The sequence below is a fragment of the Tamandua tetradactyla genome, chromosome 6, assembly GCF_023851605.1.
Source record: "Tamandua tetradactyla isolate mTamTet1 chromosome 6, mTamTet1.pri, whole genome shotgun sequence".
In the NCBI taxonomy this organism is placed as follows: Eukaryota; Metazoa; Chordata; class Mammalia; order Pilosa; family Myrmecophagidae; genus Tamandua; species Tamandua tetradactyla.
In genome coordinates, this window is record NC_135332.1 from 96,644,716 (window position 1) to 96,716,804 (window position 72,089).

The 72,089-nt window shown below is 39.7% G+C and overlaps 1 protein-coding gene and 1 long non-coding RNA gene across 3 annotated transcripts; both read right to left on the bottom strand.

Annotated features, from left to right (window-relative positions):
• Window positions 1-15,251: 15,251 nt before the first annotated feature.
• LOC143686237 (uncharacterized) lies at window positions 15,252-18,081 on the bottom strand. Of its 2 annotated transcripts, none has more exons than XR_013176983.1 (3): window positions 17,802-18,081; window positions 17,146-17,334; window positions 15,252-15,441 (listed from the first exon to the last, which is right to left on the bottom strand). It is a non-coding gene; the product is annotated as an uncharacterized LOC143686237 (long non-coding RNA). The 2 variants fall into 2 exon arrangements; XR_013176982.1 differs by having other exon boundaries at window positions 15,252-15,571.
• A 9,196-nt stretch (window positions 18,082-27,277) lies between these two features.
• Window positions 27,278-53,851, bottom strand: OPRK1 (opioid receptor kappa 1). Its single transcript, XM_077163196.1, has 3 exons — window positions 53,595-53,851; window positions 35,812-36,164; window positions 27,278-28,494 (listed from the first exon to the last, which is right to left on the bottom strand). The coding sequence occupies exons 1-3, from the start codon at window positions 53,849-53,851 to the stop codon at window positions 27,962-27,964; spliced, it is 1,143 nt and encodes a 380-aa protein (XP_077019311.1). The 3' UTR covers window positions 27,278-27,961.
• Between the last annotated feature and the right edge of the window lie 18,238 nt (window positions 53,852-72,089).

The following is a 72,089-nucleotide window of genomic DNA, read 5'->3' on the forward strand; positions in this document are numbered from 1 at the left end:
GCTTTGAGTTACATTTAGGAAGTTTTTAAGGCTGCCAAATTCACATTTAGAGAATAATAAGGTGTACAGCGGTACAAATTAAGCCCACGAATCAAAATCAAAATCAAATGAAATCCAGCCATGTTCCTTCTGTTTTCACATTTGTTTTGCTTTATCAGGTCACTGAATGTGAAAATAAAACCATGCACACATACCCTTTACATTTTTACATTTACGTCACTTGTCAACAAGCTGTTCACAACAGGTTGGTGGTGATTGTGTCTGAATGTTAATTGTGAAAAAAAAATCTCTGAGCATCTAAACTATTTGAAATATCTTGGATTTCACAATAAAATCTTCATATTTCTCACATTGACAGCATCAGAATAGATACAGCCTTATTCTTCACACTTACCCTTTAATAAACTTTTCACAGCTCTGGCTCGTGCATACAGTAGCTTTTTGTGAAAATGCAGACACTTTTCTCCTTTCTCTCATTCATATCAGATGGCTGAGTTTGGTTTGTAAGCTGGGTGACTGAAGACCACTGGACATGCCAGTATGGGACCCACAGGTTTCTCTGTCCATTTCTGGCAGCATGAATTGTAGCCTGGATTCTTGGTCCTGCTCCAGGATTTCTGAGGGCTTGAAGTTTTATTTAACCTCTAAGCTTTCAAATAAGGAACTGTCTGTTAAAGATATAGTGTTTTCAAGGTCCTATTACTAAATATTTGAACCAAAATCAATGTGAAGTGCATGGTGGATTTATCTGCTCACTCTCCAGTCACCCTCCCAAAGAGAAACAGGAACAGGAAATTTCACTGAAGCCATCATGATAGAAATCACAGCCACTTCTGCCCATTGGTCACTCTCCACAGAGGAGCATGGGTGCTGGCAGTCATTGTGCCACCAGGAATGATAGCAGACCATCTGTGGGAGACTCTGAACTGGAGATAACACCCATGGATTAAAGTCTAAAGGACCAGGGGCATCTCTTTGTCAAGAAGTTTAATGGAGACCTTCAGAACATGGTTGACCTGCCATTTGTCATGTCTGTGACTTGCACAGGTTCTCCATCACCTTTCAAAGCTTCAACCTCATCATCTATAAAGTGGGGACATTGGTGATAGCTGCCTCATTGGGTCATTGAGAGAATTAAATAAGTTAATGTGTGAAAAATGCTTCCCACAATAGGCAGCATGAAACGTAACTGATAAGTAACAGTTGTTATTGTCAATGACAGTCCCACAGGTCTCAGAAGGAGGGTGCAATACTCAACAGCAGTTTTTACTACCATGATTATAATGATGACCTTGGCATTTAGATTTATTTCATGAAAATCCAAAGCTTATATAATATTCTTCTCTTAGCCAGAAAGCATATAGTATTCCAAATGAAACCTAGTGAAAGCTGTATTTTTTTCATTGTTTTCGTGTGGCATACCAGTTTTTCTTAGATATCAATTTTCTGGGGGGAAAAGTTCAAAATAGAATTTTTCATAATCAGGGAGATATTTTACATGACTTTGTTTACAAATGTCTGCCATATAAAGACTGGAGTGAATCCAAGATGAGCATGAACACCTTGTCCAGCTCCTCTAATCCCTGGGCATGAAACCATGGGGGAAGGTAGTAAAGTAGCTGGAAAACCACTCAGTGTTCTTAGGACATCAGCTTCCATCGCTTTCTCATAACAGTGACAAAACAAACATTTTTTTTCCATTATAAGAAATGCTTTAGCTTTCACCCATCACCTATATAAACAGAACACTCTTGATTTTGAGCCAGAGGCTTAGAGCTAAATTTTAAGTTTAAACAACACGTTTAGCAGAAACTGAATCAAGGTTTCCTCTTAGATGTGGAGAATTCCAATTTCATAGATCCCTGAACCAGCACTTTATGGCGCTGACAGGACATCTTACTGCTCAGAAAACTCCACTATCTTAATTGATCATTTGATCGTCCCGAATATTCTGGCTTCCTGAATTTGGCAGTTCCTATTCTCTTACAATACGTTTCTTCCTGCAAAGAAGTTGGTCACACTTAAGGGAAAGATAAGCCATCTGTTTATAATGTTTCCACATGACATCGGTTATGGTTGGGGGTAATCTTCAAACAGTGCCTGGAACACACAAACATATGACCTGGTAGATAAGGAGACGCCGGGACCCTCCCTCCCTTATTGCACTGAGCATATGTAAATAGTGACTAGAGATAGTATGACTCTGGAGGGCATGTTTTATGAATCCAGCCAGACCCTGGTGGAGAAGGAGTGGGGTTCCTCCACTAGAGCACACACACATGAGAGAGGGGTGCTGTGCATGGGACATCTCCCTGCAGCCGCCACGGATTGAGACCAGCTGGCCATCAGGAGCAAATACCCACTAGTGAATCTGATTTCGCTCTGTGTCTTCTCTATGCGAGTAAATGTCTTTCCATCAGAGCCTGTGTGAGTCAAGCTTTTACTGGAGACCCCGACACCTGTACTACTGGAACAGGTTGTCATCTCTTTAGGTGTCTCTTTCTGACAGATACTGATTATTTAGGTTGTTTAGAGTCTTTGATCTCTATGTTGACTGATTTGCTCAAAGCCTATGGTAACAGAAGTAAAAAGTCCAAAGGTGGATTAGTATCAACAAGTCCACTGTGTTACACTGACATCCACCTTTCACATGGTCAGCGGCCAATCCGCCTTCAGATGAACCAGGATCCACTCTGTCTCTCGGTGATCCCGGATCCTGGATTGGGCACACTCCCGGCACATCAGGAAGTGGGATCCCAATTTGCTTCTGCAGACTGCACCCAGATGGCCTTGATATGCAACTTCAATATCACTAGTGAAGTTAGTAAATTGACAAGACAATGGTATCTTCAATAAGGACAGGTAAAAATATCACTTTTGTTTGACTGAGACAATACCACAAAACCTTTTTACCTGGTGTATTAGCTAAGGTTCTCTAGAGAAACAGAAACAGCAGGAGATATCTGTAAATATAAAATTTATAAAAGTGTCTCATGTAACCATGGGGATTATAAAAAAATTATTAAAATATCTCATGTAACCAGAGTTCAAGGTCTATAGGGCAGGCGGTGAGCTGGTAGCTCCAATGAAGGTCCTCTATGAATTCTCAGGAAAGGCTGGCTGGGCAATTGTGGGGATGTAAGAGTTCAAGTTCTGTAGGGCAGACCACAAACTGGCAGCTTCAATGAAGGTCCTCAATGAACTCTCAGGAGAGGCCAGTTGGCTGAAGCAGAAAGAGTGACTGTCTCTTCTGAATCCTCCTTAAAAACCTTCTGGTGATTAGATTAAGCATCACTTCATTGCAAAAAACACTCCCCTTGGCTGATTGCAAATGTTGTGGATGCAGCCAACTTGATCATGATTTAAGTCCATGAACTGTCCTCATAGCAACAGACAGTACAGTGCTTGCCTGACCAGGCAATCAGGCTCTACCACCTGGCCAAGTTGACACAGAAACCTGATCATGACACCTGCTGTGAAGAAAGCTGAGAAATGGAAAAAAGTGCAGTTGTGAGAAGTTCTAGAGGGAAAGTAATGATACAGTGATACAAATCATCAACTTCAGAGTCAGATTTCCTAGGTTCAAATCTGGACTTTAACCACTTGTGAACACTCTGGGTCTCTCATTTGTTTTCCTCCATAAGATGGAAAAAATCATAGTAACTATAGTATTTACCCCTAGGTATTAAGTTTAAATGTTATGATACATGTAAAGTGCTTGGAAGAGAACTTGGTACCAGTAAGCACTCAAATATCAATTCTTATTTAACTAAAAGTTGTGAGAATGAGTTCTAGGCCCAGGTTAGCCACTGAGGGTATGACTTCAGGCAAATCAGATGACTATCTTGTAAAAAAGAGCAACTATTATTATTATTTTAATATAATTTATTTTTTAGAACACTTTTAGATTTATAGAAAATTTTCAAAGATAGAACAGAGAATTCCCACACCTGAACATCTTATGTTTGCATGACATTTCTTGGGCATTTTATGCACCAATATTGATACACTAATATTAGCTAAAGTCCATAGCATGTTCAGATTTCCTTAGGTTTTGTCTAAGATTCCATCCAGGAAACCACATTGCATTTCACTGGTATGACTTTTTAAACGTCTCTGGGCTGTGACAGTTTCTCAGATTTTCCCTTTGCTTGATGATCTTGACAACTTTGAGAAATACTGATCAGTTTCTTTGTAGAATTCCTTCAACTAGGATTTGCTTGATGTTTTCCTTATGACATAGACTAAAGTGATGCATTTTGGGGAAGAAAGATCATAGACATAAGTACCATTTTCATCCGATCATCTCAAGGGCATCTGTTATCAGCATGACTTCTCATTCTTAAGGTTGACCTTGATCCCCTCTGGTAGTGTTTGTCAGGTTTCTCCACTGTCAAGTTATCCTCTTTTCCCTCTTTACATGCTGTCTGATTTGGAATGAACACTATGCATAACCCACACTTAAGGACTGGGGAGTTAGCAATACTTCCTTGAGGAAAGAATAGTACATGAATTATTTGTAAGGTGTCTCTTACCCCCTCATTTGTTGATTTGATTATTTATTTATTCTAGTATATTCTTTATTCATGGATATTTATTTTACACATTGTGTTATAATCCAATAGTACTGTATGTTGTTGCTCAAATTTTTCCAGCTTTGGTCAATGGAATCTCTTTCTTTTGGCTTCTGTGTCTCTTTGACATTCTCTATCCTTATGAGTTTGTTTGTTTAGTTAGTTAGTTATAGCACATCCTTACTCTCTGGTACTATAAGACGTTCCAAGCTTATCTTGTATATTACCTGTTGCAGTCCTAGAATCACTCCTGGTTCCTTCAATTGGAAACTAAATACAAATCAAGATCCGGGTGGTAAGGTTGCTCATTGCTACTGGGGTATTATTTCTTTTAGGCTCTCTCAGCTGACAGAGCAAGGAAATATATGTGTGTACATTAACACTCGCATACACAGATACCCTTAAATATTTCTGTATATAACCATCCATGCCTATAATAAACTAAACATGAGTTCATGTTGATGTCCCCAACTCCAATCCATTCAAGCCTCCTTCCCTTGCTTATCTGTAGATTCCTGCTCCAACAGAGAGAAGCCAGGTTCCCGCCACCTGCCTTCCATTTACTGAACTGTTCCATTTCAGTACACACATTTACCAGCATCAGAATCCATCCATGGGAGCAAGTTTATCCTGGAATGCAGGGTATATGTGCAGTTCATTTTGCCTTTATCATATAGACTCCACTGATTTCCAAAGATCTTAGGTCAGTTCCTTTTCCTCCCACCTCCTTTAGGGAGGTGGTTGCATATATTTGTAATACAGTTAGATTGTCTTGTCACCATTCCTTCTCAGCCTCCTAAATGATCTTTTAAAATTTGCATATTCAGGTTCACTCTTTGTGCTACAAATTTCAGTGGGTTTGGACAAATGCACAATGCCATGTATCCACCATCACAGTAACATACAAAATTATTTCATTGCCCTAAATTTCCCCTCTGCTACATCTATTCATCTCTCCCTCTTCCCAATCCTCTAGCAACCACTGATATTTTTACTACCTCTATAGTTCTCCTTTTCCAAATATCTTATAGTTGGAATCATCCAGTATGTAGCCTTTTCAGATTGCCTTCTTCCACTTAGCAATATGCGTTGGAGACTCATCCACATCTTTTTTGTGGCATGATAGATCTTTTTTAATTATCAATGAACAGGATTCCTTCGTATGGATGTACCATAGCTTATTAATCTGATTTGTTTAACCGATTGAAGTACATCTCGGTTGCTTCTGGTTTGTGGCAATTATGAAGATAGCTTTTATAGTCACTTGTGTGAAGCATTTTGAATGCATTAGCTAGCTCCCTTCTCTAGCAAAGGTTAATAATGATAAAATACAAGATATGAATGTGGAGTAGTGCAAACAAACAAGGGCATACTATATAAGCACCATTTATCTCAACTAACTCATTTGGGATGACCAAAAAATTCACACTGCCAAATGGGTGCTGAGCTGTGTGATGACCATCTTAGAGCTTTCAAATATGCCACTGTGTTTTCATGCTAACAGTCATTAGCATGAAATAAAGCATTAGCATAAATAAAGATGTTATTTTTTTTTCTGAGTGCTTCAGGGCACTGTTCATTGGTCTATCTCTGGCATTCAGTGTGATACTCTTAAGCCTGAAATTGCAATGTGATCTTGTCACATATCAGACACATACTTTATAAGCCCTTTGGCCAAATGCAATCTTATTCTTAAGACTGAGACATTCTGTTGGAAATAAGCCTGATAAAATTTAGAATTCTGAAAAAAAACCCTCTAATTTTGTGTGTATATACTTGTTTAAATTCTAAATAATATTTTTGCTCAATATTTTTAGTTCATTAGGTACTTTAATTTTGCAGTATCAGTTTTCCAGTTAACATTCATCACAATTTCAGTTTATAAGAGATTTCCCAGGACAGAATGGAAAAGCATTTATCAAAAACTGGCTTTCAGTGCAAAGAGGTGCCCAGCAGGACAGCCATCAGTTCTCCCAATCATGACTTTGCGCTGTTTCCTACAACCCAGTTTTCAGCTAGGTTCTGGAGTGACAAAAATAACTGCGATCACAAGGACTAATGCCTCCAGGAAAGAAACCCTGTGACTCTCTGTCCACAACCCTCTCTCCGCATTTGCCCACATTATGTGTGAGAGGGAAAAAGGAAGAGGTAAGAATTAGGCTTCCTCACAGATTAAAAGTTTTGTGACTGTGGTTTATATCTTCCTATTTTACAGAAGAAATTAAGAGCCATGGAAGACTGAGATACACAGCTGGTTAACAGCAGAGTGGCCCGTTATTCTTCCAAAGAAAGATCACAGCATAATGTTAAGAATTCTTTAGTTCATATATGGAAAATTCAAGCATCTAGACATCTATTCCAAAAGTTTAGTGAATGCTTCAGCATACAAGGCACTGTGCTAGCTAATGAGGAAATAAAAATTATGGGCAAAACCTTGTGCCTGCACTTGAAGAGACTACAATTGTATGGATGTGGCTAATGGGGAAATAATAAAAGATAGTTGAATATGAGTATCCTGTAATGAAACAGGAAATTACCACAGACACACTAGGACAAAGTGTGACCAATGAGCAATTGATGAGAGTGACGAATAAGGTTAAATTCCCACAATTGAGCAATGCCAAACAAGGGGGCCAGATGTCCCTTACTAAAAATCATAAATGCCCATAGTAATCTTGGCCCCATTTGAAGTAGGAACTTCTTAAAAGAAGCTGGACGGTTAGGTTTTTGTGTTAATTCAGCCAAAGTGATGATGCCCAGTGGTCTGGTCAAGCAAGCACTGGATTGATCACTGTTGCAAGAATATTTCATGGCTGATTGATAATCCAGAAGGCTGATGTATTATTAAATCATCAGTCAGTTGATTGCATTTGTGGCTGATTCCATCTGTGATCAACTAAGGCATGTCTCCCAACATTCTAGTTTGCAAGCTGCTAGAATGTAACATAACAGAAACAGAACAGATTTTAAAAGGGGGGATTTATTAAATTGTAAATTTATAGTTCTAAGGTCATGAAAATGTCTAAATTAAAGCAATTCTATAAAAAAGTCCAAATTAGTTCACCAAAAAGAGGTCATATTCACTTAAGAAAGGCCGATGAAATTCAGGGTTTCTCTCTCAACTGGAAAGGCACATGGTGAAAATGGTGACATCTGGTAGTTTTCTCTCCAAGCTTCTTGTTTCATGAAGCTCCCCCAGGGACATATTCTTTCTTTATCTCCAAAGATCTCTGGCTGCATGGGCTCTCATAGTTCTCCTGGGTGTGCTGCTCTCTCTCCAAAATGTTTCCTCTTTTAAAGGATTCCAGAAAACTAATCAAGACCCACCTGGAATGGGTGTAGTCTCGTCTCCCTCTAATCAAAGGTTAATACCCATAACTGGCTGAGTCACATCTCTGTGGATATAATATAATCACATTGCCAACCTACAGTACTGAATAGGGAATAAAAGAAATGGCTGCCTATACAGAATGGATCAGAATTAAAACATGGCTTTTCTAGAGTACATAATCCTTTCAATCCAGCACATTGCACCCTCTGGACCCTAAAAATATATATGTTTTACATAAAAATATATGTATATGAATGTATACAAAATACATTCACTCCATCACAATATCACAAAAGTCTTAAAGCATTTCAGTAACAATAGAAATATGTTACAAGGTTAAAACCAGTACAAAGTCACATCAAAGTCATTTACAGGCATGGCCTGTCCTAAGACAACATTCTCCTCTGGCTCTGGACCTGTAGAAGTGAAAATAAGTTATTCGCTGCAAACATACAAAAGGGAGACAGTCATAGAATACATGTTTCCATTTCCATAGGAAGAAATTGGAAGGAATATAGGGGTCATTGGACCAAAGCAGTCTCAAAAACCTGCATGGTAAACTCCATTAGATTTCAAAGTCTGAGAGTCATTTTTCTTCAGGGTTTTAGAAAGCAGCAGTCCCACCCTTTCCAAGGGTCTATGCAGTGGCTCACCTCTCTCTGAATGCAAGCTTGACACACATTGGGGAGACCACCTTTTTCTCAGCCCCACCTTCTCCAGCATAAGAGCAGCACCTATGCTCTCTGCCATCTCCAGGGCACATATCAACCCTTCCATGTGGTGGCAGCCAAGCTTTCTTCAATCCCCAAGGGATGTGCTACACCCTCTCCAAAGCCTGAGGTGGTACAACTCTTCTACTGCAACAAGGTAGAAAGTCCACCCTCTGCCTTCAGGGCAAATTCACCTAGGGGTATATTCCTTTTTCATCTCCAAAGGTCTCTGAATGTGTGGGCACTCAAGGTTCTCCTGGCTCTGCTGCTCTCTCTCCAAAATGTTTCCTCTTTTAAATTATTAGAGTAAACTAATCAAGACCCACTTGGAAAGGGTGGAGTCACATCTCCTTCTAATCAAAGGTTAAAACTCACAATTGACTGAGTCACATCCCCATGGGCACAATCTAATAAAGTGTCCAACCTACAGTACTGAATAGGGGTTAAAAGAAATGGCTGCCTGTACAAGATGGATCAGGATTAAAACATGACTTTTCTCATGAACAGAATCCTCTCAAGCCAGCATAAACCCAATGAGATAATCCAATCAGGTGAAGAATTTTAAGCGAGAAGAATGACTATTTCACTGTTTTCTTCAGCCATCAAGCCTCTCCTGTAGAGTTTGTTCTGACCCTTCGTCAGAGTTGCCAGCTTCACAGCCTGCCCTGTGGATTTTGAACTCTTCTATTCAAATGGTTGTGTGAGATATCTTTATAAATCTTATATTTGCAGATATCTCCTGTTGGCTCTGTTTCTCTAGAGAACCCTGACTAATACAGCTTGGTATCAGGAGTGATTCTTGAGAAACAGAATCTTAAAAATGGGTTTTTGCAATTGGCTTTTTAGTCTTATTAGACTCAGAGGTCCTAATAACTCTGTTTCCAATAATCAAGATGGCACTGATAGACCATGGAGTGAGTTGGCAAGAGAGATACTCAAAATATCACCATTAGATCCTGCTTATTGTATGTTTATAGGAGGCAAGGCAAGGTTCTGGATGAGAATGGTTTTTGACATCTTTATGGAGTTTTGTGGAATTAAGAGGTATAATGATGTTGGCTAGTTGTTGCTAGATACACTAGATACAGTGATGAGGGAAAGGGATGAGTTGAAGGCTTCAAAATTTGCAACTTAAGTGCTGTATGAATAGTGTAAAAGTTTCCATGTTGCACTGAAAAATCTTATTTCCTGTGGTTGTAGACTTTAGATCTCTGAAATCAAGACACAGAGCCTCATTGTGTGAGGAGCAGATTTACAATGTAAACTAAAATCTCAATCTTGCAGCATGTCTGTGGTTAAAGTAAGGGCTTTGATTGGAAAAGAATGGGATCCTGAAATGTAGGATGGTGATATATGGCTTGATCATGATGGCACTGGGGAGATGGAATCCCTGGAATCTGTTTTGAGCCCTTGCTAGATAGATCTGTAATGGACTGCTCTGAAGACACAGATTCCAGGCTTCTAGTTTGCCCAGAGGAGTTTGCCATCCAACCTCTACCTAATGAGATTAACCCCCTTCAGTGCCTGCTAACCTTGTAACCACCTCCCCTGGCAAAACAGCCATCACTCCTCTGTCTGGAGGGACTAATCTTGTTTCACTAGATGAAACTGCAACAGAATGCCCTGAGGCAATTGGCTTGAAAGATACTTCTTATTTTCATGACCATAACTAGACTAAAGTCCCAACAGGCCTTGAAAGGTGAGGCACAAAGTGTGGCCCATGAAAAGGTATGCTATACTCATAAATAACTGCATGAGTTTCCAACCTACATAAACATAAATCAGGGGACTTTATGTGTGGGAATGGATATTAAAAGTTTAAGATAATGGTGGAAGGAATACAAAGTTGGACCAAGCTGAATTTATTAATATGGGCCCATTAAGCAGAGATTCTGCACTCATTGTTGTAGCTTGAGGGGTTAGAAAGGGCATTAACAGTAGGTTTGGATGCTTGACTGAAACATGGATCAGAAGGTGGCTGGTATTACTTGAGGTCAAAATGCCAGAACTGCCCTGGTATAATGTAGATGAAGGGATCCAGAATCTTAGAGAGATTGGAGTGTTAGAGTGGATTTAACATGGAGGACCTGCTCACACACCTCAGGAATGTCCAACAGACACATCTTTCACCAGAACCTTGAGAAATATGTTTGTGAGACTAACTCCATCATCCCTGAAGAGCTCTGTAGTTGCCCTTCTCTGTAAGTCATATATTACTGTGGGAACTGCTGTCATTGAGCTGGAATCCTTAAACACAATAAGGACGATAGGATCCCGGGTTGGCAGAAGCCATGGGGTGACAGTTAATTTCCATAGACAAGGTGGGTGTGGCCACCATAATGGACAGCAGACTCAAAGCAGCAGTCAAAATAATCTGATTCACAGAGACTTGTGGCTTTGGCTAGTAGATCAGGGGTACCTAGAAATAAAACAGATAGGCAGTCTACCAAATTTTTGTGTGAGCTGTATAAGCAGAAGAATTCTAGATCAAGTGAATAGAAGTCTAACTTGAATTACGAAACCAGAGTCACAGCCCCTTAATCAATTCCAGGCTTGAGACAGTTTACAGATCCAAAGACCCTTGAATGAGGGGAGGGCTAGGGACACTTGAGGAAGGACCCTTTCACACTGCCCAAAATTTACATGGTTACTCTCCCAGCCTTCCCTACGGAGATCTATGGCCTTTTTACCAGAGTAACAATGCATTGGGGAAAAGAAAATGATCAGCTATTTCAGGGATTATTAGACACTGGCTCAGAAGTGACACTAATTCTAGGAGACCCAAAACATCATTCTGGTCCACCAGTCAGAGAGGGGGTTTATGGAGGTCAGGTGATTGATGGAGTTTTAGCTCAGGTCAGTCTCACAGTTGGTCCAAGTGGTCCTTGGACCCATTCTGTGGTCATTTCCCCAGTTTCAGAATGCATAATTTGAATTGACAAACTCAGTAACTGGCAGATTCTCACATGGGTTCTCTGACTTATGAAGTGAGGACTATTATGGTAGGAAAGGCCAAGTAGAAGTCACTAGAACTGCCCCTACCTAGCAAAATAGTGAATTAGAAGTAATATTGTATTCTTGATTCTTGGGAGGATTGCAGAGATTAGTGCTACCCTTAAGGATTTGAAGGATGCAGGGTGGTGATTCCCACAACGTGCTGATTCAACTTTCCTTACTGGGCCTATGCAGAAAACAGGCCTTGAGGGATTACAGTGGATTCTTGCAGTTGGTGGTGATTCCAATTGCAGCTGCTGTGGCAGATATGGTATCATTGCTTGAGCAAATCAACACATTGTCTGGTACCTGGTACCTGGTACCTGGCAAATGATTTTTTCTCAATAGTGTCAGTAAGGACCACTAGAAACAGTGTGCATTCAGCTGGCAAGAGCAGCTCTATACTTTCACTACCCTGCCTCAGGGGTATATCAACTCTCCAGCCCTATGTCACAATCTTTTTTGCAGGGACCTTGATCATTTCTCCATCCCACAAGACACCATACTGGTCCATTATATTGATATCATGTTAAATGGACCTAGCGAGCAAGGAGTAACAACTACTCTAGACTTATTGGTAAGGCATTTGTGTGTCAGGAGTGGGAGACAAATACAACAAAAATACAGGGGCTTTCTACCTCAGTGAAATTTCTTGGCATCCAGTAGTGTGAGGCATGTCAAGATATCCTTTCTAAAGTGCAGGAAAAACAGTTGCATCGGGCCCTCCCTATGACCAAAAAAGAGACACAACATCTAGTTGGCCTCTTTAGATTTTGGAGACAACATATTCCTTATTTGGATGTGCCACTCCATCCCATCTACTGAGTGACCAGAAAAACTGCTACTTTTGAGTGGGGACCAGACAAGAGGAGGCTCTGCAACAGGTCCAAACAGCTGTGCAAGCTGCTCTGCCACTTGAGCCGTATGATCCAGCAGATCCAATTGTGCTAGAATTGTCAGTGGCAAATAAGGATGCTGTCTGGAGCCTTTGGCAGGCCCCTACAGGAGAATCACAATGCAGACCCTTAGGATTTTGGAGCAAAGCCTTACCATCTGCTACAGATAACTACTTTTTTTTTTGAAAAACAGCTTTTAGACTGCTACTGGGCCTTAGTAGGGACTGAGCGTTTAACCATGGGCCACCAAGTTCCCGTGAGACCTGAGTTGCTTTCATGAACTGGGTATTGTATGCCTACCAAGCCATAAAATTGGGCTTGCACAGCAGTACTCCATCATAAAATGGAAATGGTATATGAAAGATAGGGCTCTTAAATAAATAAATAAATAAAAAACTGTGTGTTCTGTATGTGTGTGTGTGTGTGTAACAAAAACTGCTTATAAAGTGAAGTATGTTCAGGTTACTTTAATCATTTCCAAGTCACTCATCAATTTTTCTAAATTTTTTTACACAGTACCCATTATATCACACTGCTCGTTACTGGTTTCTGGTGCAGCACTTTGTTGCAATGCAGGAAAGGCTGAGAATGAGATTCAACTCCTGGTCAGTATTTCCAAAAGGCCTCTAGCTCAGCCAGCGAAGCCTCCACATTGCCACTGGCTGCTACCTCTCCTGCTGCCGCTGGGGACTGCTGCCTGCCGGGAGGGGAGCTACCCCAGTGCCTGTGCCACCTGCCTCCATCTCTAGCCACTCAGCAGTCAGCATAGCAACCGGTGCTGGGGATGGCATTTTCTTATGCTATTTGCCAAATAGTATGGCAGTATTGCCATGTTCTATACCTCACACTGGAATATTTGGGCACACAGTTTGTGTGTATGTATATATGTGCATGTATGTAGACATATATATATATATGTGATATAATAAAATAAATGCTTCTGTGTATTTAAGTCAGCTATAACTTTTCTTTTATAAGGAATAATGGAAATAAAAACTTTGTCTCCTGCTCTATATTTATGCCTGAATACCTATTGTCATATATAAACGGATAATGCTGAACTATACGCCAAAGAGTTTGAGTTAGACAGAGCTACCTTTAAACCCCGCAAGGCTTCCTTTTCTGTAAAGCCTTAATAAACTTGCTTGTGTATCTAGATCTATGTGACCTAATATGCTCATCGTTTAATTCAGATAAAATAACAAATATTCTAAGAACAAACGATTGTGGGTTATTTGATATTTTGCTTAGCCTATTCAACTTTATATAATTTGCTTTGGGAAATCTAACATTGTACCAAAAAAAAAAGTATATATCTATTTGTGAGTATTTCTGATTTCTAATCCAAAATTTGAGACATTGTAATTTGATAACAGATTATTAAAGTATGATATTATCTTTTTTTTAATACACAACGAAACTAGGACTGAGAACTGTTAAATAATGTGTCTGAAGTCATAAAGCTAGTAAAGAGAGGGAATTTCAAATCTAAATTTCTTTGGCTCCTAAAACCATGATGTTTCAAATTTCCTGTAATGCCATCAGTGATATTTATATAATGCGATAAAATAATAATTAGGAACCGAAATAATGTGCAATGATCAATTAACTTGTTACCACAAACCCTTTATTAGGGTAAGGAAATTATCCATATCTATAAGCCAAATCTTGTTTTCTGTATCTTTATAAAATTTCTACATGCATTGCTTATTAGAACTTTTGAGAAATTCATTGCAGTATTTTCTGCTATGTCCAGTTGGTTTAGTTATGTTCACTATATGTTGTTTAGGGTCCAGTCATAGCTGGAGAGAAAAGCGTTTAAGATCACGTTCTTCAAAGTCTTAGCATTTAGATATTACTGTCTCTTTGAGAGAATGTAAATTGGATTTTTTCAAAAAGTTGGGAAGAAAGCCTAAATATTCTCAGGCTCAGGATGTTGATCCTTTTTATATCTGAGAGGAAGAGTTTTTTCCCATCTGCAGTATGGAGATGTGAACAGGGGGGTTCTGCTTGGAGGAAAATGGTGAACCCTTCTGTCAAACAATAAACTGCCCCAGACAATGTGAAACAGGCAAGGATGCCTTCATTCACAGGCTCCCTGGAAGGGGAGAGAGAGCAGGACTCAACTCCTTGGAAACAAAGCACAGTGAGCTTTCAAGGGCAGGACACGGGTTGGGAGGTGGTGGTGCTGCGTTGCGGGTGATCATTGGGGCGACTGAGTGGTTCACTGAGGTCTCCGTTAGGGCCGCCTGGTTCTGAATGCTTCCTTTGCAGGAAGAAAGCCACCTGGATGATGGAATGGCCAGCGGGGAGATAAGGAGCTACTTGGTTTTAGCAGCATCTCGAGCACCTGGGGTGAGAGACAGGTCAGGGGCTGGAGTCAGAGAGAAGCTTGCCTAACATTTAGTCATGCTAGAGGGAAGTTAAGGCAGGATCAGTCAGTCCCTTCTTCTGTTCAAGATGAGTGATATTCATTCGTCACTGCACAATTTAAATGAATCTGAGTGGAGTGAAGTAAGGTTGAAAAGATAGTCCCTTGAAGACTTGTCTTTGTTTCTGTATAATCAGTTGAAGCATCTGTTGAAAGGTGGTGCTAAAGGTCAGTTCTTTTAGGGTCAGGCATCTTATAAAAAGAGATGCCTAAAAGGGAAAAAAGAAAGATAAGAGATCAATGGGTGGAAATCTTTCTACCATGTAATGCTGCTACTTGAGTTTCTTGAAGCAAAGATGTAGGTGCTGTTGGAGATGCTGTTTGTGACCAGGTTTATTTCTCATGTAGGAGCATGTGTGAACTGAGCATTTTACCAGACTTCGTCAGTGACCTCAAAGCAGCTGATATAGGAGGAAATCTAGCCCACATCTGTTCTGCTGTAAGGATGAGTCTTTTGAGGTGTATATCAAGTTGCCAGGCTTTTGCTTGCTGTTCTCCTTTAGATCTGGACCAAAGCCAAAAGAAAAACTTGTATCTCAATAAGGATTTGGGCAGTCAGCTTTTAGTTTGCAATGACATCAGACTAAGATACTGAGTTATTAAAAGAGCTTAGCATCTATCTTCAAGCCGACATCCTACAAAACATAATTATGATGGAAATAAAATTTGTCAATATAATAATGACTCATTTTGGTTAAATGCAAATATACACATTTTTATTACATTAAACATATAGTAGATATAATGTATGTTTTTTGTCAATAAATCTGTATAAGTTTAAGAATATACCCAAAGTAGAATAAAAATTTATGCTTGTATTGAATGTAACCCTGAGAACTCAAAACACATAGTTCTTTTTATTAAGCCAACAATATTAAAAAGCTTCATTTGTTAAAGATTTCTTTAAATTATGTGAAATTGAATTCTAAAACATTTGGGTTCACTTTCATAAGAAAACTTTTTACATTAGATATATGAAAAGTTCAATTTCCTTAATCTCTGGGATTTTAGGAGCATTTAATTTATTTAAACATTTATCTCTCTGCCAATATGAATAGCATTCCTTAAAGGAATTTTATAACTTAATTTGGTAATACCAACCAGAGGTAGGAAAATATCATACATCAAACATACAGACAGACACAGAGAGTATATAGCATCAGTTTTTTTAAATAGCAGTCATGAGTCAGACATAAGCACAGAAAATATAAATTCACTAGTTTATACTAAAATGATGGCTTTCGTCTTCATCCCATCATATTTTTTCTCAAGGTTATGCTCCTGGCAGATGAGACAAGTTGAGGCCACTTGCTTAATACGAAGGCTAAAGTTTTCCCACTAGTATTTGTGAGGAGACTTTTATGATTATTTTTGCCCTGATATAAACTAAATATTGGGTGAGGGACTGAGGAAAGATGAAGTACCCATCTGGTGTCTCCCAGGCCCATCTGAAAGAACAGAATATTTATTCTACTTCCAATGAAATATTTTTAGCCTCAGGTGGTCGCTTTTGTGGTCTCTGAGTCCCCGAAGAAACTCAATGGGGAGGGAGGGCTTAAAGCACTAATTACTAAGAGAATTGAGGGGCAAGAGTGGGAAGGGAAAGGCTTTGAAGGGTTTGGGAGGAAGGTTGGAAGGTGGTAGAAGGAAGGAAGAAGGAGTCTGGGATATTGGATAGGTAGAGGTTTTAGTTGAACCAGTTTGGGGAGATCTCAAGTTTCAGTGAAGTTCTGGGTAATTAAGTGACTTTATGTCATGGAGAAAGAAGTGGACCGAGTTAACTCTGTAATGAGGAAGCATATAATAAATTAAAAAAATTCTTCAGGGAAGTCTCAAAAGACAGAATTCTCCATAATAAAAGGAGATGTGAAAACAAAGACCAAAATTTAAATGAGATCTCAACAAAGAAAACAATCAAAGACAGTGACCTCACAGAAGATCCAGGAAGTATCCTGATCAAAGGATTAAATCTCCATGCAAAAGAGCCAAAAGGCTTCCACTTGGGAAGTCCCTAACTTAAACAGAGGGGAGCCAAGAAGAGTCCAACTCAGTAGAAGGGGTTAGGAATGAAATCACCACTCAAAAGAGCCAAGACTTCCATCAGGGAAGCTTCTCACTCAAACCAAGAGTCAGGGAGTAGACCCCTCATTCAGTGAGATATCTGTATACAAAGAAAAGTACAAGGAGAAAATCAAAGTCAAGTCCTTACCATGCTTCAACAGTTACACTGTCTGGAGCACTGGATCAGGAGTCGAACAATTGCCAGCCCCCAGAAATCCAAGCAGGAGGGTAATGGGGGTGGGGTGCACTTGTATCCATCTAGTTGAGAGGTCTCAAGTCCAGTGGATGTTCAGATCCCAGTGAATCATGGTACTACTAGCATCTGTCAAAGAAAAAGCTACAGGGGACAACGTGAAACAGGTAAGCAGGACTTTAGGGGAGAACAAGTAGAATTTTACCCTGTCGAAACAAAGCACAGCAAGTTTTTAAAGGGCTGGGGGTGGGTTAGAAGATGATGGGAGGTTTTGATCATTAGGACGGGTGAGAAATTAGGTTGTGATTAGTACACTTGGTTCAGAATGTTTTACTTTAAGGTAATTAGGCCACCTGAAGTCTGTAAAGAGCCCTGAGGGAGGAGGAGGGAGATGAGGAACTACCTGTTTACAAATCTGTCAGGTGCCTGGATAGTGTAAGGGTTGGGGTGAGAGGGAGCCCACTGGCCTGAGGACGACAGGGAGGAGGCTATTTGAAGTTTAAGTGTCTTGGTCACTAACTTCCTTCTATTCCTGTGTGTTCCAGATACTATAGCTACATAATAAACTACTGTGGAAAACAACAGTATAAAACAACTCTTATTATACTCACTGATTCTGCAGAATTTGAAGATACCAAGGATGGCTTGTTCGGGTTCACAAAGTCTGGGTTCTCAGCTGGGCACTTTAGGGCCAGAGACTGGATTCATCCCAGATCTCTTGCCTCACTCACGTGGAACAGATATTGGCTGTGTCAGCTGAGACCCTACCTAGGCTATTACACTTACAGTTGACCTCTCCATGTGGTCTCTCTACAGGGGCTTGTAGAGCTTCCCTACAGACGACCGCTGGGTTCCAAGGGCAAGCATCTCATAAGAGAAAGGCACACATCCATGACATCTTATGATTCAGTCTCTGAAGTCACAAGGCATCATTACTACCACACTCTATTCATTGGAACAACTCTATCTCCAGGTTTGATGGAAGGGACACCAACCCAGTACTAGATGAGAGGAGTGCCAAAGTCATGTTGCATGAAGATCATATAGAATGATGTCATGCTGTCTTTGAAAAATAATCTACCACAATGAGCTACATATTAAAAATCCTATTATTCTTTTATAAACTGTGTGATTTTCCAAGGGCAAAAGTAAGAATGAAAAGATTCAATGATCTGGGACTATTTACTAGTTAAATTACCCATTCCTTGGGCCTCTCCTAGAGACCAATGTTAATTGACTGTATATCTAATCTTTAGAACTGGAGCTTTACTACTTCTGTATTCATACAATACAGAAAATGTGATGTAAGACAGTCCATACTTTATCTATAGATTGCCAATCATTAAGACCTATTCCATAATAATTTTGAGAAAGATGTTAGCAGAGCTTTCCAAGTAGATGTGGCCAAAAATCTGAATTCAACACGAAGTTGTAATCACACACAAAAAAACAAATATGTAACAATAATTGAAAACTGGCTAAAAATTCAGTAATAAGGACAATGTGGACCCACAACTTTTTAAAATTCCCTGACAAAATATTTAGGTTTAGGGGTGTAAGGGGAGGTTATTATTTGAATCCTTAATTGTATTTGAACTAAATATTTGAATATTTGAATAACCTAAAGAGGTTTTCTCAGTCAAATTTTGCCTAAAGTTGATCTAAATGAAAATATGGTCCTTCCTTAAGAAATGATCCTTAGAAACAAATGCTTATGTACAGAAGGACAATTTCAAAATATGACTTAAAAAAAAGCTGAGATCCATTTTTAAATCTTAAAAGTTAGGGGAAAGAACATGATCGAATGAAGGAAGCGCAGCTAGCAAAGAACCTCGGAGGGTTTTCTTATCATAGTGTGTTCATCTAAGCAGAACTCTGAAATGAAAACAGGCTGGGGAAGAATATTTCCTACTTGATAGAAAAAAAAAGTCATCATTAAAAAAAAATCTAATTGCACTTTTTTGGTACATTACTCCTCCAATTTTCTCATCAAGTGCGAACACTCTTAAATTTCACTCAAATTGAAACACATTCAAGCTGGCATATGTCACAGTTTTTTGTGCACTTACAGGGAAGGATGGCAGAACTCTCTTTCATGTATAGAAACCAAAGACACATTGTTTTGTATCTTTTCTCCTCACTGTCCAGGCACGATATCTCTTCTGCATATCAATAAAATGCCTAGATTGGATGTGCTCAAAATGGTGTTTAAATTAGCCCTGAGAGTTACAGACATGAAGATTAAGGTGATGGTAGAGTTTTACAGGGAAGGTAGGGTTTAACGTGTGAGTATGATTGCTGAATCACTATATGGACATTTCTTTTAGTCTCCAGTATCTTAGAGCAGCTAGAAGTAAAAACTTAAAATTGTGGAATTGTAACACATACCAAATTCTAAACTCTGTCCCTACAGCTACTTGTGGTGTGGTGTGAAATTTATTGCTTTTTGGTATATACATTATTTTTCACAAGAAAGAAAATAAAAGTTCATTTTGATGATAAATGCACAGCTATATGATGATTTTGTGAACCTTTGATTGACCAGTTTAAATGATTACATGGTATGTGACTATATAATATATATATATCAATAAAAAATAAACTTAAAAAATCTACCACACGACAAAGTCTCCTGTGTTTAAGAGCCAATCTTAACAGAAGATATAAGAAAAGAACTAACTTAAAGGTAAGCAATTGTTTTATATTGTGTTTTGGCATTAATGGTGCCGTCTTTAGTGTTTCTAGTTCTAAGAACTACAAATACTCATTTTTTTCTAACCCAGTATTGTATTATTTATTATTTTGAACTCTCTGAAGTATTACTTATTTCTGCGGCTCATGTGTCAAATTTTACTTACAGAAAATATTGTATTCTCTTTTACTAATATAACAGTTATAAATTTGATACTAATGGTTGTTTATACCTAATACTCAGGAAATTATAAACATTTTTATGTGGGTTTTGTTCTTGGCAGTAGGTAAATCTGGAGCCCAATTGCCAGAACAGGAGAGAAGGGGAGCAGCTGGAAGGATTCCATGTCTCTCAATCCTGCATGTACCCTCTAATGATACTGCTACTCTTAATCCCACCTCTCAGCTCATGCTCCGCCTCCACCTGCAAATACCTCGTACAGGTCCATTCCTTCCAAAGCTGCTGTTTCCATTCTTGTTCCCATCAGAATTTTCCCTTTTCTTCTTGTAGAGCCAATGAGGCAAAGGTGAAAGTTTGATGAGATAAATATGGTAGCAGAAAGCTGTTGTCTTTCTAAAATCCCTTTTACCTTCTCTGATAACAGAATCCCTATTTCCAACGGAAACCCATTCTACGAAATTCAAGGTAAACTAATTCTCCCTGGCTCCTCCCTCCAAACACACCTAAAGGTAGGGGAAACTCAAGAGGGAGGACTGACCAATTGGAGCAATGCATCCTTTAGCAGTGATAGTTGGTGCAGGGATATGCCAATCAGAAACTCATCGTTTCATATATGGATGCCAGAAAAGAGAGGATCTTTCTCTTTCTCAGATATCTTAAGCTGTATGGACCAGGTGAGGCTAGAACTGCCAGTGCCCAACTTAGAGAAAACCTAAAAATGAAGGCAACCCTGAAGACACTAGAAGAAAGACAAAGTAAGAAGCAAACTGAAGTCACCATCTGAGCATGGAATCCATCCATGAGTATCATCTGAGATGTTCAGCATCCCTGAGCTGTACCACAGGTGAAGCCCCATGCTTCTAGTATGTTCTCTCCATGGGTGATAAAATAATCAGGGAAGTCCTTCCCATTTCCAATTACTTGGAATAAAGATCAGTCAATGATGGTAAATTAATCGTTTTGTTAGAAATGAGTAACTTTTAGAAACAAAGCCTGTGAACTAGTCTTCTATAGTGCTGGAAGACAAAGACTTGTCTCATCATGGTAGAACATTTAGAACCTCTTCCCAGCATACAGTGATTTTCTTTTTTCATTCCTGATGGCAAGATGACAGTAGAAATTATTCAAGTTCTCCTTACATGCTAGATGTACTTTGTCCATGATCAGTATTCAGGTAGCCATGTGAAGCATCTCCCAATGGACCACAGAGCCATATCACAAGACTTGGAAGAAACCATAAAATAGTTGGACCCAATGTTTTTACCATAAGGCTAACGGAGAATAATAACAATGATATTATCTAACACATTAAGTCCTTACTGAGTTGTAGGAGCCCAACTACTCTAAGGGGTAGATATTCTTCATATCCATATTTTACAGAGACTTGCAGAAAGCATATCTTGCACAAGGCCACTCAACCTAAGTAGTGACGCTGGGATTTGGAGCCAAGCCACCTAATTTCCAGTCACACCTGCTGCAACTCACCAATCTCCCATGAACACTGACACTGAGAACCCCCACCACTCTGTATGTAATAACATTTCTTTACTACCTTTGCATTTACTTTGTGGTTTTGGCAAATTTACTTGACATGTCCAAGTTTCCTGCAGCAAACTCATTGAATTGTTGAGAGTATTAATTCAGGGCATATAATACAGTTAGGATAGTGAAGAATGGTAAGTTTTTATAAATATTAATATTGTCACTTTAAAATCAAAACTTAGCTGATATTTTTGTCTCGTAAATAACCCTCAGGCTTGAACAGCAGGTTTTTAGCTTGAATTTCCAGTTGAGTACATTAAGACATGGAAATATCAAATTTTATTGATAATTTCAAGGATGTAGAAAAGCTAAGGCTTAGCTGAAACACAGAGATGTCTTCAAGGATAGTTCCCTGGTCCTTTCTTCCCACATCAGACATGCATTCTTGGCCATGAGTAACAGGTGAAGTTTCTAAAAATGTTGCAGGTCATCGCACAAAGCAGGGGGAGCTGTTAAGTTAGGAAACATTCATTTTTGATGTTCATGGTGCTGGTGTAGAACATTCATTTTTTTCCCACGAAACATTCAAAATTCAGGTCAGTGGGAAATGATTTTGATCTAAGAATTATACATTTTCTTCCCATGAATCCTGCTTTGTATTGGGAAATAGCATTGTGAGCCATCTCACTACAAGTAAAATATTACAAAATATTTACAAGAAAATAATTTAAGTAATTCATTTTATACTGTTCTAGTTTGCTAGCTGCCAGAATGCAATATATGAGAAATAGAATGGCTTTTAAAAAAGGGGAATTTAATAAATTGTTACTTTACAGTTCTAAGACCGAGAAAATGTCCCAATTAAAACAAGTCTATAGAAATGTCCAATCTAAGACATCCAGGGAAAGATACCTTGGTTCAAGAAGGCCAGTGAAGTTCAGGGTTTCTCTCTCAAGTGAGAAGGCACATGGTGAACAGGGTCAGTGTTTCTCTCTCATCTGGAAAGGCACATGGTGAACACGGTTCATCTGCTAGCTTTCTCTCCTGGCTTCTTGTTTCATGAGGTTCCCTGGGAGGTGTTTTCCTTCTTCATCTCCAAAGGTTGCTGGCTGGTGGACTCTGTTTCTCATGGCTATGTTGTTCTTCTCTGCTCTCTCTGAATCTCCAGCTTTCTCCAAAATGTTTTCTCTTTTATAGGATTCCAGTAAAGTAATCAAGACCCACCTGGAATGGGTGGGGACACATCTCCAACCAATCTAGTTTAACACCCACTCTTGAGTGAGTCACATCTCCATGGAGATAATCTAATTAAAGTTTCCAACATACAGTACTGAATAAGAATTAGAAGAAATGGCTGCCCTTACAAAATGGGATTAGGATTAAAACATGGTTTTTCTAGGGTACATACATCGTTTCAAACAGGCACATATACTCCAAAACCATAAAACCATAGATGACAGGTGTATTTTACAAGTAAGCCTCTAGCCAGGGATATCCTGTTAAGGATGTACTGTAGATAAGGTCTCTAAGGTCTTGCAAAAGTGATTATTTGTCAGAAGTCCAGTTGAGAAGGAGATTAGACAGTCACTTGCCTTCTTTCCTTTTCCCCACTGAGGGCATGCTTTCTAACAAAGGAGGTGAATAGGTTGCAGACAAGCTTCTTTAACTCTTTCCTCCCCAGTTCCACTAAAAAGTACTAAAAGTGAGTATATTCGATTCTGTAGTCCAGTCTGTTTTATATACACCTTTATAGAATGGCTTATAGTTATTGATGTCACATTCTCTGGGTTTAATCCCAAAAGAATGTTGTTCCTAAGTTATTTGATTTTTTAACATAGTGTCTTCCTTGACTAATTTGAACGCAAACAGGTTACTTATATTGTTTACTAGTAGTTGCTGTTTTAACTGATAAGGGAGCAAGTTATTTTAACTTTTCTTCTAAACCCAAGAATAACACAGAGACATAGATAAAGCAATGCTGAAGATATATCTACATAGATGGATAGACTTTGTAGAATAAGCTGCATTCCACTTATCTGGGCTTACATAGCAATATATTGTAATTACTTAATTGCTTGTCTTTCTTGACTGTAAGCGTCAAAAGTATATTTCTCTAGCATAGTTCTTGGCACAGATGTGAATGAATATCCTCTCAGGTATCAATTATTGAAAAAATTTCAATCATAATGTTTAGTTGTTCTTTTCATTATTGTCACTGACTTCTCCAAGCCTGAAGACCACCAACTGGAATATACAGAGATGCAACTTTATTATAAGGAGGAGATATCATAATGACCAAAACTTGTTGGATATTTCATTTTCTCTCCAACAAAATATGATAATTTCCTTAGAAAATAAGATTTCAATCACATACTCAGACATTTATACCCTCAATGTACAGCATGCAGCCCAAGGAAAGGATCTTGTTTCAAATGAATAACTATTTGCTCCCTTATTTCCTTAAACCTTTTCCAATTTATTTTTTCCATGTTTGACTAAATAGGCCAAGAGTTCACCAGAAAATGGAAGCCCACAGTGCATGAACTCCAGCCACTTACAAGCAATAATTGTGATTGATAAACAGTAATAAATTCATTCAGTTTCGAAGAGAGAATATGAGCTATAAGCATATTTTTTCCTAATTACCATGATGAATCCCTTTTCATTTTCCTACTCTATGTTTGCTTCCACTTACAAAAAGTGCTTCTTTTGTCAAGACTGTTTTTTCATGAGGCAGTGATGTGGATAATATTACTCTGGGAATAAAGCAACGAGTGGCTTTAGTTTCCAGATTAATCAGTTTGATTTCTTTATGTGTCTATTGGTGGAACAGCTTGATTTTGAATTTCACATATTCCTCATAAAGTCTTTTTGGATAGAGATGGTGGTATGTAATTTAGATTCTGGGGTCCTGACAGTATTCCTATAAAAACAGGTGAATTTCCCTAGATGATTTCCTAGTTTGGGAATTAAAATAATAATTTGTTTTCCCACATGCTTTGTTCCTTTCCCTTACTCCTCTATAACATCATCATAGATGGAAAGGTAAAGCTTTCTTTGGTTTTGAGAAACAGTTAACATTATTCTTGCTTGAGTACAGCATTATAGGAGGCATAAAAAGAAGAAGTGATTCACCACAATTAACTGTTGTGAGTTTTACAGGTACAATTTTATTACAAGGCACACAATCATATATACAATCAATAATTATCATCTTCTAAAAATGCACAATATAAATAATAGACATTACAGTAAAGAATTCAAGCATGAATATTTCAGAGAATTGCTTTAGGACAAACAGATATATTCCTCTTTGGATGGGCTTTTCCTAGTTCTGCTGAATCATCCAAACAACTTTCTCTTAGAAAATAAACCTTACTGAATGGACAAACAACTTTGTAACAGTTTTCTCCTCCAAAAAAATTTAAAGCCCTTCAAATGCATTCTTTTATTCCAGTTATTCATATTATGGTGCCCCATTACTAGGGGAAATATTCATAAAGGTCTGATTATAGTTATTTAAGAAAGTTTACTTTTCAGTAAGGTTATATAGAATGCAACCACATTCTCTTAAGATTTATGTGAATGTCCCTTGATTTCTCCCAAAGAAGTTTTCCAAACTCTGTTTCCAATTTATTACTTAACCAGGAATTTCAACTTAATCTCTTTGCATAAGTATACCTCCCGGTTAGTTATGGGTTTCTAACTTGGCTGCTGCCTTCTATAATGCTAGCTCATTTCTCGGCACTTTCTTTGGCCCCTCACCAGGTCCTATGTTTCCAAAGTAGTTACCAAGGTGAAAAGAGGGAGGTAATGTCAGAGAGTCAATCCCACAGTTAGCCACCTGCAGTTCTGTCTCAGAGAGCCCAGCAGACAGTGCCCTCCTTGCTGAAAGAGTAGAAAAGGAATATCAAGAGATGGGAGAGACCCAAGAGGCAGGGGATAAGTGCACTTGGACAAATGCATTGTCCAGAATGATGAACTTAGGACAAATATGATGACTGCCATATGGCAGTAAAACATGCACACAGTCACACACAGGCTGACACGTGCAACTCACACACATATTCTTCTCTACACCCCCAGCCTCACTCACACACACTCTCACACATTTTGAGAAAGAATCACATTTGAGTAAGCTGTATTTTTCAGTAATTTATTTCACCATTCCTTCAATGTAGTGTCCTAAAATGCCCTATCCATCTTTTGTCCTCTTTCAGTTTTGGGAAGCTAGCACTAGCAACAAGGCAGCAACTTGGGACACCCCTCGTGGGCACTGAAAACTACTTTTCTCTCTCTCCTTTGGCTGCAAACTTAGATATGAAGAGATGCAGGGCATCCTGGTGGAGTCCAGACTCCAATAACCACTGCCATGAGGGCATGCGGGGAGCTAATTTTTAGGGGAAAAAGTACCACAATTTCATCCCATGATTACAGCTCTGTTGTCATTTTTGCACCACATAAAAATCCACCGAGAAAATCTCCTGCACTTTGCCCTTCCCTAAAGAAGTATTTATACTTACCACTTCAATAGGGTCTGTTCCTCAAACTATTCTCTCTACAGATATCCCTCCTATATGACAGCCAAGCTTTTAAACAACAGGGCTGACATGAACACATATTTAAGCCATTCTTATCTACATTTAGTTCTAAGAATATGAGGTCACCTAAAAATTTCAGCGACATGTAAGAAATGCTCTAAAGGGCTCCTCATTTTCAGTTAAGAAAAAATCCTGCCATGCTATCATGAAAAGCTAAACTCTTGATAAATCAACATGACTATAGTAAAATTCTGAAGCCACATGTAAAACTTAAAGTAAGGTTTTCTTTTCAAATGGGGAAAGTATATGCAAGAGAGAAAGCAAATAGTGCATAGAACTTATAGAGATAGTGACGTCTAATTATACAGATTTGCAAATGTGATTTTACTATGAAATTCCAGAGGGTGCTGCCCACATGACATAAATGCTGGAAGAAGAGATGGATGCTATTTGTAAATTATCCTCTTCTGCCCAGGGAAATCACAGAAAAAGCCATTACCTCCAAAGCCACAAGTTTCAGAAGGAAAATGGGAATATATAAGTCATCTGGAAGTTTTAGTGAAATTACCCTAAATGCGCTGCTGACAGCATTATCTCCAGGAGATCAGCTCTTCGCAGAACACAGTCTATGATGTGTCCTGGCTATGAGTCACATAATGTCCTCATTCAGCCCACATTTAGGGACAACTCTATTTTCTGATGAAAGCCACAAAAAAATATCCCGGGATTTCCGTAAGCTAAATGCTCTCTCCTCCATGAATGGAGTGAACCCAGCAATAGCTATATATTTATAAGAAGATGTGGCAAATAAACTAGACACTGCCCATTGCTACAACCCAGGAAAGTGGTTGGCCTGCTGACACGTGAGTAGTGGGCTCTGGTGAAGGACTAAATGGCCCAGGTTGTCCAAGACAGACCAGGTGAGGACTGACTCCCAGAAGAGCAGCTCACGTTGTAGTCAAAAACGCTTCAGCTTCAACTCGAAGAAACTTGGGAATGTCATTTGCACATACCCAGGAAGCTGCCTGGCTGGAAGGCAAGCCCCCTCTTTATTTGCACATATATTCTATTTACAGACGAAACTATATATACCTAAGGGGGTATTTCAACCACATTATGTTTCTTGACATTAAGACATGCCTTACTATGACAGATTATTTATGAGAATAATATGCTAAGAAAACCACCCATAGTTATCAAGAAATTAAACTGTTAGAAACCACCTTTTGCATGTTTTAACAGTTTCATGGACACCAAGATAAAGTCTCTACTGGAACATCAAACACCTCTGGTGTTAGTCATACCTAAACTGGAATAATCACCACATGGCCCCATGAAATGCATGTCCACAGAACTTACGGAAAGCTGGGCAAAGGCCCTGATTGGGTTGTCCTTCATTTGAAGGTTGTTTCTGTCAACATTAAGCCTCTGGATTGGATGCCCAAAAGCTTTGAGACCAGTGTTTTAAAAAAATTTCTCCCCTTTTGCCAAACAGAGCTTTTGAAACTGCTTTGCATATGAAGGCCACAGAATTGGGAGCTGAATTAAATCTAGGTAACTGGAAGGAAAGGCTTGTTTCTTTGTTCATCAAAGGGAGTAGGAGTTCACTTTACTTCTCTGCCCAGGAGAGTTGTCCTCCCTTGTACTCAATCAGATCTTTGGGATCTTTTATACTCAATCCCTCTGGACTTGGTGAATCTACTAACCTGGGTCTACTAAAGCAGCCTACGCCTTAGGACTTCAGACTAGGAGAGTTTTCAGAGTTTATTAGAAATACTCTCTCCCCATCTCAGACTGCGGTTGTGATCTGAGTTAACCCTAGATCGTTGAATTCTTCTCTTCCTGGAGAACTACAGGAAGTCATCTCCACGACTAGTCATACTGGTTTATTTATCCCATCGACATCCCGCATATAAGCAGGATCCTGCACTGTATTTCTGACCCTACTGGTGCTCTGCCTCTCCATCCTCATCTTCACTGGAAAGCAGAAGTCCCTGAAACACCGCTTGAAGTTTTCGTCAAGAAAGGCGTAGAGGATGGGGTTCAGGCTGCTGTTCGTGTAGCCCAAGGCGATGCAGAAGTAGTAGCTGGAAAGGGCCGCGGTGCTGTGGGAGGTGCTCCCTAGCGCCTCCACCAGGATGAAAATGTGAATGGGGGTCCAGCAGATGATAAAGACCGCCACCACGACCAGGACCAGCCTGGTGATCCGACGGAGGTTCCGGTCCTTCTCTCGGGAGCCCGAGAGCAGCCGCACGCTCTTCAGGCGCAGGATCATCAGGGTATAGCAGACGATGATGATGAGAACGGGGATCACAAAGGCAAAGACAAAGACGCAGATCTTCAGGAAGAGGTCCCACCAGGAGTAGTTGTCATCGGGGAACTGCAAGGAGCACTCGATGATGTCCACGTCTGGAGGGGGTGGCCAAAAACCAAGGAAAACACACACTCAGGATCGGTTATGATTAGTCCCATGGCTACAAAATATTTTAATTATGAATTCTGACACTTTGGGTTGTTAACGCCCAATTCCCATGACATGATATTACCTGGAGATCACCAAATTAGAAATGAATACCATGTTGTATTAACCATCTGATCTTTGTGTACAGAACAATGACGCTAAAAAGTCACTGTTTACTGGAAACACATACGATACTACAGAGTCAATGAGGAAGTAAGGTTAGCTGGCAATATTAATTAATGAGTGGCCAAAATTGGTTTGACATTAATGACTTTCAAGAGAGCTCAACTGTTCGTTCATAGCAAGGGATCTTATTTGTATTTGCATTTATTAGTAGTTCTCATAAGGCCCTGGCAATAAAAACTAGAGCCTATCTGCATTAATAATGAATATTTCCTAGTTAACCATTCAATCCAACATAAACCAACTGATAAAAAAAAATTATAAGAAATCATTGCATAAGTCAAGAAAAATGATATGAAATTTATCTAAATGTGCCAGGTATGGAACCAGCAGTCCTTGTTGTAATTAAGGGCATCACTGAAACATAAGTAAAACTGTTGGAGAAGAAAGAGATGGATGAGAAGGAAGAGAAGGCCAAGGAGGAGAAGGAGAAGAGGAGGAACGGGAAAAGGAAAAAAGAGAAAAGGAAGAAGAAGGAGGAAGAAGAGGAGGAGAAGGAGAAGAAAAAGAGAGAGGGAAGGCAAGGGAAGGAAAAGAAAAGTCATCATTAACATCAAGGGACTTTTGAATAAATAAGGCACATGTTTTCACTTTGACCAACATCAGCCAAGTAACCCTAAAAATCCAAACATTTTATATGATTACTTAGCAAATTGCTTTATTTGCTCTGCTTCTCTTTTCTGGACAGTATTCCCTTTGGAGTGCCCTTGATATGAGGGAGGGCAGAAATCCAGGATCAATTTATTTTAACATATGGTCATGGGGGGCCCATTCACCAAGTTCCTCTTTCCCTGAGCATCAGCTAACCCACACTTGTTATCTGGCCTCTGTGCCATCAGCTACCACATGGCTCAGGATCTTTCCCTGGATCCTTCCTCATAGATGAAGTAATCACATGCAACACTATGTATATAATTTTTGTAATGAAAAAAGCATTTTCTTCTGAGATTGGAAAGTCTGCTTCAAAAACAACACAAGACTTTCTTCCCACAGATGCTGCTGGGGAAGCACTGTTGAAGTCTTTCCTCCCACTGCCATCACTTCTAAGTCAGAGCCTCCTAAGGAGCCTGTTTAGCTGTGGAAGGTCTTCATCAGAGGGTTAAGCCTCGAAACAACTGATGAGAGTCTGCGGAGCCGTTCTGGTCAATGGGGAACACTTATAGACTGTGGGGCAATGAGAGATCCAAATACCAAGTAGAACAGAGGCTTTGGGTTGTCACCCTCACCAATGTGGAGCAGGTGGATGCAGCCATGAATGCAGGTCCACATAAGGCAGATGGAAGAGTTGTGGAACCAAAGAGGGCTGTCTCAAGAGAAGACTCCCAAAGACCAGGTGCCCACTTAACTATGAAAAAGATCTTTGTTGGTGGCATTAAAGAAAGCACCAAAGAGCATCACCTAAGAGATTCTTTTGAGCAAATGGTTTTGAAAATTGATGTGACTGAAATGATGACTGACCAAGGTATTTGCAAGAAGAGAGGCTTTGCTTTTGGAACCTTTGGTGACCACGACTCTGTGGATATAAAGACTGTCACTCAGAAATACCACACTGTGAATGGTCACAACTGTGAAGTAAGGAAAGCCCTGTCTAAGCAACAGATGCTCAATGCTTCACCCAAAGAGGTCAAAGTGGTTCTGGAAATATCGGTGGTGGCCATGGAGGTGGTTTTGGTGGGAATGAAAACTGGCCGTGGAGGAAACTTCAGTGGTCATGATGGCTTTGGTGGCAGCTGAGGTGGTGGTGCATATGGTAGCAGTGGGGATGGTTATAATGATTTGGTAATGATGGAAGCAATTTTGGAAGTGGCAGATGCTACAGTGATTTTGGTCATTACAACAATCAGTCTTTAAATTTGGACCCATGAAAGGAAGAAACTTTGAAGGTTGAAGCTCTGGCTCTTATGGTGGCCAAAACTCTTCCAAACCACGAAACCAAGGTGGCTATGATGGTTCCAGCAGCAGCAGTAGCTATGGCAGTGGCAGAAGGTTTTAATTGCTTCTAGGAAACAAAGTTTAGCAGAAGGAGAGCCAGAGAAGTGACAGGGAATTACAGGGTATAACAGACTTGTGAACTCAACCAAGCCCAGGGGTGGCAGGCCCTGCTAAAGATGACATGTTTTAGACAATATTTACGTGTATGGGCAGAAAAACACAAGGATTGTATTTGCGACTAATTGCATAACAGGTTAGTTTAGTTTCTATTCTGTGGAAAGTGTAAAGCATTCCAACAAAGGGTTTAATGTAGATTTTTCTTTTTGCACCCATCTGTTGATTGCTAAATGTAATAGTCTGATCATGAAGTGAATAAATGTGTCTTTAAAAAAATAGCACAAGAATAATATTTTTTTAAAAAGTAGTGAAACACTTGTATGCAGAAAGTTTCCTAAAATATTCTAATGTGATTTTAGTTAAATATCCCTTAGTAAAACAAAATATATCTTATTAGAATTTCAGTTAGTCAAACTTTAAAATAAAAATAATTGTTTTGGGCAATTAATTGAAATGATTATCTTTCTGGCATTCAATTCACTGATTTAATACCAGCTCAAACATTTGAGTAGTAAACGAAAGCTCCCAGAGTAACCTGAAATTTCTGATACTCTAAAAAGTCTTTGTCTAAAGTATTATTACAATGCAAATAGTTACTAGAAACCAACAAAAATCTATCTTTGCTTTGGTGTATATGGGAATAATTACAACTAAAAATCATGTTTTAAAGTTTCCACCAATGATCATAGGAAGACGTTCACCTTTAAAGAACTTTTGATAGGTGGTATGTTATGAAAATCTGAGTTTAGTATAAATATCCTAGTCTGGGTTTTGATTTGTCTATTGAATCTGGTAGAACATAGTTCCTTGAATGCCGGGAACTTATTTTTTTCTGCTTAACTTTTGTGTGTTCTTACATTGTCACTATCTTGTGGATGGTCAGAGACATTTAGATAGAGGCTGTGCTATTAAAGCAGTCCTCTCCCCTGCACATTATACTCTATTATACTCACCCTGTTTATTTCCCAAATGGAAGTTATTCAATCTGTAATTAGTCTATTTTGTTACCTTGCCTAATATTTTTCTCCCCAATTAGAATGTAAACTCCTTTAGGGTAGGGACCTGGTCTGCTTTTTGACTTTAAATCCCCGGGACTTAGAGCAGCACTCAGAACACATGGTGCATAAACTGAATAGATTACTAAATTAATGAACAGATGAATGGCATGCAGATACCAAATTCTTGAATATATGGACTGACTGCAGAAGAATCACCCACTAAGCTGAGCAAAAGGCATTGCCAGGGCTTTGGACAAATCTTTGAATTCTAAGGGTCAGTTTCCTCTCCAATAATCATCTTACATGTAGTAGAAGCATGATCAGTGTTTTATTGGAGGGATGAAACAATTAACAACAGCTACTTCTCCAAGATTTTGGAAAACATTCAGCTAAGGAGTTAGAAATATCCTCAAGAAACATCAATGAGGCACACTTCACACCACTAGCGCAGAATGAGTGTGCTAAGGCAATAATCTAAGACATTTTATTAAATGTTCTATTTCAGGAAAAGTTGCATCTTCATGTCAGGTGATCTATTTGACTGCCTCAGTTCAAAATGTAGCCTTTCTTTGCTTTTTATATTACTATTAGAAGGTTGTGGCTTCCTTTGGTACATTTTCCAATGTCTCAGGGTTCTCATAATTAAAAACCTAATTAATTAGGTCTACTTGCTTAATTAATTGGGTAATTAGTTCTAATATCTAAATGAAAACTTTCCTTGAGCATGTTCTTTTTGTAACGAATCATTCTACTCCTACTTGTGGCTATTTTTGAAGGTTAATTTCATGTGTCAACTTGGCTAGGTCAAGGTGTCCAGTTGTTTGGTCAAGCCTGGCCTGATTGCAACTGTGATGGTATTTCATAGATGGATTAAATCATTAGTCACTTGACTGCATCTATGACTGATTGCATCTACAGTCAACAAAGCTTCAGCAATAAGAAGAATTTCCTCATCCAGGCAGCTGAAGTCCTTAAAGGGGAAACCGAAGATTTCAAGTCAGTAAGAATTTCTATTTCTACTTCAAACAGCTAGTTTCACCTGGGGAATCTGTTATCACCTTCACTAGAATTCCCAACTTGTGGTATTTTCTGGGCAATTCAACGTCACCTTATCAAATCAAGTTTCAGTTTGTGGACTGCCCATAGAATTTGAACTTGTTAATTTCCACGATCACATGAGGCAATTTACATATTAAATACATATGTATGTGGTTTTGTGTGTGTGTGTGTGTGTGTATCCATATCATATCAATTCTGTTTCTCTGGAGAACCTTGGCTAAAACACTATTATAGTAATTCTTAGCTACTATAACAGCAATAAGCAAACCACAAATTTTCCAAATAAATACCCACTTAATATGTAAAATATTATATTCAACATATTATGCTTCTAAAAGGAAAAATTTGGGTGCATACAGCAGCTCCCAGTATTGAATGGATACCCCACAGATGCTGATAAAACATAAGTAATAAAGCAGGACAGGCTAAAGTCATTATGTTGGATGATGATAATAGATAACATTATGGAGTGTTTGCTAGATACCAGGCGTTGCTTTACAGGCTTTAAATACATTGACTCATTAGATCCACAAAACACCCTAGGAGGTAGGTACTATCATTATGCTATTCTGTAGGTAAGAAAATTGAGGTACAAAGGGCTGAATAATTTCTCCAAAGTGATATTGCCTATAAATGGTGAAATGAGGCTTCAAACCCAGGCAGTGTGATTCCAGAGTCTAAGCTCATAGTCAAAAAGAAACATTAAACTCAGAAGCATAGCTGAGACAGTTTTTGTCTAGGTGACTGTGTCCTAACACAATGGATATCTGGTGAAGGTTAAGTTCATGTGTCAACTTGGCCAGGTGATGCCATTTAGTTATTTGGTCAGCAAGCACTGGCCTGATTATTACTGTGAAGGTATATTTCATGGACTAAAATCATCAGTAAGTTCATTGCATCTATGGCAGATTACATCTACAATCAACAGAGGAGACTGCCTTTAATAATGAGAGAAGTCTCATCCCGTCAGTTAATGGCCTTAAAAGAAGAAGTGATGATTTCAGCATTCAGAAGGGATAATTTCCATCCCTACTTCAGACAGAAAGCTTCTGCTGGGGATTTCTTCAAAAAATCTTCTTTGAATTCTGTAGGTCCAAGCCCACAGAATTCAATGTGTCAAGTCCCACAATTGTATGAACCAATTCCTATTAAAAATTTTCATAATATTTACATTATATATATATATATGCTGTTGGTTCTGTTTCCCCTAGAGAAACCTGGCTAATACAAGGGTCTGATGCCTTTTAGCAAGCCTTTGCCATGAACATTCAGCTCCCATTTGTTGAGAAGAGAGCATCTAAAATACTTCTGTTGGCCAGCCAAGGGTCTGAGCATGCAGTGTGATGCAGCATTTCAAAATGAACATATTAGACAGTCCAAATACAATCTTTCATTATCTCAACAAAATCTGCTTTAGAAAATAAAAACACAAGGGAAGACAGGAGACCGCCTCCAAGACTATTGAATTTTTCTCCTCTTTTTCCTGTACAAATTAAGTTTCTGCTGACACCAGTGGATCTTTTCTTCCAGTGCATCTACACAAAATCATCTAGAGCTCCTTCCTGGAAAAACTTCATCCGTCTTCATTTCTTCTTTCAAAATCCTTACTGATACCCATTTCTCCTAGGATGCCAGCCTTTGACAATGATTAGAGGTATGTAGTGGTTAAGTCTACAAGCATAACATGGAATACGAAATTGAATTCTTTGTTTTCTCTGGGAAAAATCATCCTGTTTCTTTTATTATTTAGCCCAGTCCTCCCCACCCCCACTGATATATAGCCTCTCTTGGATAGAAATTTTTATGCCCAAACACTTTAGCCTCAGCACAGTCCCTTACAATTTTATTTCTGTTTATTGTAAGCAGGAAGAAACATCCTATGCATGATAAATCATACTTAAAATCCTTATCTGATAGAGAAAGCTGGGCATTTTCTTGAAAATTACCAGCCATTATAGCTTAACACCTGCTGTGGCTATGCTGGGAATTCATTCTATGGCTTCAGAGGAAAAATATTATGCTTCATTAAAAACTTTGTACCATGCCAGATAAGCTAGGAATTTAGTGTCTGTCCTTTCACTATGACCTTGAAAGTTCTTACTGTATGTATTTAATTGTCTCAACTGGGTATCACAACTTGGGTATCACAAACCTTCCTAGTAAAAGGAGCATTTGGACAATGGCTAGAGTAGTAAAAAAGTCCAAGGTGATTGCTCTGCTCTCCTCTTTCCAACAAATTTCCATTAAGATTCACTGTATTTTCCCAGGCTTATCTTTTACTGATAAAGCAAAACTGCTAGAACAGTGGCCTTCACCTTAGCTGCATGTCAGGGTCACGTGGGGAGAGCTTACAAAATCTCGATCTATAGACTGTCCCCCAGGCCAATTAAATCAGATTTTCTGAGGCTTGGTCTCAGGCAGCAGGATTTTTTTTAAGGTTCCCAGGTAATTCCAGCAGGCAGCCAAGGTGCAAACCATGGCCCTGGAGTTATAGGGAAAACACTGATTATCCTGTTTGCTTAGGAAAAGAACTAACGTGTGCAAATTTTAACAGTTTTGTACATCTCTAACTACTATCCATTGTGAACCAAATTTTGAATAGCCTATAACCAAATGAAGTTGCTAATATAGTCATATGGAGATTAACCTCTAAAGAGAAAGGGAAAAAAGAGCCAGCATGTGTCTTTAACGATTTAGGCATCCTTTTAGGTAGAAACAAAGGCAGCAAGCAGATGTATTTTAAAATCTATGTCCCTCCCGCCTTTGAGGAACACTTCAGGAGTAGGAGATAGGTCGGGTATCTGTGTTGAGAGGCGGGAAAGGAATACAAATTCTTCTATTACTTCTATTTTATGAGTGTAGGCATTATCTTTCCATTGACTCTGGCTGTTCTCCTAGATGTGTCCTACTTACTGCAAACTTAAGTGTGTTTAATTAATTAAAAGTTAGAGATGGGATGAAAATGAAGGCTCTTACCTTCCCTGACCTTGGTACCTCCAAGGACGATGGCAGATATGCCAACCGACGACGAAAGGAGCCAAATACAGATATTGATGATCTTTGCCTTCAGGGGCGTGCGGAAGTCCAGCGCCTTAACGGGGTGGCACACGGCGATGTACCGGTCCACGCTCATCATGGTCAAGGTGAAGATGCTGGTGAACATGTTATAGTAGTCAATGGAAATGACTATTTTGCACAGCACATCCCCAAAGGGCCAAGAATTCATCAGATAGACGGTGCTCTGGAAGGGCATCGTTGTAGTAACCAATGCATCCGCCAAGGCCAGGTTAAATATGTAAATGTTGGTTGCTGTCTTCATCTTTGTGTATCTAAAAGACAAGAAACAACATCGTTTCCCTCCATCTTCATAGTCAAATACATGAAGCGAAGGGATCTGTGGCCATCTTTATACTACGGATTGTGGTTTTTCAGTCATTAGTTCCTCACATATTGATCAAGTGACTACTATATAAACAGACTATTCTAGACATTGGGGTTAGTGAGAAAAGTAGGCTAAAATCCCCAATTTCATTCAGTACCTTACTCAAGAGACATTTTTTTTTATCACATAGTTGTGTATTCATCATCATGATCATTTCTTAGAACATCTGCATCAATTCAGAAAAAGAAATAAAAAGAAAACAGAAAAAAAATTCATACATACCATACCCCTTACCTCTCCCTTTCATTGATCACTAGCATTTCAACCTACTAAATTTATCAAAAGACACTTAAAGAATAAAAAGATAAACAATAGACATCTATCTATATATAGACAAATATACATTTAGATACTTTCAACAGACCTGCATATAATATAGGCATTTATTTGGTGACTGATAATTCATTTTAATCTTACCCAGAGTTGCCTGGCTTTAAGCATTTTAGAAATGTTTTAATTTGTTTTTAAGTTTTTTTTTTTTTTTTATTTTACCTCTATAAAACAAAGAAAAAAAAATACTTAACTTCTCCTCAGAGTTATTTGGAAAAATCAATAATTGCAATTCTAATGCCTTTTGTAAATGCAAAATGGTTTTCAATTTTTAAATACTTACAACTGCAATTGCTAAAACACAGTTAGGTTTGATGACTGCTGCTTACCAGTATACCCCTTATGTCCTTGTAATTTTAAATGTATATATATATAAATAAAGCAGGCTGGTTCTTCTCACCCTTTTCATAGCAATAAACATATTCTTGCCCTGTGTAAGAAATAATTCTGACATTGTTTTTCTTACTCCAATCTTGAGAGATTTTCTAAAAGTTTTTTATTGTATAGTATAACGTATATACAGAGCAAAGAAATAAAAAAGTAATAGTTTTCAAAGTATTTTTCAACAAATAGTTACAGGGCAGATCCCAGAGTTTGTCATGGGCTACCATACAATCCTCTCAGATTTTCCCTTCTAGCTGCTCCAGATTATAGGAGCCTAGAAGGTTTAAATATTTTTATTATCACAATCAACTTTTTTCCTTCTTTTTTTTGTGAAAAATAACATATACAGAAAATACAATACATTTCAAAGTGTAGCACCACAATTATTTGTAGAACATATTTCAGAATTTGACATGGGTTGCAATTCCATAATTTTAGGTTTTTACTTCTAGATGCTCTAAGATACTAGAGACTAAAAGAGATATCAATTTAATGATGCAGCATCCTATCTTCACTGTATAACTCCACCATCACCTTTGACCTTTCCATCCCTCTCTTTAGGGATGTTTGGGCTATGGCCATCCTAAATTTTTCAAATTGGAAGGGTCTGTCACTAATATGGGGTAGGGAGATGGAACTATCTGATGTTCAGGAGAGGCTGGGCCCTCTAGGTTTCAGGACTTATCTGGACCGGTGACCCATCTGGAGGTCATAGGTTTTCAGAGATTTTTAAAGCAAGTAATTTGTTTCCTCTTTCAACCGAGGTCAGAAGATTTGCTTCAAGCCCAAATCACTCTTTCCATTGTAACACGAAATTTAGAACAAGTCCCATTTTAAACTGGAACAGCATTAAAATGGTGGTTTTGCTAAGAAAATGCTTCCTCAGACATCTCCCAACCAGCGAATGCTGTAAACGATACCAGCAGGTTTTCTGAGGCCAAGCGACTGACTAAGGCATGTCGGGAAACCCCACAAGTTAAGTACTTTCTCCATGACTCAGATTTGTAAACATTATCACAACAGTTAATTCATCCAGTGCCCGTGAACCTTCCAGGAGTCAGGTTTCTCCAGCAGTAGGTGATGAGTTTTATTAAAGGTCATTTGTAAGGAGCTGTCGTACAGAAAACCACTTCAGCTTTTGCTATAATGTCAATACCAATGGTATTTGGTGAATCTGGGGCTCACGATACATATATTTCCACAAGAGAAATTTCTTTGAAAATTCAGTGATAGAACAGCCGCTGCCATCCTTGGGGACAACAGGGTAATTCACGGCGAGACAGGCAGTCTAGGGTCTGAGCTGCCCTATATGGCCAGGATGGCTTTGTTGAGGATAGAAGCCTACCTCGCTGTAAGGAAGGGAAGGACAGCAAGTAGCCTGGCGTGGTAGTGGGCACAGACTCCCACTGCACCCTCAACCTCCCTTCCTCCTTATGGGGATGGATTTGTCCTGGTTAGATAGACAGACAGGGTAAAGGCTGGTACTAGCTAGGGTCAGTATCAGTCGCTTCCATCTTAATGCTCAGTCAACTAGACAGTGCTTCAATCTGGAGAGTGAAGGGGTCTATGTTAAAAATGTGCTTCGTCTTTACATTTTTGCACAAATATTTCCAAGTGATCCTTAAGTTTACAAACGGATTAAATAGGTATGGTCAAGTGCTCAGAGCAAAAGCTTTATAAGGGCCCAGGGAACAGATCAAAGATACTTAATGAGAAAAACTTGGTGTGTCTCATGAGGAAGACTAAAATGCTATCCGTTCAAATATCATCTTCTTAAAAATATGGTTTGAAGTTTGAAAAATGTCTTACAAGCTGACCTGTTCCTTCTCTTCTAACTTTCTCCTATAAAATTCCTGATACTAGCAAAGATTCTGGAAGTTAAGATCTTTAACTTCTACTCTTGCATTTTGTGACCCTGACATTCTGCCTTTCCTTGTAAAATTAGACCTTCTTTGCCTTATGAAGTTAGAGCTGTGTTCTAGTTATTACTGCTCCCTCCAACTAACAGGTGGACTCAGAGAGGTCACTAACCACTGTGAGCTTCAGTTTCTCCAACTGTAATTTCTCAATAGAAATTACTAAGGTAACTTATGAAATGCACCTGGCCCAACGTCCACACTCTAACTGGTTTCATTTCCCACCCTCCCATATGGGTGAACATCAACAGTTACCCCAGGGACTTTCTATTTAAAGTTTACAGTCTTTTAGCTCCAAATGAAAGAGTAACAATGAATGCTGGAAAAACCTGGGTGGCCTTTTGAGTTTATGGTGTGTTGGAGTGGCCAGAGGGAAGTAGCTCAAACTGCTGAGCTGTGTTCCAGTAGCCTTGATTCTTGAAGACAATTGCATAAAGATATAACTTTTACAATATAACTGTGTGATTGTGAAAACCTTGTGTCTGATGCTCCTTTTACACAGGGTATGGACCGATGAGTAAAAAAATATAGATAAAAATAAATAAATAATGGGGGGATAAAGGGTAAAATAAATTGGATGGTTGGAAATACTAGTGGTCAATGAGAGAGAGGGCTTCTTATTTCTTTTTCTGAAGTGATGCAAATGTTTTAAAAAAGTTATCATGGTGATGAACACACAACCATGTGATACTGTGAGTCTCTGACTGTACACCTTGTATGGAATGTATGTGTAGGAAGATTTGTCAATAAAAATATTGAAAAGAAAAAACACCTGGGTGGCATGATACACAAATTACTATAAACTATAACAGGAATCTTTAAGTTTATTAATCATAAAATATGGAGTGACCACTTGCTGTCTACTGTAAAAAATATCTTTAGGGTGGTGGAACGGTGGCACGCAGCCGAGCTCTTGCCTGTCATGCCAGAGACCTGGGTTCGATTCCCAGTGCCTGCCCATGCCAAAAAAAAAAAAATCTATAACAAAATAGATGTATGAAACTGCATAAAATTTGCAATTATAAAGAATTAAAATCCAGTCATCAGATTTCAGAACAAGGCAGGCAAGCAGCCACAACCAAACATCTTCTCTAACATAACATCAAGTGTCCCTGCTCTTGGAGGAACAAACTCTGAGCAGCAATCCTGGGAGCTACTACTGTACCCATCCCCGGGGGGTCAGAGACACCTGCCAAGGAACAAAACATGGTCTCCCACCAGGGGGACCCTGGCTTCCATGAACTGTCCAAGGCCACGGCACCAATCCCCTATTATGAGATGGTCTCTACTAAAGGTGATAATTGGGATAAGCGTTTGTTTCAGAAAGCTCTCTGTATCAGGCACACTGCTGTACATTCCACTTGTTTTATCTCATTCAATTCTTACTGAGATAGATACTATCTGTTCCTATTTTATGGACAAGGCAACCAGGAATCACAGGAGTTAGGTAAATTTCTCAAAGTGATGTAGTTCTAAAAGGCACAGCAGGAATTCAGACCCAAGGCAGCTAGATTCCAGTTCCGGTGCTATCACATTACCCCAGCGCTTTCCAGTTTACAAATTTCAATATTTTGAGTTCAGTGAATCTTAACTGGGTCTCACAACAACTGCCCTTCAAGTTTACTCAGGTGGTTTATGCACTTTTCCAAATACAGGTAAAGAAAGTGAAGCTCTGGGATGTCAAGGGGAGTTTTTAATGATTCAGGAACAGAAACTAGAATCAAGAGCCTCAAGAGAGGACCTGGTAGGGCTGGCACAGCAATCTCCCCTTTTCCAGAGATCTAGACAATATATACTTATAAATATACAGCATTGAACTAAATAAGTATAATTAAAAGTAATGAATACACTGTGAGTTAATAAATAAATCATTGTCAGTCTCTTACACTGCCCTGGATTCTGGGGAGCATGAAATTACAAATCAAGACCCTGACCTTCAAAACCAGCCTCATTGAGCTTTGGGGCTCATATTTAGCAAAAATAAAGTGTTAGCAGGCTTTCCATTTACCATGTGTCCACTGGTGATCAAAGGCAGAAAGCTCTCTTATTATGACAGGACGTGAAATCATTTTCCATTTTACCCACACCACTTTATGAGAATTCACAAGTATTTCAAGTGAAATGGCAGCCATCTGGGTGAGAATTTTGGGGCCTGGGTGGAGACGCTGGAGGTGGGGCTGTAAGGGACTGTGGTGCTTTTTAGCACACACACTCCACGAGCATATGGGCCCCCAAAAGAGCAAAGTCTGTGAGCCGTCCTCACCAACCTGTCATGTTACAAACCTGGAGACTCCAACAGGCGTGCTGTGTGCCTCCGGGGGTGGCAGAGGGGGTGTGTGGAGGGCTGGGAAGAGGGAGTCAGCTATGAAACTGCGGGGGACGTGTTGTTTCATGTCTGGTGTTGGGGGCAGCAGAGGTGTCTGCTCCACTCTGCTCCCTTCCCCAGGACACTGTGACGAGAGCCCACTCTGGTTCAGGGCTCTTCACTGGGCCTGGACATGGTCTTCTCAGCTGGCTGCATCAATAAGTCTGTATAACGGACAGGGAAGCAAAACTGTGTGCTAAGGTGACAGTGACAAATGTCACCTGGCAGGTTTCTGGGAAAGCAACAAGGCACTTGCCATGTGAGAAATGGAAGCCTGGAGGGGGCACTCATTGGGTGTATCCACGCACCCTCAGCTCCGTCATCTCTCCATTTGCCTGGCCAGCCAATACGCAGGAGAAGAGGTCACCCTTGGACTATGCACACCCTTTGCTAGTGCAGTACACGGTCCATGTGTTAATTTACACGGTGCTTCTCTAATCAGGAGCGCCTCTTCAGCTTCAGGATAACAGCATAATTAATCCACAACCCAGATGTCGAATCACCGCATACCATAAAGCATAAACACATTTTTGGTTTTCTTTGTTTCCCTACAGTGGCCTTCCATGTTTGAGGTACATACACCCTCTCCTTTTTCGACAGTACGCATGCATGCTACTGTCACTGTCCTCCTCATTCCTTTATTATTTCCACAAGTTTCTAAGTGCTCATTCCTTGCCCAGCAATATGATGACTGGATGGCTTTTAAAAAGTTCAACACACAGCCCCTGCCCTTGAAGATCATTTAAACCACTCAAAACAGAATTATTGACAGAAAGAAAAGCCCAGTGTGTACTGAAGCGATCAGAAACATTTGGAAGAAGAGAGAACCTGAGCAGGTTCTTAAGCTTCAAGAAGGATTTGGGAAGACAGGGAGGCTTGCTGGCTCATTAATGCCTTCTTCAGGGAATGTAAGGAAACCGGAGCTAATGCTTCAGAGGCCTGGGGAGTCACGGGAGGTGGGTCTGGGGAAAGGGAGGTCAGGACCCAGAGGGCCTTGACTGAACACCAGGAGAAGAAAAAAATCGTTGCAAGCATTTGTTGAGGACTCATGTCAAGACACTGCTTTTGGCATTTTGTATTATCTGACAAAGTTGTCACAATGATTCCATGAGACAAGGGTAGAATTACTTAGCACAGGACTTGGCAGGGCTTAGTCATTACTCAAGAAATGCCAGCCGTCATTGTCATCGCCGCTGCCTCTTTATCACCATTACTTTCCACAGCTTCCACAGCCCTAATCAACCCTGAAGGGCTTGATTTCCCCACCTTTCCAGAAGCAGCAGCAGCCTCAGAGATGTCTCAGCATTTCTCAGAGTCCAGATGTAATTGAGTCAAGGAACTCAGGGCTGCCTTATGCCAAAGTCTCTTGAGGAGTCAGCTCTTTTATTGGAGAAATGATGGGTGTGAGTGTTTGAATTCTGCCACCTCCTTTGGCTAAAGAATGAGAAACCTTCTGCTCAGTGTGGCCAGGTATGCATAAAGCAAATATCGGACCTGGTGAGACAGGCATCAGAGGGTTTCAAAAGCGTTGCAGCACTGAATATTATGTGCTGCTAGCATGGCACCCACTGTGCACACACACTGCCATGTACATAGTGGGAATTCTTCTATGGGCAGAGCAAGCCTGTCAGTACCCATTTTGGAGTTGAAGAAACTGAGATAAAGGACTTGTCTAAAAACACAAACTACTGAGATAGTGAGTATAGTCCAGGCCTTCTGAACAGCTGCTGATATATGGCTCCATGGGATGAAAAGGAAAAAGAACCCAGGGACCATTTGTCCAAATGAACTCCTCTTACCTAGCAGATACCTGAAGAATTGAATGCATCTCAGCATACCTCTGTGGTGTGAGAAACATGTGTGTGTGATCAAAGTGTGATGACCCAAGCAAACTGCTGCTGCTTCTCTTACAGCACCCCAAGTGTCCCGGGACTCTCCAGAATACCTAATTCTCTATGAGCAATGATCTGCCATGCTGGAGCAAACAGAAATCTTTCACACACAGTGGATGAAAAGCATAATAAGGGAGAAGAGTTTTAGTGCTGTTTTCACTGTTTTGCCATCAAGCATGATTTACTTATTCTCTTGGACACATTTTCCAGGTGTGTAGCATTCTTGATCTCATGTTCACATTGGTCAGAAGTGTTGATGGTTGTAGTGATGTGAATTCTCAGAAGAAATCTTTGAAAATAGAGTAAATTAAATTCTCCAGAAACCTTTGGCTCATCACAAGGAAATCAATTTGCTAAATATCGTATGGGATTATTTACTATTGAAATTATGGCTCATTAGTAAGTGCAGTCATTGCTTAACTTTAAAAGAGAAAGGAAATCCAGTCATTGTTTCTCAAATGATCTGACTTTGAAATTCCTTTAATCTGTATTATTCTGAAAAAGTCTATTCCAAAGGGCATCGTGCCCTCTCAGGACTCCAGAATTACTCTCACATATGCAAAGAGCAAAAGCTTTAAAGAAAGCAGGCGCTGGAGCATTTCCCTGAGTTCATGGCAGGTAAATGTCTGGACTGCAGTTAGCATGTGGGAAACAATGCGCTGGCCAGACAGCAGGTGTCCAGAATTTCCCCGGTGTCCATGCTTAGGGCGGGAAGGCAGAAGGGGGAGGCCTAAGCAGTGTATTTCCCCCCTTCTGTAGGTACAAGCTGGGTAGCAACACCCCAACTTGCACAACAACTTGGTTCTGGGGCACTAAGCTGCACACACTCCATGAATGATGCATATCAGCATCTCATTGAAAACAGAAAACCTCAAACAACCAGCAGTTTTGTGTCCTATAAGTTCAGGGATATTTGAAATTTATTTTTCAGTTTTCTATCCATAATCTTGACCTGGCTAGAGTTAAGCCATGGTGTGGGCGAGCAGAGACGCCCAGCTGATGGCCCCTTCTGCTCTGTCCTCTATGAGACAAAGCAACCCTTGCATGCAGCAGGAGGCAACAGTAAGAGAGAGAGAGCTTAGTGAGGCTGGAGAGTTAAAATTTTGGATGCAGATATTGGGCTGCTCATTTACAATTTTGTACATTTAGTCACTTAAACCCCTGTAGTTTTATTCCTTCATCTGTGAACAAGCTACAACAATCCTTAGCTCATCGGGTGGCTGTGAAGTTAAATGAGTTAACACAAAACAGGAACTCAGAAAATAGTTCCTATTGTAGCTAATTTCTAAGAATTCTCAGAAGTCTGGTGATCTTCTGTGCCCAACTTCAGACCAATTCCTTGGGAAACTCACAACTCGTCCTATTTTTAAAAAATATTTTTCTCTTATTCCATTTAAATTCAGACTTGCTTGGCTAATGAGGAGGGTAGGTGTTTTTTAAAAAGCCTTCTACAATAGTATCTCCATTCCTAAAATCTATCTTTCTTACGTAAGTTTTCCTTTCAAACATATAAACCATCCCAGCCTTCAAATAAAAAAAAAACAACTGCTGGCTGATTTTGCTATTAAGGAATACATAAATGCTATTCTGAAATATATTTTGTTAATAAAGTTCTAAGCCTGGATTCCTTCCACCACTGAAACCCTGGACAACCCCCCCCCCCCCTTAGAAAGGGTAGCTATAAATTTGTAGGCTTTTAGCTGAGCACATGGTCTCCTAGGGCAACAGCAACTGAGCGTATCCAAAAGTTAAATTGGGAACAAAGGAGATGCCAACTGCACAGTTCACACCAAGAGAGCAATGCTGGAGAAATGAGGCTGGGTGATTAATGGAGAGGGGCTGTTTGCTCTCAGTGAGGAATAAACTTCACCTGCAGCAAACTGCAACAGGCACCAAGAAAAACTGTAAAGGCAAACACCATCAAGAAGTGATTTCAGGGGCGGGCCGCGGTGGCTCAGCGGGCAAAGTGCTTGCCTGCCATGCCGGAGGACCTCGGTTCGATTCCCGGCCCCAGCCCATGTAAAAAAAAAAACAAACAAACAAAATACAATAAAACAAGAAAATGTTTAAAGATGTTTCCCTTTCTTCCATCCTTCTTTCCTTCCCTTCCTCCCTCTCTCTTTAAAAAAAAAAAAAAAGAAGTGATTTCAAAGGATACAATTTTGCCTGGGGCACATTAGAATTGAAGAGCCCTACATCTGATCACCACACTTTTTTTTTATCTTTTTGTTTTTTGTTTTGTGTGCAATGGTTTAGTCTCTGGTCTGTGAAGCAGTTCCATGAGGCGTTGGACTTCATCTGCAAAGACATATCCCACAGGGAAGGAAATAATGCCATTTAGCTAATCCAGATAAGGAATTGCAATGAAACCAATTCTCTTTCAAGAGCTTGTCAGAGATGTAGAAACTATTATGAGAAATGAAAGCAGACTCTAAGTTTGCATCAAAGGAAGCATTTCATATTGATTCTAAGAGAGGATTCAGGATAAATTAGAACATGTCATTTTAATCAAAGTCCATGATAACACCAGTGTTAGATGGGGTGCAACAAAGGGCTCATGATCCAAGCGCCAGGTGATACCTTTGTGGTGTTGTAGTCCTAAGGGAAGCTGTGTGGGAGCACATACACCTGTGACACTGACCGCAGACAGTCCAAGGAAGAAGTGGGAAGCACAGGATGGACAGTGGCAAGCACTGGAGCAGACCCCATGGTTGAGTCACGAATTCCTTCCCAGGCTTCTCCAATTCAGAGACAGTCACACATTTTGTAGGACTGTGACCATTTCAACCATACAGCTGCAACTGGCTTAGGGATGGACTTAGCAAGTCATCCTGTACCGCATCTCATGAGGGTATGATGAAAACTTCTGTTCAACGGTTTGGAAAAGAAAGGCTCTCCTTCTTTTCATGAACAAGAAGGAACATACCTTCATGAGGAAGTATCCGTTCACTCAACAAGTTTGGGTTGATTGCCTTTGGGTAAGAAATTTGAGTTCAGGAAATGTAACCAATTACATATTATTGCTGTGGTCTGGTTTTCTTCTATGCCCCTTATGAAGTCCCCCTTAAGAGAAATTTCAACACTCCTAGCCTGAACTCTAGGGAAGCAAAACTCTTCTCTTAAGGTGAAGATCTAAAGTCAACAGGAGATAAATTATTAGAGGCCTTCATTGTAGTAACAAAGAACTAATGAAAACTCACAAGGAAAAGGCAAAACTTAAAAGTTCAAAGACAAAGGACCAAATAATTTTCTGATCTTAGTATTTCTTTCCTAATCAATTCTTCCATTTTGTACCCTTACAAGTAATTTTCAAAGAAATATACCTTTATAAGAGTAAATATTTTCTTTAAATTAAATGAAAGAGAATATACATATCATTACCCTGGAAATCAAAGCTTAAGGAGAATATTCTCTTAAGGAAAACAGAAAGGTGATGGGCAGATTCTCTAGAACGCTTAAGTGGTTGGAAAGCAATTCCATAGAGCCACCCAGTAGAGGGAAGCCCAACAGAGTCTGCAGCCAATACAGGTGCCTGGGCCAGAGACACAGATCTCGTTTTCTGTCATTATTTCTTTGAACATTCCTTTGGCCCTTTCTTCCCTTTCTTCTCTTCTGGTACCCCCATAAGCATATATTGGTACACTTGATGGTGTCCCACAGGTCTCTAAGGCTACTTTCATTTTTTACAGTTCTTTTTTCTCTCTGCTCCTTAGTTTGCCCCATTTCAATCAATTCACTGATTCTTTCTTCTGCAAGCTCCAATCAGCTATTGAGACCTGTCCTGTGATGATTTCATTTCAGTTACTGTGGTCTTCAACTCCAGTAGTTCTGTTTGGTTCCTTTTAAAATTTTCTCTTTTTATCAAGATTCTCATATTACTTATTCATTGTTTTCCTGATATCCTTTAGTTCTTTCCCTGTTTTTTTCCTTCATCTCCTGGAGCATACTGCAGATCATTTTTTAAAAGTCTTTGGTATGCCTTCCGTTTGGTGTTCTTTGTTGATATTTTCTGGATTTTTATCTTCTTCCTTTGGCTGGGCCATCATTTCCTGTTTCCTAGTTTGTCTTGCAATCTTTTGTTGCACACCGTACATTTTAATATTTTACAATGTTAACTTTGCGATTTATTCCCTGCGATGTCTGTTTCTCGAGTTTCTAACCAGCTGGTGATTTGACAGAGATCTTCTTGAGTGTTAGGAGCTAAGAAAACCAAGCAAACTTAAACAAAAACTACCCTTCACAGTCTTTGCACACTGTTTTTGCATTGCCTGGTGCTCTCCGATGGAGTTTAGCCCTCCTCTCATGAAGGTCAGCCCAAGGCGAGTGCAAAGCGCAGGGTTCTCCCAGTCTTTTCCCTGCCTGCATCTTGTTCTGGGCTTGTGCTTGCTAGTAGCCTTAGGAGTTCCCCTGTTTACAGGAACTTGAATGCACCATTAAATCCCCAGAAAACAGACCTTCTCCCTCTCCTGGGTGTGACTTAAAGCAGGTAAACCTTTGCCCCGGGCTGCCTGACTCAACTGTTTCTCACACTGCTTTCTCTGTGTAAGGAGGGGCACAACAGAGAGGACTTTCTCAAGTGAGTCTTCCTCAGCCAAAACAAGGCCAGGGGCCCACAGACGGAAGAGCAGCCAACTCCAAACTGCCCCGGGAAGGGGATGAGGGTGGGACCAGGAAGAGCACCAAGAGCTTCCCCTAAAGCTCCTCAAAGTTTTGCTTTCTTGATTTGATCCATAACCAACCAAGGCAGCTCCCCACTTGTCCTCTGCAGCTCTAAGGAAATGTTCTAAGTCTCCCTCACCACCTTTGTTCTGCACAGGCTGGACAGACCCCCAGTCATCCAAAGCCACTAATCAAAAGCTGCAATCAGTGATTGGCCTATGTCCAACCCAGATCTTGGGAAGTGAATTTTACATTCCTTTCTGGCCCCAGCAAGTTACACCAGGTGCTGGACACCACCAATGCTGCGTGGCATGAGGGTGGGGGCTGGGTGGAGGTAACCACCACACTGGTTGTCATTTTGCCATAATTTACCAGCTTCTTCTTCCCACTATTCCCTGGATGCCATACATCATTCTACCGGACTCTGGAGGTTCAAAATAGTTGATTCAGGCAATTCCCACCTGTTTAATGGTTGTTCTGGTGGAGGGACTGATTCCAGCAGCTTCTATGCTACCATCTCCCCACAATTCCCCCCTTTCTAGAGTTACATATTTAGGTTTCATCAGAATCTATGTGAGAGTCACAGCCACAAGAATGAACAGAACCATTGAAAGCCAGTATGATGGTTGGTTTGATGTGTCTCAACTTTATTAGGCTACAGTCCCAGTAATTTAAATACTAATCTAGGGGCTGCTATGAGGTGTTTTGTGGATGTGATTAAAGTCCATAATCAGTGGATTTCAGTGGAGAAGATTTACCTAAATACTCTGGGTAGATCTGGGGTCCAATCAGTTGAAAGGCTGCAGAAGCAGAGCTCCTTCTCTGAAGAAGAAGCAATTCTGCCTGTGGACAGCAGGACAGCAGCTCCAGTTGGCCTTCCTGATGCCCTGCTCAACAGTATGAGACTTGCATCATTTGCTGGCACAATTGTATAAGCCAATTCCTTGCAATAACACACACACACACACACACACACACACACACACATATAAATATATAATCTCGTACCGGTCTATTACACGGCTGGAACCCCAGCAATGTATGCAGAGTGAGGACAACAGCAAGCTGAGAAACCTCTGAAGAATCTGACCTGATTTTTTAAGAGACATCAGAGGAAGATGAATCCATAAAGAGATGGAAGGGAAGCACAGAGCTAAATGGGAGGAATTATAGAAGATTGCTGTCAGAAAGATTAGGGACTGGAGGTTGGCTGGGCATGCTGAATCCTTCTAATTCTCTATTAGAAGAAATGGAGGCCTGAAATGAGCCTCTGAAGAATCCATGGTAGGACTTTGGTAAAAGGAGCATTAATGGAAGGAACCCAAGTACCCTGGGATGAGGAATGAATGGACGATAAGGAATGACAAAGATTTATCATGTCTTCAGGAAGCTTCCCTATGAATGAAAGGAAACTGAAAGAATATTCACTAAAGGAAATCAGAACCATGGAGAGTTCCAAAATTGACTTGGTGATGCTTGTAAGGTGCTAGATGCATGAGTAGGTTCATATGCAAAGTCAAGTAAGGGGAGGGGAGGAGATTGCAAATGAAGTAAAGAGAGAGAAAAGGAAAACCTGACATAAGACAGACCTTGGGAAAGCAGGAGGCAATGAGATTCAAACATGGGATCAGGAATTTGTGTGGACATAATGAAGACTTTCTTCCACTGAGAGGAACAGAGTGAGGGACATGTGCTTATGTCAGAAGAGGGAGACACCCAGCAGTCAGACTCTAGTATTTCAGTGCATAACTAGGTAGGGCCGTTTGCTGAACCTGAGGGGAATTTGGTCAGGCAGAGGATTTGGGAATCAGAAAAGGTATGAATTAGTTTTTTAATGGGAAATTGGAGTAAGATTTGGTTCTTTCTTGGAAATAGGGGAGTGTGGTGGATTGAACTGTACATCCCAACTGGACATGGTCTTGGCTTGGTGAGCATTCCAGTGGGTATGGACTCAATGTAAATAGGATTCTTAAAGGTGTTATTTTAGTTAATGTGTGACCCACCTGAATCAGGTTGGGTTTAATCCAGATTACTGGAGTCCTTAATAACAGAATGAAATGCAAACACAGAGAGAGAAAGCCACAGGAAGAAGCCTGTAGAAACAGGACCTAGAGGAAAAAGGAAGAGGCATCACCATGTGCATTCATTGTCATGTGACAGAAAAGTCAAGGTACAAGGATTGCTGGCAGCCAGTGAGAAAGGGGGTTGCTCACATTTTTTGGTGAGAAAACATCAACTTGCTGATGCCTTAATTTTGAACTCCTCCTACCCTCAAAACCATGAGCCAATAAATTCCCATTGTTTAAGGCAACCCACTGTATGGTATTTGTTTTAACAACTGGGAAACTAAGACAGGGAAGGACACAAAAAAACTCCTAGGCAAAATTGTGATCCAATATACTTGAAGATGTTAACGTTGCCTTGACAGTAGATAAAAAATGACTTTATACAGCAGCAATCATGACGCTGGCTATAGGAACAAGGAAGGTTGATTGCTGGCTTGATCTAAGGTTAAGGTTTTGGTGGAAAAGAATGGCAAAAGAACAAGAAGGTAGGGGAGTTGAGGGTATTATTGGGAGAGAGCCTGTAGTGATGGCTTATGGAGTTCAGGATGGGTACGAAAAAACAAGATAGTCTTGGAGAAAATGGAGGACATCCAGGGAACAAGATCTGCAAGTCTGAAGATTTAGTGTGGGTGAAAATGGAATATCATAGCGGATAAAAGCACAAGATCTGGGATCAGGCTACTGGAATCATTCTGGCCTCACAAGTTAGCAAAGTATGGCCTTGTTTTATTGAGTCTTTCTCTTAGTCTTAGTCTTCTCACCTGTTAAATGGGCTTGATGATTATATACCTTTCAATGTGACAGTTAAATAATTCACATGAAATTGTTAGCTTGAAATGCCTGGTACACATTAGATGCTCATTACATTTACATCATTTTTGGTAATAGGAGAGAGAGAGCTGTATGATGGGAAGTTATGGTAAGAGCGAGAGATGGATCTTTAAAATGGCAGGTGAGTATGGGTTTGGTGTGGAGTGGAAATGACACACGATGGACTTCAAAACTGTGAGATTGGGGTCCTTAGTGGAATACACCCATGGGTATACCAAAGATGGTAAAAGAAGTCAAGGACTTGACTCAAGGGCTAAGAAGAGTTTCTCACCCAGGGGCCATAAAAATCAAAGCCTGGAAATAGAAGTGGCTGGAGTAGTTAAAATCTTAAAATGTTCACAGTGAAACATCCATGTGCCCCTATATTATTAGAGAATTATGACAGTTGGTCCACCTTAAATGATGAGAACCCTTGAACCCTTAAATCTCTCCAGGACACACCCAGTAGCCTTCCAATCATGTGAAACAGGAAGATCCATTTGAAAGGCAGACTTAAAAACAGTACCAGCTTTTCCCACAGCTCTTTCTTTCTCCCCAGATCTGTTCTGGCATCCCAGACCTTCACCTTATAAAATGATTTTCTAGAAAACTGAACTAAGCTAAGACCCTTTCTCATGTATAGCATTTTAAGATAGAATCTTTCTCTAAAATGATCCCCTAGCTTCTCAGAAAATGCTACCCAGCCCTCAATGAAGCTGAGTTCGAATCCCATGCCCCTCACTCTCCTCTCAGTTTTGATGGCCATACCACAGCCCTCCCCACCCTATTTTCCCTTGAATCTCCAGTTCTTTCTTCTCCAGAGCTAAATAAATGCAAATCCTTCAACATCTTTTTTGAAATTTTATGTTTCAATTTATTAACCATCTATCAATCCTAATGCATTCCAACTACAACCTAACCTTTTTAGCTATGGGTTTAAATGAACTGCCATCTCAGTAGGTTGGTATTCCAGGATAATGTATAACTCTTTCCTTACATTTGTTATCAAACTTAATCTCTAAATACATGAGTGGGATAGGAAGATGGAGGATATTCTTATGACCATTATTTTATCTAACTTATTTTGTAGTTTTAGCTGAACTTAGTCTCATCTAGCAAAATATGATTCTGGATATATTTGGATTTATGTACATATATGCGCATATATGTATCTCTATTTACCATAAAAAGTCCTATGGTAAAAGGAAAAGTCCACATATACATGTGAGTCCTTTTCCCCTCACATGTATGTCTCCCAAATATATTTGAAAATTCTTACTTCCATTAGTCTGCAAGGCCATATAAAAAGTTGTAGAGCAACTAAGAACTATTCACGAACTTAAGACTTCTGATGTTCACCCAAAAACAAGCACCCAAATATGAGACGAGGGTGAAGAGAGTTGTTTTCTTCCCAGCATCCTCTTTTGTGTAACACTTTTTGTTTTACAAGGCCTCTGTACCAAAGATATTATAATAACTGTAATTATGGATATCTTTCATTGTCTTCTGGTTTTCTATAATCTCTCTAATGAAGATCAACCCTGAGATTAATATTAACTTGGACAAATGATTTGCTCTTTAAATGTTCCCCCTTCTGCAGCCTTCACTTACCACTGACCAAATTCTTGTAATATGTGATAATTATGAAAACCAAGAATACCAAGCTACAAACACTAATTGTAGGTGAAAACGAGCTTTTAAAATGTGCACTTGAAGGCTAAAATTATGGTTTTAAATTTCAGAACATAGAGGGGGGACAAACTGATATTTCCAATTAAAAAGAAAAAAGATAAATGGGTATTTTTGTGATGATGATTTCCCAGGAGAAAGATTGATGCTTCTGCAGGAACAGCTCTTAAATTTCACAATAAATCAACGGGCTGTTTTAAAATTAGAGTCAGACTAAGAAAATAAGCTCTTCATCCTCTCAGTGCCCTAAACAGGGACATCTTTTCCTTATTTCACAGGAACTTCTCAAAGCAGCTTCTTCATTCTCATTGGGTGCATTTCTAAAGCATTATATCTCCCAAAATTGACATACATATGCCTCACCAAAATTAAGAATTCTTCCCTTTACTTTTTTTTTTTTTTGATAGTGTCTAAAATCAGAACCTTAGTAAGCAGAAAATTATCATGTATGTGGATACATCTAGAGAGATTCATTATTGGAACCTGGCAGCAATAAAATTCCACAAAAGAACAACGCAAGCTTCAATTTCTCATGGGGTAAAAAAATAAAATCCAAGAAATTTTTGTAAACCTCCACAGTCAATATTTTAAGAGAAAAAGCATGCAATGGCTTAGTTATAAAAGTCACTGGTATTCTAAACAAACAAGACGGCATTTCAGTACTAATCAGAATCAACAACCCTAAACAGTAGGGTTCATAAGCCTTTACATCAATTTGATGAGTCACAGGAAATTCTAACCTGCTTTCGGTGCATTCAGTGGGCCTGAAATTTATCTTATGAAATATTTGCAAAGGGCAAAAAAAAGAAAAAGAAAAAGAAAGAAAGTATGCCAAAATGGCACAGGCAACCAGGCAAAAGTCCATGCAAATGAATTTGTATCATTTTCAAGAGACCCTAAAATTCACCTTGATGCCTCACACCTGGTACCTTTCCCTGCCCATTCCGAGTTTTTCGGCGAGGCCATGGGCCTCCAGAGACTCCCCACCCCCCACCAGACGCCTCTGGCTGCTCGGTTTCCTCTGTGCGAACTTTGAAGCCACCCACCGAAAATCTCCCCAAGGAAATCGTTCACCTCTTCTAAGAGGCCACCCTCTTGGAATGGCCCGGGAACCCTGCACCTGGAGGAGCCCTTACTACCTGGCGGGCTGCCCCACAGCCCTCCGCGCCCGGGCCGGCCCCCACCGCGCCGGGACCCCGAGCTCACCGGATGATCACGAACATGACCAGCGAGTTGCCCACCAAACCCACGACGAACACCACGGAGTAGACGGCGGTGATGATGACCGGGATGGCCGGGGAGATGTGCGCGGGCTCCGGCGGCGCGTCTTCGGCGCCGGCGCTTCCGTTGCCTTCTGGCTCGGCCCAGCCGGGAAACCAGCTGCTGCTGTTGGGGAGCAGGCAGGCGCTCGGGGCGCAGGAGGGGCCCGGGACCCCGCGGAAGATCTGCACCGGAGACTCCATGGGTGGCGGCTGCGACTAGAGGGCGAGGAGGGCGGACCCTGCGGGACTGGGGAGAGCGGGAGTTCGGGCTGGGCAAACTTTCTCCGCTCCCGGGCCAGCTAGAGCCTACGGATGGAGACCCGGGACGCTCAGCCCCTATGACCAGACAAGGAAGACCGGCCTCCAGCCGCCCTCCCGGCCACCAAACGGGAGAGCGCTCGCTCCTTCACCCCAGCTCCCGAAATGCCGCCACCCCCCTTAAACACGGTCCCCCGGTAGCATACTACCCCAGACTGCCAGCCCGAGCCCTTAACGGACAGGGCATCCTTGAGTCCCCATGAACCCAGAGCCCGCGCTTCCAGGGCTGTGCCTCCAAGGTCCGGCGCTCACCTCTGGCTTCCCAGCGCCGCGCGGGGTAGTCCAGGGAGGCGCCCCGTCCAGTCCCGAGCCGCGCGCTCCGGACACGCCCCGGGACCGCTGGGTCCTCGAGGTCGCCGCGCAGCTGCTGCTCCTGCCGGCTTTCAGCCCCAAGCCGGGTCCACACTCTGGCCGGAGGACTCAGAAGCACTCAGTACGGCCTCCGAACTCCGCGCGCGCCTCGCGGGACTGGCGGCGGGACTGGTGGTGGCTCTGGGCGGGCGCGCGACGGAAGCTGGGCCGCGGCGCCGGGCAGCGGGCGGGGAACTCGCCCGGCACGCCCCCGGGGCCGCCCCGCCCACTGCAGCCGGGGTCCGCAGCGTCCTGCGCCGCTCGGGGTCGCTTGCGGGTGGTCCAGCAGCTTTCCGCGCAGCGTAAGATCGGCGCGGGCATTTTCTATTTAGTAGTATGTGTTTGCATTATTACTAGTGTGGCTAGAATTTAGTGTAGCCGTAGGTCTCAGGACTCCATTGCTCTGGGGTACCAGGGAAAGCCCTGGCTTTATTTGAATGCCCTATCCAAATAAAGCAGGCAAAATGATCCTGTTGGAATAAGACCGGCTCAGAAAATATTGGTGATTTAAGACACCTAAATAGACTCTTTCTGTGCATGCTGTGCCTCTCCTTTTCCTCTGCCTGCCTGGACGACCGGGGGCTGCAGACTGCAGGTGGTCGTACCCTAGGAAGAGTAGAACAGGTTCCTAACCCGGTGCCAGTAGGTAACACTGACTCCTCTTAAATTAATTCCCTGCGGCTGTCATGTTCTCCCTTCTCCATACATCACCACAGGCTCTTCTTTATCTTTCCACAAGAATCTGAAGCCCGGTAGAGAAGTTTAGTCGCGGCCATTTCTTTCCAAAGTTCTGCGAGTCCAAGGATGGTTGTCCGGTTCTGCTGGGTGCAAGAGGCCCTCAGGGCAAAGGGACCAGCGTGGCAAGGGCCTGAGGTAGAAAAACCAAAGGTAAGCTGAAGGAGCTGAGGCCCCTGTGGTGTGACAGGTACTCCCAGCATACCTGTGGGTAAGAGGCAGAAAGAGCCGAACTGAGGAGCCAGGGCTCAGCCATCAGAGTGTAGATTCTGAACGAAAGAGTTCAGATGTTTTAAATAATTTCCCTGTCTTCATTTAGGTTTTGGAGGTAGGAGGCAGGAGACCAAGGGTTAGGAACCCTAGTTTACAACGTGCTTCTGGACAAACACTGGTGCTCCACTTCTCCCCACCAGCTCATGTACATGCCACCATGATGCCTGGTAAAGCTGACCAACCCACTGACTGGCAAAATATGGCTCCTACCTCTTTCAGGATACTGAAATCCCAAAGGAGAGTCTTCCCACAACCCTAAAAATACGCTGCACTTCTGAGCAGTGGAATTTGAGGAGCAAAAGGAAAGCTTCCCTTTGCAGAACAGTACCCCTTTAACTCTGAACACCTAAAAAGTTTTACAAGTTAGTATTATCTCTTCTTGGTTACTTTCTTTTAAGTCTGATTGCAAACTTTCATTAGAAGGTGACATTGTGCTTTAGCAGAACATGGGACTGCTGGGGCCTCTGGCATCTGTAGGTTCCCACTCTACCAAGATGGCAAATTCAGTCTTCTCTGCATGTCTGGAGGCTCATTACCTATCACCATGACCACATACTACCAGCCAACCCAGCGCACAATGTTTGCCTGAAGTTTACAAAAATTGAATAATATCTGAGTCAGAGAGGAAAATAAAAGGGGAATATAAATGAATTGTTGGGCTGTATGAATAGTATGTCAGAGTCCAGAATTATCCATTTCTCTATCTATTCATCTATGATTTCATGCACTGAAGACTTTTTAGAATGTGTCTATTTTCTCCATCCACCTTTTGCATTTATCACATTGGTTGGGTTTTTATTTAGAATACAGGTGCTTCACACAGCTGGGAAACATTCATCTGGACTCAAACACACTGTTTCTGGCTCCTGTCATATGCCAATTGAACTGAATTAATTTAAGTCAGGGGACAAATACAGAGGGGCTCTCCCCCCAAAGACAAAGCAACTATAGGATGGGGATTATTTAGCAAGAACAGAAAAGAAGAAAGGAAAGGAAATGGCTTAAAAAGAATTAGGTAAAATTTAAGGAGGTGAAAACTTTAAAGAAATTTCCAAATTGATAGAAGTCATACAGTGCAAACTCTCAGCTTCCCTTTCACAGGAATGTAAATACAAAGGGCTTTTATTGAGAAAATACTTCTCTAACTATAAAGCAGGATGCCAAATGCAGACTGGGATTTTAAAACTATAATATGATGTTTTGATTTTTATCATTCTGAATTAGTTGAGACAGTCTTTTGAAGGTAAAGCAATAGTGAGTATGATAAAAGTCATTTTGTTTCATTAGAGCACACCCTAGTTTTGTTTTGGTTTTAAAAATATAATGGCTGAAATAAAGTGAAGCAGAAGTGGGCAAAGCAGTGAGAAGCCTGCCAAATGCTGATTTCCAGGGGAACTGGGCCAGTCTTTTTACACACAAAGGACAGCTGCTTGTGTGCAGCCAGGTTCCTGGGAATATGAGATTTTATTATAATATTGGATAAAAGTGTACAAAATAGGAAGAAAAAATAGACTGCTAGAACATTATCTACTAGGCATACACTGATATGAAGCATATATCCTCCTCAATGGCAAGCACTGTGCTTATAGATATAAGTAAATCACCTCAAAGCTAAAATGTATTTTGGTTATTTCTAAGAAGCATTGTTGTGGGGAGGGAGGTGATGTCAAAGCCTTTGGCATTTCTCTTATGCAGACTAGATAAGCCACCTGCAAACTGTGATCAACTCACTTAGGCAGCACAAGCCTTACTAAACCAGGTCATCTTAGTCATCAGATATTTTCGAGGGTCCCAAGTTGCAGATTCAAAGGCAGGCCTTGAGGTTTCAACAATATACAAGACAGATGAAACCCCTTCCTAAGTGGGATGTCCAATCTGGTGTGAGAGACCAAACTTACATTTTAAAAAATGATATAATTAATCAATTAACAATTAAATACATTCAACTCTGGTAAGTACCATGTAGGAAAGGGCAAGTATTTAGTAAAACAGCTCCCCTTTTTCAAGAAGCTTCATTCCTCTCTGTGAGAAAGCTGTCATAATAAATAGTCAAGCCTGCCTTGGGTTTGGCATAAGGACATCCTGTCAGACACTGACCACTTAGGCAGTGTACAACCTGCCCATCTTTGTTGGGGCCCTGAAGCAGAGACCCTTACTCAGTATGAAGGCACAAGGTACACTGAAGCTGGAGAGATTGTGTGATGGTTATGGGGCGAAGAGAAAGAAAGGGGCCATTCTACACAGAAGACTACTGTATTAGTTAGGGTTCTCTAGAGAAAAAGAATCAACAGGGAACACTCAAATATAAATTTATAAAAGTGTCTCACATGACTGCAGGAACGCAGAGTCCAAAATCCGCAGGGCAGGCTGTGAAGCCAACGATTCCAATGGAGGGTCTGGATGAACTCCACAGGAGAGGCTTACCAGCCAAAACAGGAAGAGCCTGTCTCTTCTGAATCCTCCTTAAAAGGCTCCCAGTGATCAGATTAAGCATCATTCATTGCAGAAGACAAGCCCCTTTGGCTGATTACAAATGGCATCAGCTGTGGAGGTAGCTGACCTGATCATGATTTAATTCTATGAAGTGTCCTCATCACAACAGACAGGCTGACACTTGCCCAACCAGACCAACAGGTACCACCACTTGACCAAGTTGACACATGAACCCAACCATGACAACCACCTATGTGAAGGACATGGGTGGGAAGACATCAGGAACATTTGTGGAACTGAAAGGAGGCCAAGGGCCCGGAGCCTGGGAATCAAGGGAAGCACAACAGAAGATAGAAAAACAGATGGTCCCACACTGGGCCTTGTCAAATATGCTGAAGATTTTGGATTTGGGCCTCAGAAGAAGAGGGAGCCAGGATTATCAAAGTGAGAAGTGATTCAACCCCAAACAAGGCACTTGCTGAGAAGATGGGGAGGAGATGATAGTTTCAAGAATCATTTAGGAAATTAAGTCTGCAAGACTTGTGGTTTGAAAGAATTTGGAACTCAGGGAGGAGGAAGAGCCAGGAATTACTTTAGGATTATGTGTGGGTGCCCAAGTGAATGATGGGGCCATTAACGGAAATAGGAAATAGAGGAAAAAACACAGCAAGCTTTATGGAGAACATAATGAGCTCAGGCTTTGCAAGGCTGTGTTTGAGGTGTCCAGGCGAGACATCCACTTGCGTGCGTGGTGTTAGGCAGGGAGCATTATGAAAGCTCAGTGAAGATATTATAATGACAGTTAAAACCCTGGATGGGAATAAGGGCACCGGAGGTGAGCATGGCGAGAAAAATAGGCTGATAAGATGCTGAAAAAAAACACACACAATCTGGCAAAGAAGACTCAGAAAGAGCAGACACAAATGAAGGAATAGAAGGAACCAAGTCGGAGAAAACAAGTGTAGAGAATTTCAGGAAAGAGAATAATGATCAGTAATGTTCACATGACAGATTTGGGAAAAACAATACCAGTGGGGTGACAAGGAAACATAATAAAAGACTGAAGACTTACTTTGTTTTAGAGTTCTCTGTTGAAGGAACTCCTACTGGAAGAAGGATTATCCTAGGTCACTAGAGTGAAAGATGTTGCCTTTTGCTGTCCGCTCCCCAGACTCTCCTCCCGTATATCCTGTCTGAGGAATACACAGAGCTGGCCTGGCCAGCTGGCAGATGAGAACACAACTGGTCTGGTAGGGCTGCCCTCCCTCTGATAGGCAGCGTCCCCATCTCTCAGGGTATGTGACATTTGGCCATTAAGAACGCAGCCCTGGAATACAAGGACCTCAGCCTCACTCCTTCCCAGAACCACGCATGCTGGATCTTTGTGTGTCCCTTGGAGCTCATTGGTTCTCTACTTTCTTCACTTTGCTTTGGGTCCTGGAAGGTTTCAGCTGGGTCCTGGCAATGGAAGTCACCCCGGCAAGAGGGCAGAGGACAAGAGGAGAATGAAGTCCTGGGTTTTGTTTCAGCTCCTTCCCGGCCAGGGCACGGTAGGCTGCCTGTGTCCCTGCTGAAAGGCATTGTACCTGCCTAGCAGCCCTCTCTGTTCAGCAGCCTCTTTCCTCTTATAAACTATAAGAACTCCTTCCTGCTCCTTTCACTGGGGTACTGAATTTATCCTTTGCTGGTTTCCCTAATCTATTCCCACACCTTGTCAATAATTTCTATATTGAAATCTACTCAACTACCAAGTTTAAGGGGATGGTCTGTTGCCACTTAGGACACTTGCTTCCCAGTTTATGCAGGGTTTTTCTCATCACAGAAATCCAGCAGGGCAAAGTAGGCATCCACATACTACTCTCAGAAACATTCACCCATATCAGTATGGTAGGAAGGTGGTTATGGTTTTCTTGAAGCTTCTTTCGAAAGAGTAAAATTTGTGTTTGATCGCTTGTTTATCTGAATGCCCAGACAGAATCTGAGAAGAAGCTTAATGCCCTGCCTTGATTTCTAGGGAAGGGTACAACTTTGAGTTTTCTTGGAGTGTGTTGCCACAAAACAATGTCAGTACAGAAGAACCTCAAGCAGAGGCTCATTTTCTCCTGCAGTCATCAAAATTTGGCATTTTTATGTAAAATATAGTCGTTTGTAGACAATATGCGTCAGGGATAGACTGGATATTGACCAAAGGACAGTCCTTTTCTCTTTTAGGAGTGGTATTCCCATGGCCAATGTAGAGAAAGGAAGTTCCTGAGCAGATGACCACCTGATCCAGTCCTGTCAGCTCATGGGGTCACAGACATTAAAGTCAGATTGTGTCTCAAGTGAATAGACTCTGTGTACATTATTTTTGTAGGAAAGCAAAATTTTTCATATGATTCCCTGTTATATAATACCTCAAATAATTTGATTTCTCTATTTCTTTTAGAGTGATATATTAGAATTTCAAGAGAGTCTTATATATATATATATTTTCTTTTTGGTTTCTTTTCTGTCCTAGCTTTTCCCTACTGCAGCACGAATCAGTGCCTTACATTAATCATTACTAAGACTTCTGTTTCTGGGAATATGCCATCTTCCCCATTGTACAGATATTCCTTATTTGGCTCAAAAGAGAAATCCCAGGAAGAAAAGGAGTGAAATCATTTGATCCTTGGTGATTTTTATCAAGAGCATTCCTGGAACCCAACCCTCCATTTCTGATACAATCACCCAAAGTAGGTCTACTGGTGTCTTGCTTTCCAGTATCCTAAGAAAAATAATACACAATGGCTGGCTTAACAACAGGAATGCATTGGTTTACAGTCTCAGAGACTTGCATCCTCCTGTGGTTGGTAGCATTCTGACTGGCCAACAATCCTTGTGTTCCTTGGTTTTCTCATCACATATGATTTTCTCTTCTTTCTCTTCTAGATTGCTGCTGGCTTCCTACCTCTGGTTCCTCCCCATGGTCTCCAGTAAAACAATTAAGTCCAATTCTAGTTCACTTGACCATGAGCTACAAACAACATTTTCAAAAGGTCCTATTTACAGTGGGTTCACATGCACAGGAACAGCAATAAAAGAAAAACTATTTCTTCTCTGCACTATACAATTCAATCTACCAAAGGAGGAGAGAACGATGCCCCACTCCACTTGAAAAAGCTGGTTTGGAGTGTATCTTTTGGCACTTCAGTTCTTGGCCTTCTGAGAACTGAATCAGAAAAGCTGTTTAAAGGTATGGGCACATTATTAAGTTAAAGTTGCTGATTGCTCATATAATTGTCTTTATTCTACATTTTGCTTTATGGATGAATACATTAGTTTCAAGGAAGAAAGATAAGACCAGGAACATTCACTTTTCAGGAATAACCATAATTACAGATATAAAGCCAACAAGTGAGGACATTTAGGCAGGACTGCAGAAGCACTGTGAATCAAGAAATTGATGGATTGCTGGTTTGGAGGGTAACTGGTCTACCTGGACCTGATGGACTCCTCAGTTTCCAAATAGTTGCTTTCTGGCTCACCCTTAATTCAACATTGAATAGTCTAGGAGAGGCTGTACAGAACTTCTGAGAGGGGGGCCAGGTGATCCCATGGGCACAGATTACCTACTACCCCTCCCACACACACGTTCACTCAAGCTACTTTGTAATGCAAACACTCAGCAAAGGAGTCATGCCCAGTGTTTCCAGCTCTGTTGCGGCTAAACAAAGTTTACCCACCATGGAGGGTTTTTGTACAAACTCCAACACATCTAGTTGCCCAGCACGTGGTCAGATCAGGTTAGTTTCTACCCTCATGCTCAGCCTCACCCACTGTATAATATGCAAGAGTAAAAAGCAGTTTGTCTTAGTAAATATGCACAATGCTATCATCACTCATATTTAAATGTTTGGTATGTAGCTAATATCTACCAAACATATATTGATCGAATGAATTAAGAGTGATGGCAAGTTGCATGTTATATTTCACAGGAAAAAAAAACAGAATAGATGAGGACCAAAAAAAGGTGTTGATAGAATGAGAGTGTATGTGTGAAAGGTACCATTAACTTAAGACAGCGGCTATGTTTGATTCATCAGCTTTGACAGCATTTCCCTTTCTTTTTTCTTACATACTTCTTAAAGTAAAATCACAAATTAAGTGACAGAGTCAAGGGATAATAAATGTGGAGAAAAGAGCTTGGTGGATACTTTTGAATTAAATATAGCATTGTATACACTTATAAAATCAATAAACTCAACAAGCTTAACTTAAATTTGGGAGTTCATGACTCCAAAGGAGTTCAGACCGAGAGTAAGCTTTTTATCTGAAAGTAATGCTTGCCAGAAATGTTACTTGTTTTGCAATATATTTCAAAAGTATTCGGTTAGCACTCAGTCTTGAAACAGAAATCCCTATGAAAGAAGAAGTACAGTAGCTCATGACATGTTCTAGTTTGCTAGCAGCAGGAATGCAATATACCAGAAACAGAATGGCTTTTTAAAAGGGGAAGTTAATAAGTTTCTAGTTTACAGTTGTAAGGCTGAGAAAATGTCCCAATTAAACCAAGTCTATAGAAATGTCCAATCTAAGGCATCCAGGGAAAGATACCTTGGTTCAAGAAGGCCAATGAAGTTCAGGGTTTCTCTTTCAAGTGAGAAGGCACATGGTAAGCACAGTCAGGGTTCCTCTCTCATCTGGAAGGACACATGGTGAGTATGGTGTCATCTGCTAGCTTCTTCTCCTGGCTTCCTGTTTCAGGAAGCTCCCTGGGATGCACATTCCTTCTTCATCTCCAAAGTTCACTGGCTGGTGGACTCTGCTTCTCGTGGTTATGTTGTTCTGCTCTGCTCTCTCTGAATCTTTCATTCTCCAAAATGTTTCCTCTTTTATTGGACTCCAGAAACTTATCAAGACCCACCCAAATGGGTGGAGACATGTCATCACCTAATCCAGTTTAACAATCACACTTGATTAAATCAAATCTCTAAGGAGATGATCTGATTATAGTTTCAAACATACAGTATCGAATAGGGATTATTCTGCCTTTATGAAATGGGATTTAGATTAAAACATGGCTTTTCTAGGGGACATACATCCTTTCAAACCAGCACATGATGTCTACTAATACCATCTCTGACTGACATAAGCAAAAGATCTCCTCCAATTTCTAGCATTATCTAGCATGTGCCATTAAAATTCAAGGTTTTATACTGTACCCGAAGGTTAATACTCAAGAAGAAGATCAAACCATACTTCCATAAACTACAAAAAAAAACTACGGAATGTTTTATTTATCCACCTTATGGAAGAACGAGATACTTACAAGCACAGTCCAGGTGACACAAGGGTGAAATTTGTTTGACTTTATTTTGCTGTTTTTTTTTGTTTCTCAAGTTTAAAATCATGCAAAAACAAGGGATTCAAACAGCAGAGGGAGTAAGTGCTATAAAATATTACTTTTTGTAAAAAGAAAAAAGTAAATAAAAGTAGAACTGGCATGTAAATACTTTCAATGCTACAGTAAAATTTGAAACCAGCTTTATTTGAAAAGTATAGTTTTTTCCCCCGATTTCAAATTTTATCTGGTATATTAAACCATTTCTTGGGGGTGGTGATAGAAAAATAATATCATAAATTTGTACAAGTCTTTGATTTTGTCAAAGTACTTCTTTGACTCAATGGGTCATTACTTTGTTCTTTATGCTGATTAATCTTGATTGCCGTTTTACAATTTAAAAACATGGTCCAAGAGGTTAAACAGCCTAACTATGATTATCTAATAAATGAAGGAACTCAGAGTAGAATCGGTTTTTTGAGTTCCCAGCCAGTGATCTTTTCACCTCCCCAGCTGCACAAAAATTTAGTTTGAATGAAAGCATGGGTGAGTCATAAGAATAAAATTAAAATGTGAGATGAATGTCAAGTTTTCGCTTTCACTCGAAGCATAAACTGTGGCCTCATTGTCTGTGCTGATGTTTAAAATCTAAGTAATGCATTTTATGAAATAGAGACAAGCGGTGGAAATTATTTTGAAAAATTGCATCAATGTTAGTATGTTATCCTATATATTTACCAAATATACCTTAAAATATATACTTAGACAAAACAAGTAAAAGGAAAGCCATTAATTCCATAATCAATTAATATAAGACTGAATATTGAATAAGTGAATATTGTCAAAATGTTTATTTAGAAAAACTGATTGCTTTGAATGGGATTATATAGCACTGTAAAAGTAATGATATCTTTGAATTGGTTTAAAAAGATTGCTACCTGTTCTGGCATTATATTTACATGGCCCCATAATGAAACCATTTACAAAGATATTGGGAAGTTTTGCTCCCTTCCATCCTCTCCATTTTCCCTCTACCCCATATAGGTAATGGCTTTTTTCAGGTTTCTTTTGTATTCTTCTAGTATTTCTTTCCTGAAAACTCTAGGGAGTTTTCCTGGGCTCTATCTAAGTCTCTACAAAAGTTATTTTTACTGAGTTATTTTTTTCAGAAACTTAAAGCTTCCAGACTGATCCTAGGCCAGATAAGTCCTGAAACTCAGTGGCACCAGCCTCTCTAAGAATATCAACCAGTTTCATTCCTCTACATCATAAGGTCAAAACCCCCTTACAGCCTAAAGAAGTTTGAATGGTCTTTGCTCAGATATCCTTAAAGATTGAGAGAAAGATTGAATAAAAGGTAGAAGGTGTAAATGAGAAATTAGGATTTAACAAATGACTGTGACATCACAACTATGTGATGATGCTGTGAGTTATTGATTATATACTTTGGATAGATTGTGTGGTGTGTGAATATATCTCAATAAAATTATGTTAAAAAGAAGGTATGATGGTAATGTCTCATCAAACAGAATAGCAGTAGAGACAGAAATTAATTTTAAAAGAACAAACAGAAATTCTAGGGTTTTTCAACCCTATTTTAATTTTAGTACGATACTAAAATGAAAAATTCACTAGAAGGGCAGAACAATAGATTTGAGCTGGCGGAAGAAAGAATCAGTGAGATTGAACATAGATTACTAGAACACAGAGAGAAAAATAAAGGAAAATGAAGAGAGACTCTTAGAAATGTGGGACAGCATTAGGTTCATTAACATAACATAATGGGAGTTTCAGAAAGAGATAATAGAAAAGAACAGAAAAAAAATTTGAAGATATAATGGCTGAGAACTTCCAAGATTTTATGTGTATATAAATATATACATATCCAAAAAGCTTGAACTATAATAGGATAAATTCAGAGTCTCAGACCCAGAAACATCAAAGTAAAAATGTTGAAAGATAAGATTATCCTGGTAGCAAAAACAGGAAAATGACTCAATATGTGCAACAATAAGATTAACAACTGATTTCTCCTTCAAAATAGTGGAAGCCGGAAGACAGTAGGATAACACATTAAATGCGTTGAAAGAAAAAACTGTTAACCAAAAGCCGTTCAAAAAAGGCCAAATTAAGACACTCTCAGATCAACAAAATTGAGAATATTCATTGCTAGAAGCCCTATCTTGCAAGTTTTTCAGGCTGAAAGCAAGCAACACCAGACAGTAATTAAAATTCACACACACACATACAACAAACATTACTGGAGTAGGTGATGATGTAGATAATTTTAAAAGGCATTTAATTGCATATTTCTGATCTTTTCTTCTCTCAATTGATTAAAAAAACAATTGCACAAAACAATATATATAATTATATTGCTGATCCTTTAACATGTAAAATGCAGTATTTGACAGGAGCACAATGGAAGTGGGCAGAAACAAAGCTTTTTGAAATAAGAATATGACAAAGGATAACTGTGTCAAATCCACAGTTTTGATAAGCAGAATCAAAAATAGTAAATAAGAATGCCAATATAAAAAACTTTATAGATATATACTTTCTCTCCTCTCATCTCAGCTTCTCTAAAAGACGTAGCATTGTATAAAGAAATAATTATAATAATATATGTCTATATTTAATCTATATAGACATAATATGTATAACAATCATAACAGCAAAGGGGGAAAATTCAGCTTTAGAATGGTAAAGTTTTTGTTCTACAGGAATTAAGTTACTTAATTTATATTAAGTATATTTTTATGTGTTAAGAAGCTTATTATAAACCTTAGAGCAACAACTAAGAACATAACATAAACTTATTAAAGGAATTTAAATGCCACACTAGTAAATATTCACTTATAGCAGGAGAACACAGTATAGGAGGAACAGAGAATTAAAAACACATGAGACATATAGAAAACAAAAGAAAATGTCAGAAGTAAATCAAGCAATACCAAGCATAATATTAAATGTGAATGGCTTAAATAATCCAGTCAAAAGGTAGTTATTGCCAGGCTGGATAAAAAGCAGCAGCAACAATATATCATATATGAAAAACAAGCTTTACATTAAAGCACACATGTTGGTGGAAAGTAAGAGGATGGAAAAGATAAACCAGACAAACAGCAACCACAAGAGATGTGGAGTGGCTCTACAAATATCCAACACTGGTTCTAGCCAAAGGAAATTAGTCAAGCAAATAAAGTAAAAGGCATCCAGATTGGAAAAGGAGTAAAACTATCTCTATTTGTAGATGATATGATCTTGTATATAGAAAACCCTATGAAATCCTCTAAAAAACTGTTAGAATTAATAAATATGCACAGCAAAGTTACAGGATACAAGATCAATATAAAAACTCATGTGCATTTTTAAGTGCATTTTTATGTATTAGCAATAAATGCCCAATGAAATTAAGAGAACAATTCCATTTACAATAGCATCACAATGCTAAAATACTTAGAACTAAATTTCACAGAAGAAATATAAGACTTGTACACTAACAACATTAGTGCAAAGTGTTAATAATAGGGAAAACTGTGTGTATGGGAGACCTCTGTACTTTCTGCATATTTTCCTGCAACTTCTTCAATAAAAACATATTTTTAATTGACAAGATGATCCTAAAAATTCTTATGGAAGGGCAATGATCCCAGAACAGTCAAAAGAATCTTTAAAAAGGTGAAAGTTGGAGGAATCACATTCTTCATTTCAAATCTCACTATAAGCTACACTGTATGATTCTCCTGTCCCTTATGTGGGGCATGGTCCCAATGTGGGACCAGACTTGTAGGGATGAGATGGGACCTGGCATCCTGGGATTGAGAAAGCCTTCTTGATCAAAAGGGAGAAGAGAGAAACAAGACAAAATAAAGTTTTCAGTAGCTGAGAGATTGCAGAGTTGAGAGGTTATCTGGAGGTTTTTCTTATGCATTATATAGATATTACGTTTTAGTTTACGATGTATTAGAATGGCTCAAGGGAAGTAATTGAAATGTTGAACTGTGTTTCGGTAGTCTTGACTCTTGAAGACTCTATAACTATATTGTTTTTACAATGTAAAACTGTGTGATTGTGAAAACCTTGTGTCAGATACCCCTTTTATCCAGGATATGGACAGATATGTTTAAAAGAAATGGATTAAAAATAAATAAATAATAGGAGGAAATAAGGGGTAAAAGTTGGGTAGATTGAAATACTATGGGTCAATGAGAGGGAGGGGTAAAGGATATGGGATGTATGAGTTCTTTTTTTTTCTTTTTATTTCTTTTTCTGTAGTGATGCAGATGTTCTAAAAATGATCATGGTAAAGAATACACAACTACGTGGTGATATTGTGAGCCATTGATTGTATAATATGATTGAACTGTATATGTGTGTATATTTCTCAATAAATTTTTTTTAAAAAAAGAAGGAATGTAGTTGTGAGGTGTGCAACTAGGTGAATGAACCTTAAAGACAGTATGCTGAATAAAATGTCAGAAACAAAAAGATAAATATTATCACCCTCACTCATATGGATTAACTATAAAATACAAACTCAGAGAATTGAAGTCAAGAGTATGGGTTATCAGATTGGGGCTCTATTGTAAAGGTTCCTAGATTGTAAGCTCTTACAGAAGTTACTTATATTTAGGAGTTATAACTGATATTTCTAAATTCTGAGATACTGAGCTATTTGTATATAACCTGGTCACTCCCTGAAACTTTAGTATTTTATGTGACACCTGAGATGCTGTGTTAGAGCACTACAGCTATGAAAGTCAGCATTACCCCATTCAGCAATTGTATAAAAAACTGAAAAAGTGATCAGAGTTTGTCTAGAGATATGAGTGAAGCTAATCTGGATAGGACTACTTCCCCATCTGGGGAATTCCTGATATTCTCACAAGCAGTGGGGACAAACCAATTCAATAGGCTGAGCCCTCAATCTTGGGGATCACCCTGTAAAGTTTATTTCTGCAAAGGAGAAGCTAAGCCTATTTATAATTATGCCTAAAAGCCACCCCCAGAGAGCCTCAGTTGTTGCTCAGAAGTGGTCTCTCTCTAACCCAGCTTGACAGGTGAACTTACTGCCTTTCCCCCTATGTGGGACATGACTCCCAGGGGTGCAAATCTCCCTGGCAAAGGGGGACCTGACTCCTGGGGATGATCTAGGACCTGGCATGATAAGAAGGAGAAAGGCTTCTTGATCAAAAGAGGGAAGAGAGAAATGAGACAAAATAAAGCCTCAGTGGCTAAGAGATTTCAAACAGAGTTGAGAGTTTATCCTGGAGGTTATTATTGTACATTATATAGAAATCCCTTTTTAGTTTATGGTATATTGGAGTGGCTAGAAGGAAGTACCTGAAACTGTTGAATTATGTTCAGTAGCCTTGATTCTTGCAGAAGACTGTATAGCTATATAACTTTTATAATGTGCCTGTGTGATTATGAAAACTTTGTGTCTGCTACTCCTTTTATTCAGAGTATGGACGGATGAGTAAAAGATAATAATAGGGGTAAAAACCAATAAATAATAGGGGAAGATAAAGGGTAAAAATTGGGTAGATTGAAATACTGTGGAATCAATGAGAGGCATTGGGTAAGGGGTATGGGATATATGAGTTCATTTTTTTCCTTTTTATTTCTTTTTATGGAGTGATGTAAATGTTCTAAAAATGATCGTGGTGAAGAATACTACTCAACCATGTGATGATATTGTGAGCTATTGATTGTATGTGGGTGGCTATTTCTCAATAAAAATATTTTATAAAAAAAGACTGTGTGATACCAGAATAAAGTTAAAACATGTAGATCAGTGGAACAGAATTGGGGGTACAGAAAAAAAACACAGTTTTGTGGTCCATTGATTTTGGGGAAGGATGCCAAGATCATTCAATGGAGGTAAAAAATAGCCACTTCAACAAATGATTTTAGAACAACTGCATTTCTACATACCAAACAATATATTTGGAGAGCTACCTCACACAATATACAAAAACAACCCACAAAAGTGATTATAGTCTTAAATGTAAAAACTAAAAAATAAAAGTCTTAGAAAAAGACAGGACTGAATACTCATGACAAAGGGTAAAGCAATAGTTTCCTGGATATGAAACCAAAGACACAAACAACTAAGGGGAAAGTATATAAAGTAGACTTTACCCAAATTGAAAACAAGCATGCTGCAAACAATGCCATAAAGAAAGTGGACACTTGGAGGCTAACAATTCTTTCATCTCACAAAATGGAAGAAAATATCCAGAATATACAAAAAGTTCTGATAGCTAAATAACAATAAGAGGGAAAAAAGCTCAATTATAAAATGAGCGTGAAAACTGAATAGACATTTATGCAAAGGATAAATATAAATTACCAAGAAGTACATGAAAATATGCACATCATTAGTCATTAGGGAAATGTAAATCAAAACCACAGTAAGATACTACTTAATACCCATTAGAATAGACATAATAAAAAATTTGAGGTGACAATGTGGAGATACCTTGCATATCTTACTTATGGGAATGTAAAATGATGTGTCCATATAACTCATAAATTCAAGAGAAATGAAAGCATGCATTTACCCAAAAATTGTTCATGAATGTGCATAGCACATTTGAATCATGATTCAAAAGAGCCGAAAAATGGAAACAACCACAATATTGTCCCTCAACTGATAAATGGGTGAATACAATGGGATATTATTCTGAAAAAAAAAATATGTAGTACTAATATGTGCTATGATGTGATAAGCCTTGAAAACATTGTGCTAACTGAAAGAGGCCTATTAAAAAGAGCATTATGTTGCATGATTCCATTACAGAAAATGTCCAGGATGGATATCTATACAGACAGAAAGCATACCGGTAGTTGCCTAGGCATGGGAGGGGATGATAATGAATGACTGCCAATGAGTATGGAACTTTTTAGGGGGTGGTAGTGATGAAAATGTTCTAAAATTAGATTTTGCTAATGGTTGCACCACTTTGTAAATATACTTCAAACCATTGTGTTGACCACTTTAAGTGGTCAATTTGTATGTTATATGAATTACATCTCAAAAAATGTTGTTCAAAAGGGAAAAAAAATAATGAAAGGAAACAGAATATTGCCATCACATTTCTGAGGAAGAAGAAACAAAATGATATATTTTATGGAAGCACTGACCTTAAAAAGTTAATTCCAATAGTAAAGGAAGAAAGTATCAAAAATAAGGGAGCTGTCTGCATGGGAAAATAGGAAAAAAAAAGAATAAAAGAGATAGAGGACAGGCCTCCGTGGCTCAGCAGGCAGAGTTCTCGCCTGCTATGCTAAAGACTCGGGTTCAATTCTCGGTGCATGCCCAAACCAAAAAAAAAAAAAAAAGAGGTAGAATATTCCATGTGTTAGTGTACCATAAGTGGCGTGCACAAAACCCTTTCTATTTGAACTATGGGTATGAATGCATTAGACTATCAAGGCATAATACAATTATCCATTAAGTTAATGTACCAATGTATATGCACAAACCTTTTTACTATACCATATTTCATTCCCCCTATATTCTTTCATGTAGGAAAAAAGGCACTAATCACTCTAAGAATAAAAACAGTATCTATACTATAACTGAACTTTTCATAACAAAACTGTAAACTTATTTTTTTAAATTAGCCAGTGTCTTATGAGTATGGTTGTTATGATGCAATCCCTGAGACTGAGTCCTCTTGCACTTTAACAGCATGTTTCTGGGATCCCAAAGCGGGAGAACAGTTCTTGGATAATGAACATAATTACAGTTTGTGAAGTTTCCTGGAATCCAGATAGAAGATTGATACGTTTGCAATTTTGATATTTCACTCAAATTGAAACAGTTATAGTTCATGGCATTGTCTTTAAAAATCAACTAGCTATGTGTTTTAGCTAGGGTTCTCTAGAGAAACAGCATCAGCAGGAAATATCCATAGATAAAAAATTTATAAAAGTGTCTCACATAACTGTGGGAATGTAGAGCCCAAAATCTGTATGGCAGGCTGTGAAACCGATGACTCCAATGGAGGGTCTGGACGAATTCCACAGGAGAGGTTGGCTGGCTGAAGGAGGAAGAGAAACTGTCTCTTCCGAATCCTCCTTAAAAACCTTCCAGTGATTAGATTAAACAGCACTCATTGCAGAAGACACTCCCCTTGGCAGATTGCAAATGCAATCAGCTGTGGATGCAGCTGACATGATCATGATTTAATTCTATGAAATGTCCTCACAGCAACAGACAGGACAGCACTTGCCCAACCAGATAAATGGGCACCACCACCTGGCCAAGTGGACACATGAACCTGACCATGACACTATGTTAAACAGAAGAACATTTTCCACCTATCCTAACCACTGGGTCCTGTTAATGGTAAATGTTTAAGTCCAGAGATCAAGCAGCAGTTAAAGAAATCTTTGCTTTTAAGAAACCTTGGTTAGACTTGTAAATATAACAGAAATTCAGGTGAACAGAAGCATGAAAAGTACATTTAAATGCACTGATTTGCTTATGTCAATCTAAAGTTACTCAATCATTTCTTTCAATTTCAGATCAGGTTGTGGCATTAATTCTACTAAGTATCTCTTATGATGTACAGAATATCTGTGCTTTACTGTTTTAAAAGAAAAGGAAATTCCAGAATGTTGTTCTCTCAACAACCCCTATTCAATTTTCTAATAACAGACAATATACCACTCTATGGCTGGATTATAGAAAAATAAGTATCAAAATACTGGTGCATACACCATATTTTACATAATTTCCTCAGTGATGTCTGAGGCAATGCACTTGTGATTAAACATTAATATCTCCAAAGTGAAATAAGGTGGGAAAAATAAAGACTAAAAGAAGTCTCGTTTCATTACAGGTCAGATTTTGTCTCCCAATGAATTTGCCGCAAAGTTCTGAGAAAAAAATTTGAATTTCATGGCTTTTGATGTTTTGGATCACATGTGATTTTGGATTTGTAATGTAAATGAAAGGGCTTGTCAAAAAAGAACTAACACATTAGTCTTGTGACAAAAGAACAAAGG

Coding starts and splice junctions, on each gene's coding strand:
- OPRK1 (XM_077163196.1), bottom strand. CDS start 53,851: ATGGAGTCTCCGGTGCAGATCTTCCGCGGGGTCCCGGGCCCCTCCTGC. Junction 36,165..53,594: donor GTCATGTTCGTGATCATCCG/GTGAGCTCGGGG, acceptor CTTGTCTTTTAG/ATACACAAAGATGAAGACAG. Junction 28,495..35,811: donor AGGTACCAAGGTCAGGGAAG/GTAAGAGCCTTC, acceptor CACCCCCTCCAG/ACGTGGACATCATCGAGTGC.